The sequence below is a fragment of the Mytilus californianus genome, unplaced genomic scaffold (assembly GCF_021869535.1).
Source record: "Mytilus californianus isolate M0D057914Y unplaced genomic scaffold, xbMytCali1.0.p SCAF_10, whole genome shotgun sequence".
Classification (NCBI taxonomy): Eukaryota; Metazoa; Mollusca; class Bivalvia; order Mytilida; family Mytilidae; genus Mytilus; species Mytilus californianus.
This window is the reverse complement of record NW_026262582.1, coordinates 17,115,282-17,186,958: the sequence shown is the minus strand read 5'-3', so window position 1 is coordinate 17,186,958 and position 71,677 is coordinate 17,115,282. Positions and strand designations below refer to the sequence as shown.

The 71,677-nt window shown below is 32.4% G+C and overlaps 1 protein-coding gene and 1 long non-coding RNA gene across 5 annotated transcripts; one reads left to right on the top strand and one right to left on the bottom strand.

The window, feature by feature from the left end:
• The first annotated feature begins 8,885 nt into the window (after nt 1-8,885).
• LOC127717705 (uncharacterized) lies at nt 8,886-9,473 on the top strand. Its single transcript, XR_007989306.1, has 2 exons — nt 8,886-9,021; nt 9,432-9,473. It is a non-coding gene; the product is annotated as an uncharacterized LOC127717705 (long non-coding RNA).
• A 6,462-nt stretch (nt 9,474-15,935) lies between these two features.
• On the bottom strand, nt 15,936-65,615 carry LOC127717704 (innexin unc-9-like). Of its 4 annotated transcripts, none has more exons than XM_052223463.1 (3): nt 36,806-37,018; nt 28,329-28,389; nt 15,936-26,524 (listed from the first exon to the last, which is right to left on the bottom strand). In XM_052223463.1, the coding sequence occupies exons 2-3, from the start codon at nt 28,385-28,387 to the stop codon at nt 25,315-25,317; spliced, it is 1,269 nt and encodes a 422-aa protein (XP_052079423.1). In that variant the 5' UTR covers nt 28,388-28,389; nt 36,806-37,018; the 3' UTR covers nt 15,936-25,314. The 4 variants fall into 4 exon arrangements, with proteins under 4 accessions (XP_052079423.1, XP_052079424.1, XP_052079425.1 ...); XM_052223464.1 differs by lacking the exon at nt 36,806-37,018 and adding an exon at nt 33,516-33,554; XM_052223465.1 differs by lacking the exons at nt 28,329-28,389; nt 36,806-37,018 and adding an exon at nt 65,400-65,615.
• Between the last annotated feature and the right edge of the window lie 6,062 nt (nt 65,616-71,677).

Below are 71,677 nucleotides of genomic sequence, written 5' to 3'. Positions count from 1 at the left end.
TTAATAAATAGTATTTGTATATATTTGTTCATGCATTGACTTGTTGACTGACTCTGACAGAGTATACAGTATGACAGTACTTTGATTTTCTATTCACTTGGGTATTTACATCCTGGGTATTCTATTTCTTTATTCTGATTGGTTACTCTGTGAACTCCTTTGATATTGAGGCACTCTTTTCAAATTCTACACAGAGATATAGAACACTGACACTTTATTGTGATTTATAGATACTTATTCTTCTTATTATGGAAACCATTCTTTATATTCAGGTCAGTTATATTCTTTACACTAGTATTTGATGCATGTATTTCTATATTTTTATCTTGGTATAAAAGATATGAATGTGTTATGAAAATGTGTATGAAAGTCCACTTTGATTCCCATGAGTATGAAAGAGTTCATATTTTTACTTTAAGTTGGTATTTGCAAGACAGAAAGAATATTACAGTTATTATATTATTTTTCATATTTGGCTGTTATTAGATTTCAGCATAGAATATTGTCTTACATTGAGTTTAACTATATTATTTACTAGTTTTGACATTAAGACTTATGAAGTCATATTTCTTTATATTCAGATTCCAGTATGTGAAGTATAAGAGTATACAGTAACTTTATAGAGGAGCACTGCTCAGCCCTTGTATTATATACACGGTAAGCTGTGTTCTGTGTTTACATGTTTATTTATTTACGTGTTGTCTATTTGTCTTTATGTGTTTTAATTAATGTGTGTCTTGTCTGTGTTTGTAATGTGTTATTGTTTAGTTTATGAATATCTCCGAATAGAATAGTGTATCAGAATTGATTACTTTAGATAATGATCGTTGACACAAGGTGTTATTGATATCTGTAGAATTGCATATTGAACAGTTACCGGAAATAGACTTTGGTATAGATGTTTATGATTTGTAGTTAAACATACTTTATTAAATATGGTATATTTCGAACTGAAGTTAACTACTTGGATAATTTATATTTTATTTTATTAATATGGAGATTATAATTAGAGTTATCGTTCTTTGAACGTATGTATTGTGTCTTATTGTGTGTTTTATATGTTACAGGGTGTTTATTTGAGATTACTATAATAAACCAATAGAACCTTACTCAGATGTTATTTACGCCCAACTTGATGAGTCTACAAATGGCGCCCAACGTGGTTTTGGTAATGGTAATCGTTTGAGCTAGTGTACCCATACAGACCCCTCGGTGGTGATACTTGCGCATGTGTGAATTGTGAAACCGGAACATCCTAGATATTGACATCAACAGAAAAACAGTGTGTTTTTTTGTGAATGAAGATTAAATTTTCAAATATTTTAACCTGATACAGTGATTATAATATAACGAAGCTTATTTATATGGTGAGAATATACACTTGGGTAATGAATTGAAGTATTGTCATAAAAATTATATGATTTATTTATGAAATACACGTGTTGAAAAACTTAGAAAACAAATCCAGAAAATTTATTTTGGTTTTTGTTATTGAACATTGGGTATTGTGTCATTATATTTTGAATTTCTTGTGTTTATTCCATTTTGACATAGTCATCTTGCATAAACATTTGAATTTCTGAGATAAGCTAGCTAGCAGTAAACTATTTATGTGTTGATTTTTTGTTTATTTGTGTGTGTTTGTACTTAGTAAATTTTGTGTTGATATTGTACTTCAACTTCACTGGATGTACAGTTTACATTTATGTTGAAATGTACATACATCGCAGTTGATTATTGTGCACATTTACATTAAACCGGTTACATTTATAAGGTTTATTTACTTGATCAAGTGTGTGTATAGAATATTTGGTATAACATTTTTGTGAATTTGAAAGTAGGTCATTAGTATAACCTTGACCTTTATAGATACTTGGTATTGGGTACATGTGTACTTGCGTACTTTGTAAATATTAGATATTAGTGGGTATATCATAGCATTTGACATTGATTTGAGTTATGCTACACATTATTATTTGCGATTAGTGTAGTTAGGGTATACATTATTTTTTTTTATGATTTGAATCTGCGTTTGTGTCCGAGAATGTTACTGTGAGTGTTTGAACCCTTATCTACTACTTCATATACTTATACCTGCTTGTGCCCGTTACACACTTTGGTATTTGACTTTACTATTTTATAGTGTTACTTCACACATCTAGACTTTGCTAGTTGGCATACTATTGACCCATCCTTGTACTTAGTTGTCATTTTAGTGATTTGAGACTAGTGTCATATTACGTGCTTGAGACTTATCATACTGAGTTTTACATTTTACATTCGACTTAGACTAGTTTATTCGTTTTGATAGATAAGATTACTTGAGTTACTATTTATGATGGTACTGTAGATATACTTATACATTGACATTAGTTTGAGAATGTTTTGATACTAGTATTTTGAGTATTTTAATATAGAATAAAATAGATATTGCCCAAGCCCCATATTAAATTTTCAGATATTTGCGTGTTATCTAATATCAACTATAGATACATCGATAAATAGTCAGCGATACTTTACTTGATTATATTTAGTATAAGACAATTGCGTACACCGTAACATATATCTGAGTCATCACGTTATAATTAAATTGGAAAAATGGCCGGTCTTGGCGAGAAATATAAGAATTTGTTAGAAACATTAGAAGCAATGAATGTTGAACCGAAAGCGAATACTCCTGAGGAATTTGCTGCATGGATGCAGAGCTATTTACAACAACAAGGAAAGCAAGCGGATATTAAACCGAATGTTACTGAACCTCAACCTAAAACATCAATACCTTACGTTCATCCACCTAGAGTAAACACTTTTCAGGGAAATGATAAGACAGTAAAAGGTGAAAACACAAGGTATGATTTATGGAGACATGATATCAGATGCCTATTGAATGAGAAAACACATTCCATTGAAGCTATTACTCAGGCCGTCAGGCGATCAGTCAAAGGTGAGGCAGGTGTGGTACTTATGCATTTAGGAGAACATGCATCAATATTTGACATATTACAAAAGTTCGATTGCATATTTGGAAACATCGATGAGAAAGAAACTATTATGTCCGAATTTTATAATGCCAAACAGAAAGAGGAGGAAGATGTTTCAACATGGAGTTGCCGACTTGAAGATATATTGAGTCAAGCAATATTAAATGGCAAAGTGAAAAAAACTGAATCTGACGAAATGCTTCATGATATGCTGTATAAAGGTTTAAGACCTGAATTAAAAGACAAAGCGCATTATGAAAAGGAGAAATATAAGACATTTGATGAATTTAGAGTGGTACTTCGAAAGATTGAACGAGAACATATAGTGGATAACCCATCATTGAAAACCAACACTAAAAACATATGTAAGAAATCAACAAAAACTGAAGATGAGGAAACAGAACCCGATTTGAAAGCGCTTATACAGCAGATAAACACTAGATTAGAAAAGATAGAGAAAGGTGCTCCGATATATACAGGTGCTCCGGAGAACTCTAATGCTCAAGGATTCTTAGGTGCTCAGGGATACTCCGATGCTTCGGGATACACAGGTGCTTCGGGATACACAGGTGCTCCGGGATTCAATAATCCATCGGGATATTCTGATGCTAGAGGTAGGCAACCGTATAGAGGAGGATATAGAGGCAATAATAGAGGATATAGAGGTTATAATAGAGGATTTCAACCAAGGTACAACAATCAGAACTTTAATTCAAATACTAATTACAACAAGGATACACCAATTATATGCAGGAGATGTAAGATGCCGAACCACATTGCAAGATTTTGCAGGGCAACACACGATAAAGATGGCAATCTGTTAAACCGGTATTAGCCTGTGATGCGAGGCCGATTACAGACTTCCACATCAAAGGCCCAACAACCGAAAAGAAAAACATAAATTTTACTTTGAAAAATATTCTACCACCTGGACTTTTAGGTACACCAACAGAATCAGAGGTAAGTATAGAAGATATCAACGTTAAGGCCCTTTTGGATACAGGATCAACCGTTTCAACTATAAGTAGATTTTTTCATCAAAATTATTTGAGCAACATAGAACTTCAATCTTTAGATACTATACTCAAAATTGAATGTGCAGGAGGAACAATGCTACCATATGATGGTTTTATTGAAGTAAACATCAGTTTGAAAGATATAGGAGGACCACATCCATGTATTTTACTTGTAATACCGGATAGTCCGTATAACAACCAGGTACCGTTATTACTAGGAACGAATGTATTAACATCAATTATGGAAAAATGTCGATACGAATATGGAGAAAGATTTTTACAAACTTCTAAATTGACGACTCCGTGGTATTCATCGTTCAGAAGTATATTACTTAGAGAAAAGGAACTTAGCCGAAACAACCATCGTTTAGCTATTGTCAAATTTGCTGGAAATACCAACATTATTATACCACCAAACAGTAATGTTACTTTACCAGGCTACATAGATAAAGAAATTCCGTACTGCAATACATCAGCTATGATACATCCAACTAAAAATTCCGTTATACCGTTTGATTTAGATTTATCACCGTCACTCATTGAGTATAAATTTCATCAGAATCATGACATCTCAGTTGATATTAGCAATGTAACAACAAGAACAGTAAATATTCAACCACATGCTTTACTTTGCGAAATACAGCCTGTATCTATTGAGGACAATATTGGATCTGAAAACTTGGAATTTACTCCACCTCTTTTAGAACAAGTTAAGGTTAGCGCTGATAACTTAACAACTCAGGAACTTGAAAAAGGAAAACAACTTATCCGTGATTACTCAGATATATTTTCGAAAGGCGACTCAGATATGGGACATACTACAATTGTACAACATAAAATAGAACTAGAGGATGATAGACCGTTTAAGCAAAAATACCGCCGAATACCGCCTTCAATGTTTGAAGAAGTCCGATCCCACTTACAGCAATTAATGCGAACAGGTATTATAAGGAAATCTCATAGTCCTTTCTCATCAAATGTAGTTTTAGTAAGGAAGAAGGATAAGAGTCTAAGAATGTGTGTAGATTTTAGACAACTCAACAAGAAGTCTCGTCTTGATGCATATGCTATTCCCCGTATAGAGGAAATACTCGACTGTCTTGCAGGAAACAAGTATTTTTCTACCGTCGATATGAAATCAGGCTATCACCAAGTGGAGATATACGAACCGCATAAAGAGCGCACAGCTTTTACTGTAGGCCCTTTAGGATTTTTCGAATTTTGTAGAATGCCGTTTGGGTTATCTAACTCACCTGCAACTTATCAGCGTCTAATGCAAGATTGTTTAGGAGACTTACACTTGAAAATATGTTGCATATTTATAGATGACATCATAATATTTTCTAGGACATTTGAAGAACATATGGAGAGATTAAAACTTGTTTTTGACAGAATTAGGGATGCCTGTTTGAAAATGGCACCAGCTAAATGTACCTTCTTCAAACCAAAGGTAAAGTATGTAGGTCATATAGTCTCAGAGGAAGGAGTTGAAACTGACCCCGATAAAATAGAGAAAATTAAGAATTGGCCAACACCGAAAACTCCAGAGGAAATTAGGCAATTTATTGGTTTTGCAGGATACTACCGCAGATTTATTCGAAACTTCAGTCAAATTTCTAAACCGTTAACTGAATTAATGCCGACACCAGCTAAAAAGACCAAAAAGAAAACTCATACTCAAATATCATGGACTTGGGGAGAAAAACAGGAAAATGCATTTGTAAAATTAAAAGAACTTCTATCAACAGCACCAATTTTAGGATATGCCGATTATACAAAACCGTTCGAATTACACACTGATGCTAGTGGATCAGGGTTAGGTGCTGTATTATATCAACATCAAGAAGGACACGACAGAGTAATAGCATATGCAAGCCGTGGACTATCGAAATCAGAAAAGAACTATCCGGCACATAAATTAGAATTCTTAGCACTCAAATGGTCAGTTTGCGACAAATTTCACAGTTATCTTTATGGACATGCATTCAAAGTATTAACCGATAATAATCCGCTCACCTATGCGTTAACAACTGCCAACTTAGATGCCACAGGACATAGGTGGTTAGCTGCTCTTTCAGTATATGATTTTGATATTACATACCGTCCTTGCAAAAACAACTCCGATGCAGATGGTTTATCAAGGATACCAACCAACAAAGAGACAAATATACCAATGGAATCTATTAAAGCTATATGTGGAATGATTTCAACACCATTAGTGGAAACTCTATCAATATCACCAGAAGTAGTTGATGAAACAACAATAGATACTCAACATCAAGTTTACAACGACATAGATTGGGTAAGTATACAACATCAGGATAAAGAACTTCAACCATGGATTGAATGTGTTAAGATAGGAAAGAAACCGAAGAAGGGAGAAATCATACACAGTCCGTTACTTAGACAGTTTGAACATCTGAAACTGATCGACAACATCTTATACAGAGAAGTAACAGATAGGAATGGTAAGATACTAAATCAGCTTGTACTACCATCAGATTATGTTAAAACAGTATTAGAGGCTTTACATAATGAAATGGGACACCCTGGACGTGATAGAACTACATCATTATTGCGTGATAGATTTTATTGGCCAGGTATGTCGAAAGATATTGACAATTGGATTGAGAACTGCGATCGGTGTATAAAAAGAAAAAAACAACCATCAAGAGCACCACTGGTAAGTATTACAACTTCACAACCTTTGGAATTGGTATGCATAGATTTTTTAACTTTGGAACAATCAAGAGGAGGACATCAGCATATGTTAGTAGTGACAGATCATTTCACTAGGTACGCTCAAGCCTATCCAACAAGGAATCAGACCGCTAAAACTACAGCAGAAGTTTTATTTCACCAGTTTATTGTCCATTACGGAATACCGAAACGCATACATTCAGATCAAGGAGCAAATTTTGAAGGGAATTTAATACAGGAACTTTGTAAACTTTTGGGAACTAAAAAATCTAGAACTACACCGTATCACGCAATGGGAAATGGAATGACAGAAAGATTTAACCGTACTTTACTATCAATGTTAGGAACTTTGGAACCGAATCAAAAACTTAATTGGAAATTACATGTAGGATCACTTGTTCATGCGTATAACTGTACAAAACACGAATCAACCAATCAATCACCATACTTTTTAATGTTTGGAAGAGAGCCGCAATTACCTATAGATTTAGCTTTTGGATTAGTTACAGAAAAACAACGCAAACCGCAAACAAAATATGTTCAGGAGTTAAGAGACAGATTAGTTAAGGCGTATGAATTAGCAGCTGCACACTCAAGGAAAGCTCAGGCGAAACAAAAGGAAGGTTATGATCTCAGAGCAAGAGGTGCAGTGATTGAAAAAGGAGATAAGGTTTTAGTTAGGAAAGTTGCATTCGACGGAAAACATAAAATTGCTGATAAGTGGGAGGATGAACCGTATATAATTTTATCGCAACCGAATTTAGAAATACCTGTTTTCAATGTTAAAAAGGAAAATGGAGAAGGAAGATTAAGAACACTCCATAGAAATCTACTTCTACCTATTGGCCATATTTCAGACAAAACCGTTAAAACTCCACCGAAACCGAAACCTAGATTAAAACCGATGAAATCACCACCGAAACCGAAATCAGTTATAGTTACAGACACTTCAGACTTAGCTAGTGAATCTTCATCAGAGGATGAATATTATTTTGTACCTGTTATGACAACAGATAGTGCTCCAACAAGTACTGAGGATACTGTTGCATTACAGGAAGTGGAAATTGAACAGGATACAACAGAATCAGTTGGGGACGCCCAATCTGATATTCAGGAAATCAGAGATGATTCTGAATTAGGAAGCGCTTCTGGAATTGATGAATCTAGTCATGAATTATTGAACGCAGATGAAACCGTTCAATCTGATAATGATAGTGATACATTAGATGATTTGGTTCTTACTCCGATACCTCCACCTAGAAGGTCGCATCGTGCTAGGAGAGAACCAAAGTGGCTAAGGTCTGGAGATTTTGTTGTAAAAAGTGCAGTGATTTGTGATTGGAAAGCAAAAGCAGAATTTATGGCTTCTGTAATTAAGGATGGAACTCTATCTGGATTAGAAAAAGAAGCTGGGAAAGCTTTAATAGACATTATTTTGAAATCATCTTAGAAATTCAGTGAGATTATTCCATTCAGTGATTGAGATCTGTGTTTTATCTTTTATATGTTTGATAGTTAATTTCATGAATTGTTAGTAAGAAGTACTGAGAGTCAGAACTTCACATGTGTATTATATATTGTATTTTGTTAAAACTTGACTGCAATGACGGGGACGTCATTTCCCAATGCAGGGGAGTTTGTAGTACAGCTTGATTTTATCATTTATGTTAATAAATAGTATTTGTATATATTTGTTCATGCATTGACTTGTTGACTGACTCTGACAGAGTATACAGTATGACAGTACTTTGATTTTCTATTCACTTGGGTATTTACATCCTGGGTATTCTATTTCTTTATTCTGATTGGTTACTCTGTGAACTCCTTTGATATTGAGGCACTCTTTTCAAATTCTACACAGAGATATAGAACACTGACACTTTATTGTGATTTATAGATACTTATTCTTCTTATTATGGAAACCATTCTTTATATTCAGGTCAGTTATATTCTTTACACTAGTATTTGATGCATGTATTTCTATATTTTTATCTTGGTATAAAAGATATGAATGTGTTATGAAAATGTGTATGAAAGTCCACTTTGATTCCCATGAGTATGAAAGAGTTCATATTTTTACTTTAAGTTGGTATTTGCAAGACAGAAAGAATATTACAGTTATTATATTATTTTTCATATTTGGCTGTTATTAGATTTCAGCATAGAATATTGTCTTACATTGAGTTTAACTATATTATTTACTAGTTTTGACATTAAGACTTATGAAGTCATATTTCTTTATATTCAGATTCCAGTATGTGAAGTATAAGAGTATACAGTAACTTTATAGAGGAGCACTGCTCAGCCCTTGTATTATATACACGGTAAGCTGTGTTCTGTGTTTACATGTTTATTTATTTACGTGTTGTCTATTTGTCTTTATGTGTTTTAATTAATGTGTGTCTTGTCTGTGTTTGTAATGTGTTATTGTTTAGTTTATGAATATCTCCGAATAGAATAGTGTATCAGAATTGATTACTTTAGATAATGATCGTTGACACAAGGTGTTATTGATATCTGTAGAATTGCATATTGAACAGTTACCGGAAATAGACTTTGGTATAGATGTTTATGATTTGTAGTTAAACATACTTTATTAAATATGGTATATTTCGAACTGAAGTTAACTACTTGGATAATTTATATTTTATTTTATTAATATGGAGATTATAATTAGAGTTATCGTTCTTTGAACGTATGTATTGTGTCTTATTGTGTGTTTTATATGTTACAGGGTGTTTATTTGAGATTACTATAATAAACCAATAGAACCTTACTCAGATGTTATTTACGCCCAACTTGATGAGTCTACATATCTATTATAATTGTCGAGATAATATAGGCAAACATTTAAAAAAAAATGGTAAAATTTGTCATTTTTTAAAAGTGTAATAACTCCTTTAGGAAGTTGTCTAACAGTTTTAACGTAAATGAACAATAGCTAGAGCTCAAGATTTTGAACATTTTTGCCCCTATCAGATTTTCTCTATTTATAGCGGTTTTCGAAACAATAGGCAAAACTTACATTTTACCTCTATGTTCTATTTTTAGCTATGCCGGTTGTCTTGGTTGACAGGCGGTGTCATCGGAAACGTTTGTTAAACTAGATACCCTAATAATGATGGTGGCCAAATTTGGTCAAATTTTGCCCAGTAGTTTCAGAGGAGAAGATTTTTGTAAAAGTTAACGGACAACGACGACGGACGACGGACGCCAAGAGAGGAGAAAAGCCAGGTGAGCAAAAAAAGAAGCAAGTGCCAGTGGTGGATTTATATTGCGGGTGGTGCATGCATAGCTGGAGATCACAGGCACTTGTTTCTGAAAAAAAAGTCCTATACTATACCCTAATAAAACACAATCTAATCAAAATATAGAATTTCGTTTCTTATACTTCATACGAGATCGGAGTTCTATATTTTAATTAGATTGATATAACACAAGGTACCCAATTTGCATTTTTGAGAAATGACACTCGGTCGCGAACTTTCGTTCTATTAGCCAAAACTTGTTGTTTCGTAAATCTACATTGAATTATCTACAAAATGATGTATGACACGCTTATTTCTGTAGTCGGAATTAAGTGTCTGTGCAGGAGATGTCTACCCTCTCGACGAACTCGGTCTTGTTAATTTCTGAGTTCATGCGATTCTCACAGTTTCTAGCATTTTACCTTGATTTGTATTGATTTATTAGATTTGAACATCTGTAAAATACTGTTGTCACAAATCTATTACGTGCACCCGTAAACAATTTGTTTGCCTGTTTGACCTAAATATTATATCAATGCCCTGTTAACCTTGTCTTAATTACCACAAAACAATCAGTAAATATCATGGCATATGATTGATTGAATCAGATAAACGTAATTGGTTACATTATATCTTGACTTAAATCTCTTTGAAGAGACATCGATGTAACTGAAATATGTGAATGAAACATAATTATTACATCAGGCGGATATATTACAGGTCCGGGTGCGAATAGCGATGTCTGTAAAAAGAGTCGTGTATGATATTGCAAAAATATTGGTCATCGGCAAGGACCAAAGCTTCTCAAATACGAGCTTAATAAAATAAAGCCTTAAGTTATCCTGCCGCATTGAGAAACGCCGTCAAGATTTAAGTACTTCTATCGAAATACATTGTGATATTTCCGAGTGTCCCGGTTTTATCGCTAGCTTAAATAATCTGCCAATGCGTGAGGGAGAATATCCGAGTGGTTATGGTTGCGTTTATATTGTGGATAACACTACATAATTTTGTTACTAGGAGTTATTTTCTATAAATCAAGTGCTCCCTTTTTAGCTCACGTGGCCCATCTATTCTTATTTTTTGGCCTATTTGTATGCACTATTGGCCCATTATTTTCTATTCTGTAAATCCCATTCAAATCCTTTTGTATGTGCCGACTCTAAATAAAACTTACTTACTTTGAATCAAACCTCTTATATACCGCTCATACTATTTTAGAAAAATGAAAATGGTATAACCAATGTCTTGCCACTTAATTTGTATCGCTATAAAAATGTTTTAATTAAGAAACTTTACTGAACATATTTTTGCTTAGAGACGATGAGAACTTCGCATACTTTTTTTTAATATAAAGTGCATTTTTTACATTATTTTAACCCTTGTCGTTTCATTTGTACCCACTCAGGCCATTTATGTTCAATAATATTGAAATTATTTTTATATATATAATTTTTTCGGAACTTAACTACCAATGTGCAGGTTGGTTCAATAACAAATTTTCAGAGTCTTTTCTAGTTTTTTTTATCATTTAAATTATCTTTTCTAGCTGTTGTGATTTGATTTTACAATTTCCACATATTACACAAAATTTTACTACCCATTAGTGATTTTTTTTGTCTGCGAGTTTAAAAAACCTTGACTTGAAAGAACAAAAGTTTAAAAAAGCCACTGAATATACCAAAGAGGTAATCCAAAACTCATTAGTCGAAAAGAAACCGACAACACCATGGGGAAAAAAAACGAAAACACGACGAAAAGACAAACAACATAACACTACGTAACAAACTAATGCTTCAGACTTAGCAACACAAATCCAACGACAAATTGAGGTTAAATCAGATGCTTCTGAAGGGTAAGTAGAATCTGCTCCACATGTGACACATGTTGAGTTGCTCATGGTAAGTATAGTTTTTGATGATAAGTTTCATTTAGTGTTGTCGAGGGAAAGATGCCGAAAATCTGGCTTCGACTTATAAAACATCTCCACGGTCACTTGTGTCACAGATATTCCATAAACGCCATGCAACCAAATCATGGTGGCGTCCGTAGAACTTTCGACGGGATAACTTCGATCAATGTTACCTTTAGGAGCCCTTTATTCAATGGCTTCATAGCAGGCATAAACCGTCTATTAAGGTAATCATGACAGGAAAGGCCAGCTCTTGAATATCGAACCAACTGGGAAAAATATACTATCCAGTCGCTGCTAAAGTATTTATGTTAGATGGAATACATATCGGTGCGTTCAACATAGTCCCCAAACTTTGACTTGTTTAGTGAGAGGATACCGCGACACATAAAGTTAAGGAATAATGCTAGCTTCTTTTGCATTCTTCTTGAGAAGCTCCTGTATGAAGTCTACCTTATGTTAATAAAGGAACAAGTCGTAAGAGGAGGATCACAGTTAATTATCAGCATATTGTCATGGAGGTAGGACATGTGTTTATTTATATTTGGGTCTTTGAAGATGTAGCTTGAACGTTAATAGACCCATAATATGTTTTAAAATTATCATTTGTATCAACGACTTCACAGCCTTATAGCACCCGGAAAGAACATCTATGTACCTTTTCATGTAAGACGCATTGCCTGACATAATCCTCGACTGAATCATGGGCCGTTAGTATTTACAAATTGTGTATTCAATTTGAGGATTACCTCCAATTTAAAAGAAAGAAGATTAAGACTGTCTCAAGTTTCTGCTCACTATTGCTGCATCTTCAACTTTCATTTGCTCTGACATACTCTACATGCACTTTGGGTTTTCAGGAAAGTATTTGCATGCTCTAAAATGCTTTACAATAAACAGTACACAATGATAAGACGTTCTAATCTCGATTATCTAGAGTATTATCCTGATTGCCCTGTTTTTGCAAACTAATCAAAATCCTTTTATCATATTTCCTTCGATATTCTTTCTTAATGTTTGCATTTTATCCATTTCAGGGGAACTCTGAATAAAATAATGATAAGGAATATGACCCATATCCTTTGTGGAGATCCCAAATAACATATAATGTATTTTAAATGGTTTCATTCGTTTCGTTTGTATGAACTCCAAGAGTATCGTTTGACCAATTATAGCTACTATTTCCGAATACACCACGATTTAAAACTTTAGTTTTCATATAAATTTTGCTTGCAATCACTCTTGGCAAAGTTAAATTGCACTTTTTTTGTACGGTTTCGTTTTTTTAAGGCACTGTTTTGCAATATGGTGTTTCCGTTATTCGGCAAAAAAAACCCCAAAAATTCCCCCGTTAAAAAAAAAGAAGACGTTTCTACGGTTGGTTTCTAGATATCTTTCTGTGGGTGTCCTTTAATTGGTATTTAGATTAATCCCAAACCCAATATCAAGTTATAGACCAACACAATGCTTTATTAAATTACTAATATCTTTAATCTGTACATACACTATTTCATTAAAAAAGATAGTATGATTCTGACTCCAGATTATATTTCAAATACATGATTTTAATCCTTTTTGTCAATTAATACATAGCACAATTATTAAATAACTGGTTAACCAAACATTGTTTGTTTAAGGTATTAATTCAGATCAGTTTAAATTTAGAATGGTTCTTCGGGCGTAGCCGTGTGACTGTGTGTATTTCTGATTGTGAAAAAGGACATCAACTAATTGTTTTATTATTAGGAACAATCTGCAAATTGAGAAACTTTCTTTAAAGAAAAAGAAATTTCAAATTTAGCAAACGACATCGCGACACCCTCCCCATCAAATGTTAAATGTATACAAAATATGCGACCACTCTACGGAAGACGTCCTCCATCGGATAACCTATAGTTATACAGATCTAACACCACACATTACATGCATTCTGTCTATAATTTAGCTAAACAATGTTTGACATTTACATTTCTGGTAGCTTATTTTTATTTACATTTCTTCAGTGCAATTTGAACCCATACGTTATAGCATCGTGTCACTTATGCCTACGCTGTTTCAAGCGCCGTAGACCACTTGTCCAACTAGGTTACATTTCCTCTGTTCGAATTCATCTAATTCCTCTAGGTTTGTAACATATCTTATGATGTATAGCGGCATGTAGATGGAATACCTTGTAGATCAGCTGCTCTTTTGTTTTTTTTATGTTTTTGTTTTTTAGATGATATCAATTAAATATGTATAAAACTACTATTAGGAAATTATGAACGAATTGTGTTGCTAAAGGCACCCGTCTGTAAAGTGTATAACATTGATTGCACTTCAATACAAGAGTTGCACTCCAACCACCTAGCTGCACAATTGATTTGGAAACTAGTAAAACCTGTGAGAAGAGCTTCCAAATTCACATTACCTCCAAACCCATTTGCAGTTCAGTAGTCAGAACTTCTGTGTTGATATGAATTATCATTGATATGGTCATAATCATAAATTAACTGCACATAATTACAAAACTTTGAATTTCGAAATACTAAGGGTTTTCTATTCCAGGAATAGATTACCTAAGTTTTATTTGGCAAAACCTTTCAGAAATTTGGGTCCTCAATGCCTTTCAACGTCGTACTTTTTTTTTTTTTTACGTTTTTACCTTTTTTCAATCGATCGATTGTCACTGATGAGTCTTTTGAAGTCGAAACGCGCGTCTGGCGTACACAATTTAATCCTGGTATCTTTGATTAGTTTATTATGTATATATGAAAGGGTACATGTTTTATTCTTAAATTTCCAATTTTTTATTCTTAATTAAGTTAAACATAAAAAGTTATTCGGCTTGAAAAATTAAATTAGAGGTGCTTAATGTCATAAAGTCATAAAGGCTAATTGGAAGTGTTATTAAAAAAAGTCGATGGTTTTTAAGGAGTTTAAAATAAAAGGTGTATTTCTTTTTTATTGATATGACAAGTACGCATTTTGTCATTAATAACCCATACATTATTTCGACCAAAAGAATAAAAAAAGAGATGCATGTACTAAGGATTTTTGTGAAGTTTTCATTGTAGTCCAATATAAAAATAAGAAGATATGGCATAATTGTCTATGAAACAACTCTCCACCAGAGACCAAATGACGTAGAAGTTAATAACTATAGGTCACCGTACGGCCTTCAATAATGATCAAATCTCAATTGTTGGTTTATGAGGATTCGCGGATATAAATCGTCGATGGTACGATCAAACGACACAGTGTATGTATAATTCTATTGAAATGGTTGTCTTCAAAATAAAGTCAATATGACCACTATGCAAATGAGCAAAATACTTGAAATTTTGATATATGCCACCTGTCTATTTCTTATGACTGATTGTTGCCCTCTATATGTCTAAGATGTCTTTTTGATTATATCTGTCCTTCAGTTGTTGTCTCATTGAAGTATATCCCATATGTTGAATTATTATTCATTTAAATAAGATATCGTCTGTAGTTTCTTTTGTTGTTGTTGTTGTTGTTGTATTATGTTTCATTTGTTGTTGTAGCATTATGTCTCTTTTGTTGTTGTTGTATTATGTTTCATTTGTTGTTGTAGTATTATGTCTTCCTTGTTGTTGTAGTATTATGTCTTCCTTGTTGTTGTAGTATTATGTCTTCCTTGTTGTTGTAGTATTATGTCTTCCTTGTTGTTGTTGTATTCTGTCTCTTTTGTTGTTGTAGTATTATGTCTCTTTTTTGTTGTTGTTTAATATGTCTCGTTTGCTTTTGTTGTATTATTATGTCTCTTTTGTTGTTGTTGCTGTTGTTGTGTTGTTTTTCTTTTGTTGTTGTTGTTTTTGTATTATGTCTCTTTTGTTGCTGTTGTTTTTGTTGCTGTTGTTGTTGTATTTAGTTTCTTTTGTTGTTGTAGTATTATGTCTCTTTTTTGTTGTTGTTTTAATATGTCTCGTTTTTTTTTTTTGTATTATTATGTCTCATTTGTTGTTGTTGCTGTTGTTGTATTGTTTCTCTTTTGTTGTTGTTGTTGATGTATTATGTCTCTTTTGTTGTTGTTGTTTGAAAATATACGACATATAATAGAAAAAAGACATAGTTACAAAATAAATGAATTTTATTTACATTATGATAAGAAAAATAATGAATAAATATTAAAAATTAATATGTACACCGTATTGCATAGTCTATATGTGAATGTATATTTAGTCTAAAAATATTTCAACACAATTATTAATTTTTGGCATTGTATCTACAGCTTTGAAACACACTCGATATAGTCATTCCGCAGTAAATTAATTACAAATTAAATTATTTAAGTATATTTTTCTAATCTACAGATGATGACAAAAACAAAAGCGTTTTTTTTATTTTTAATTTAGAAATAGAAAAGAATAATAAAAAAAACAAAAAACAAAAAAACAAAACTGCACATGTATTTTTCTATCTTTTGAAATTTCAAGAAAGGATCTGATCGTTTAAGTGAACAGATACAGAGGTCTTGTGGGTACAATTTTATGTATGTACCCACGGACATATTGCAGCCTTGTTAAACGCCTTGAACAACATGTACACTCGTTTGTTGCTGTATATCATATTTGTTTTTCGTTCATTACTTTGTACATAAATCAGGCCGTTAGTTTGTTTAGTTTGAATTGCTTTACATTTGTCATTCCGGGGCCTTTTATAGCTGACTATGCGGTATGGATTTTACTGATTGTTGAAGGCCGTTCGGTTACCTATAGTTGTTAATTTCTGTGTCATTTGGTCTCTTGTGGAGAGTTGTCTCATTGGCAATCATACCACATCTTCTGATTTTTATATATAGAGTCATTTTTCCATGGAAGTTTACAGGAATGTTATTAAAACATATTTTTTAGGCCTCTCATGGGGGTGTCCATGTAATCACTTAATCACAAAGTGTTGCCAATATAATCACATAATCATTAATTTTTTTTTTTAAACAAGATAATCAAATAATCAAAAATACAGTCCTAGATTATTAAATAATCAAATAATCAAATTGGTCTGGTAATCAAATAATTACTTTAAAAACGTCCAAGTAATCACATAATCAAAAACCCAATGAGGAGGCTCATTTTTTAGATTTATTCTCAAACAAACAGGAGAGTCTTAAAAGCCCTAAACTGTTTGTTTTTCTTACCCTTACACATATATGAGTATAAAAGTGTTATTCCGATGTAACCGAAATCATAATCCTTCCATCAATATTTATTCAACGAGTTTACTTGTAACATATCACTCTTCGCAATCATTTTTACTGTTCCTAGACCAGAGATTTACCCCCTATGAATTATAACGTTTTTATCCACACTCCAAAGACTGCTAATATGAACTTTTTATTATTGTCTCCTCATAATCGAAAACAGGAGATGAATACTATATTACATAATTTTTTTGACCCATCTGAACTTAATTTAGTTTAAAACAGAATAAAAGTTGTTTTCTTTTTAAAGAAAAGTCATTATTTTCAAAACGATAGAAATACATTTAAATGATATATTTACAATTATGAATCATTTACTGTTTTCTTTGAGATCACAATTAGTTTATACAGGTATAAAAAATACACACGTGAAGCTGTTCAAACAAATATGTTACTAATTACAATATGTTCTTCAGGAAGGTTGAGGCTCAAAATGGGGGTTGGATTATATTTTTTTTTTCAAATGTGTACTTTTCGTTACGTATAGTTATTTTGCACAAGTTTATGAACACTTGTATTTTTCTATGCGTTGCTGAAACAAATATAATTAACAAGCTATATGCAGTGTGAAACCTTTAGAAAATGATAAAATGTTTCCCTTCTAGATGATACAAAATGTGGTTGAAAATGAAATACATTATCATATCTTATCACTCAAAAGCTTCAACTGATATCTGTAGTATTTAGTTAACAACTCCCACATCAAAAAACAAAACCTACATTTCGTATGATTATAAACGCAATAATATTTTCTTATGGAGCATATATCTTTAAAACATGTACATGATGTAAATAAAGTACCAAGTTGCACACATAAACGATGGAAAATAATGTTTCTTGAAAAAATATTGCATTGACAAGATATCATATTGAACAAAAAACGTTGTGTAATTTCTTTTATAGTTGGATATTGGCAATAGTGTATTACACACTTTTAACACAAATAGTTTTCCTTTGCCAATTGTAGACTTATTCTAAACCGGACAAAATGACCTGCTGCCCATGCAAAGCATGATGAGTTGAAATTGTTAGGAATTTAACTTTACCTTTGTACTTATCTTACAACAACAACACAAGTCTATATACAATGTAAAGAAAATAAAATAAATCATAGCACTATCACAGATTCTGATCTGCTCTTGTTATAATTATTGTTCATGTTAATATTTAACAAAAAATATACAGATGAGTACAGTCATAACCTGTATAGTAAGTTAACTTCATTACCAGATATTTTTACTGATCTGACCGATCATAGAAGTACACAAGCTAACCTTGAAAGTACTGTAGACTTGGTCCTAGTGATTTAATAGTTCTAAAAAGCTGATAAAAAGTTTACTCGTTTGTCTGGTCTACATATATCAAGTTTACTTTAAAAGCTGTCAAAACGTCTGTCCAAAGTTAACTTTTGTGCAGGTTATGACCGCACCAATCTGTACGAAAGTTAAACTACCCGAAAAATGATCTCTAGGTTATTTAAGACAAAGTTATATAAGCTTACAACCGGCATATAAAATGACATAAAAATAACCAAAAACATTCAAAAGTAGGATTTAGTTAGTAGCTTTCCAATTTTTTTTTATTGCAAAGTCTAAAACGACCCTTCTGTCTCTCCTGAGGCTTGGTTGTTCTGAAATCATTATATTTAATACACGGTACGGTTAAACATATTGCCAAAAATTTGGTTTTAATAAAAGGCACTTGTATGATAACTTTTTAATCATTTTGCTATAGCCAGAATATGTGCTAATAAGGAAGGCACAGAAGATTGGAAAATTATTTGAAATATTTACTCGATAAAGGCAAAATGTATTACTATTGGCATTTCTTACGGGGTATGCATACCTGGCCACGTCCTCTTGTTATTGTGGTATTTGTATTTTTATCCATCTGATGAGTTAAGCCTCTTTCAACTGATTTTTATAGTTCGTTCTTATGTTGTACTGTTACACCACTGTCCCAGGTTAGGGGAGGGTTGGTATCCCGCTAACATGTTTAACCCCGCCACATTCTGTATGTATGTGCCTGTCCCAAGTCAGGAGACTGTAATTCAGTGGTTGTCGTTTGTTTATGTGTTACATATTTGTTTTTCGTTCATATTTTGTACATTAATTAGGCCGTTAGTTTTCTCGGTTGAATTGTTTAACATTGTCATTTCAGGGCCTTTTATAGCTGACTATGCGGTATGGGCTTTGTTCATTGTTGACGGCCGTACGGTGAACTATAGTTGTTAATTACTGTGTCATTTGGTCTCTTGTGGGGAGTTGTCTCATTGGCAATCATACCACATCTTCTTTTTTATTTAGACATGTATTATGATTTATGTTGTAAGATACATGCTTGCTTGGCATAGAATCCATGTCTATCATTTTGTGTCGCCACAATGAAAATGCTATATATTAATCCACCATTTCATTTTCGGGTACAAAATATTTTCAAACCAGAAGCCTCTTTGATGGATATCACTAAAATAATTAATCACAGAGCGATACTTCAACTGTTATATATAACAATCTAACAATAAAATACTGATAACAAAACTAAACAGCTGTATAAATAATATTGTTAATAAAATAATCAAACAACTATAAAAAAAAAATACATACAACACAAAGATCTACAAATTAAGCAGACACACATGTAAACACTTGGGGAATGATATATAAAAGTAAAACAAAAAACAACAATTATGATGAAAAAATCAAATAATACCAGAAAAGAAACAACTGAGAGAAATACCAATTGCACAAACCAGAATGGTATGTTATGCCCTTCAGTTATAATGCTGTTGAAATGAAAACTGGTTATCTTTTAAAAAAATGTATATATCTATATTCTCAAACAGCCAATGCATTACATCAGTACAGAAAACAATCAATTTGAACGTAAATTTACCCTTTATTGAAATTAACAAAACGTTGAAAGTTCTATTGGTTTACCACCATGGTAAATAAATATAAGAGCAATTCATCATCATTGTATGGAATATTCAGATACAAACATAACTAATTTCAACTGAATATTTCCGACGAATGAGGACGAAGCCTTAAACATATGGGCAATTGCTTATGGTAACAAAAGAAACCGTACCAATAACAAATAATACTGGCCATAGACTGTAAAGACATCTTAAAGGGAAAATCATTATCTCTTCTTATAGATGCTTTTTTGATAATATTTTACTACAAATGTATATAAAGTATTTTGTAAGTGGACGACCTATTGATTTGTTATGAGGGACCTGAATGATTTCTTGTGGACGGAATATTTATTTTGATATGTTGCCAGTCTGGCTTATTTATTTTGCGTGGTAATTGATTTTCACTTTTGTACACAATTTAATCCAGGATATTGTTGGGCAATTTTTACCATGACAGAATATTTATTTCCAAAATTCTCCTGACCCCTATCAAAATAGCAAATGATAGTCTCTAATTAAGTGTTTGAGGTAAATAGTTCGGATACTGGAATGTCTAACACTACATATGTTGTTGGGTTACAAAAGTGAATCAAAGTAGAAAAGGCTTACCAAAACATTGGAAACTTCTTTAAATAAACGAGAATTTTGACTTCATATTTTGTAATTCTATTGGATATTAGACGTATTTAACGCTTTAATCAAACATTCTTCAGAAAAATTTGAAAATAAAAAGTATATCGGATTACGTATTCCTCTCCATGCTTTTCGATCAGATCCAAAATGAAAACATTGTTATAAAGAATAGAGCTAAAAGCCTTTTACTGTTATTGTAACATTAACCGATATTTATAGCCAAAAAAAACTGATTGTAACTTATTGACGACTAAAACAGCGTGAAGTTCAATTTATTTTGCAGGTGCCACTTATTTTTTAGTTTACTTGTTCGATACCTTTATGCATCTGTAATTTCGTTCCCTACACGTTAGAAAAAGATATATTGTATATGTTTGATATTGTGTTACCTGTTCGATTTTTGAAAAAGTTCAATACATTCCCTGCAATAATATGCATTGTCTAATGACTTTTATAGCTTAAAGCTCATGATGACAAAGTTTTCTATCATGGAAATATCTACAATACAAAACGGTGCAAACTTAAATTATAGATATGTGCAGACGCAACACAACTTTCAACGTATGAAGACATCGAAATTTAAACATAAAACACACCCAAATCATAAAAGTTCGTTTCAAATGCACCAAGAAGTATATTAAAAAATATACATTAAATATGTATATCTCTATTGTGAAACAACTTACAATAAGAAAGGGAAAAACGTTGACAGTCTACCGCTGAATTCTATTGAGAATAATATAACAATTTAACAAAACATATGTTCTTTAACTCTTAAGATTTTTGTATCAATAATGTTTTCTTTGTAAATTTCAAAGCATGCAAATTAAGTTTTTGTAGAAGGTATATACTATTGAAAGAACATGTGGGGGTTGGGTTATATAACGCCAATGAGGCAGCAACCTAGTGACATAAAGAAAAAAAATCTAGAGGTCAAGAGGTCACACACACATACAATAGACTATTTTCATAATACCGACTTTTGACTCCGGATTATATAATTTGTCGACTGGTTACCTTGGACATCATGGTACTCGGTCAAATAAGAGCAGCCAAAATAAGTAAAATCAAATATATAATCGGTGTAATTAGAGGGGAAAGTTTACTGTTTTCCGATGATTTTGTAGTGAAAAAAAAAATATTAACCAGGTAATTTTCCCCCAAAAGTGTACCGATTGAAAGCTTGGTTTTACTTCTTTAGCTTGCGCTTACCTGACTTGGTACCATGATGTCCAAGGTAACCAGTCGACAAATTATATAATCCGGAGTCAAAAGTCGGTAATATGAAAATAGTCTATTCTACATCGTTATGTAAATCAAAATTAAAATGTTGTTCGCTACCTCATAGTAATTATTTGGTTACACTCGTAGTTTCTATGACGGAAAGTCATCAAACAATATGCATTCGGAAATTTAAAGTCTACTCTAACCAGTATATATTTTTAATCGAGAAATCATTAAAACACTAATGATTACTGCACAAATGTTCTAAGTCATCAATAGTTATAAAGTAGTCATTTCCATTCTCAATTTTACTTAAAAAGAACTTCGATAACACTAAAAGGTTTCATAGTAAGTGATTGATTTCGATGTCTTGAATATAATGGTACATAATACTCATTTAATATGTACCGTTTAAAAATAGCAAATGCGATATTGACTATTGAACGTATTATGACATCATCTCATGATGAAACAACGAAAAATCTTTTTGGCAATACAATATAGCACATATATCTGGGGACAAACATAATCACTGACTCATTCCATCAAAAACTAGTATCACAACCTAATTTCTAACCATCAAACAAAAAATTGTATCTATATATAGAACATAAATGGAATAAAAAATCTATATATGTGTTGTATACAGTACACACATCAATCGTTGTACCTATATTATTACTTCAACTGTTGGTTGTTAGATTAACGTAAATAATTCTATTCCATTTTAAGACAGGTGTCAAAATATTCAATGAACAATTTCTTACCAATTTCATATGAATGTCTAAATAAACTAAACGTGATATACCGACTTAATGGACGACCAATTTTTAATGAGGGGTGGATGGGGTGGATGGGGTGGACCATTGGTTTCTAATATTTAACCTATGCTATATTTAAGAGTTATGTAAGTGATCATCAATAAGATTAAACCATCCTCCCCATTAAGTTGTATATGAGCAAACAAACTGTTGATGCATCAATTTCATGATAATTATAAATTTCTGTTTTGAGGTTAAATATCTTTATCATCTTTTTTGGCACAACATTTAAATCTACAACTATGAATTAATTTTGATGAAATGGGTAAAGTTTTATTATAGAATATGATTTATTCAGTTCTGGGTCACTAAAGTCATGCTGCTTTCTTGTTAGCCATGACAAATTTCGATGATGCATAGTTTAATTGCTGCAACAATTTTAGACACTTATGCTTACATACCTGGAACTAATATAGTTCAACCAACATGAATTCCCCTAATTGCCCAAATTGAAAAAGAGACTAAACTGTTTTTGAACATGAATAATTAAATAGTAAAAGAAAAACAATAATATGAGCTTATAAAACGTAAAACAAAACTCTCTATATCAGCATATATACAGTCCGCCAAAAGTTAAGCACCACCTATTTTTATTGCTTAGAAATTTTTTTCATTTAAAAAAATCAGTTAATCCTCGAAAAAGAGAAAATATTCATGTAGCAATTTTGCTAACATATACCATAAACAAACCGTAGACTTAAGTTTGTTCACGTATGAAGGTTCTATGCATTTGAAATTTGCGTTCATAGAAATAGTGAAAATTACACAAATCAGAAACGGAATTTACGTTTCACTGTGATTTTATTTTTTTACAACAATTAATCACCCAATATCATTAAAAGTCTCTACAAATAATCTTTGGCATGTTCGGCAAATTCAAAGTCAATATTTGAGTCAATAGAATGTGTAACACCCTCTCTTCCGGTACAGTTCCATAACACGGAGTCTCATACTCTCTACAAGCCTTCTGAACTTTAGTTGAGCAAATTTATTCAATTTAGCAACAATTGTGCTTCTTAAATCGCTAAGATTTTGCAAAGGTGGAACTCTGCGATTGAGATTTCTGCCAATGGCATCATAGACATCTTCGATAGGGTTCATGTCTGGAGACATGGAAGACCAAAAGATAGTGTCAATGGCTTCTTGCTCTTTGTACTCTTTGTACTCGGTTACAATCCTTGCCCTGTGTGGTTTAGCATTGTCGTACATGCACAAGGGTCTTGAAGCAAGTGAAGGATTATCAAAATGAGGGACTACAATGTTTCTAAGCACCAAATCCCTGTATGTCTGTCCGTTCATGTTAACCTGCAGAATATGCATACCCACCTTACAACAGTAGGAGAAGAAATCCCATACTGTAACACCACCAGAAACGTATGCAGTCATTGGGCAAATGTTGTTTTGGTCATTAGCAGTTTTATTTCCACGACAAACTCGTATTCTGCCGTCTATTGGTCGTAACAGAAACTGACTCTCATTTGACCAATGAACATTTTGCCAGCTTCTCATGTTCCAGCGTCGATGGTCATTGGCCATTTGAAACCTAATTATACGGTGCCTGACTGTTAGGGCAGGTCTCTTGACAACACGACGTGCTCTTAGGTAGCCTCTATGAAGTCGACGGACCAATGTTCAAACACTAACATGACCACCTTGACACCAGTGGTGTCTAAGTTGTGGGGCAGGAGTAAATGGGTTGGCTTCAGCACAACCAATAAGTAGTCGGTCATCCAGATCGGTAGTTAATCGGGTCTTCCGGACATTGGTCTATCATTTACAGTTCCTGTGTCAACATGACGTTGTAAAAATCTGACAATCACGGTGTGTTTAACATTGAAATGGTTACCTATGCAACTAGTGCTCCTACCGGCATTTGACATGTCAATTGCTTGTCAAGGTTCAGTCACATATAACTTACCCCTTGCCATATTTCACAGTGACTTTGTGAAGGCCAAATTTCACCTGTACGCGGGACAGTAGGAAGATGATTTAAAGGCATCGAAACAGTGTATTCGAAAAAGTGCAGATGACCTTTAATAAAAAATTGCTTGGCGTGTTTATCGGAGTTTATTTTTTGTTGGTCGTAATGAATTTTCTTAGTATATGTTATAGGCAATTCATAACACCAAACATAAATATGTTTTTCGCAATAGTTAAAAAAATATTGCCAGTTATATTTAGGTGGTGCTTAACTTTTGGTGGACTGTATATATATAAGTGCCTATTAATAGCAGCACATGACATACACATCTATGGGAGTGTGGATTAATCAGTACAGAGATTAATTCAATTACACAAATAAAATTATAGATTGCCTAACAATGTAATAGCAAATTACATTGTTAGGCAATCTATATATATAAATATATATATATATTGTTTTACCATCCACCATCATCATGATCATTGTGTTTGCTTTACGGCAGTCGAAATCTGGTCCCATCATTCTAATGCACCAATCATCAATTTAAAACTCTTTTCTTTATACGTATATAATGTTGAATGTTGTCGTACATGCATCCCATAAGGGATACTATTACAAATCAAGTCACCGGACATACTCTTAAACGGGACAGTATCCTGTTAGTGAGATACTTCTCACTTCGTTGTATTATGTGGAATCAATCTGTTTTTACCTAGTATTTTGATTTTATCACACTGAATCTGCATTTTCAATGTTACTGTTATCGTCTGCACTTTGTTTATATTTTTCTAAGAAACCAGCGTATAAATATCTGATGACATCGGAAGCAATGACATCGTTAGCGTTGTTACTTATTTGACGTAATACGAAAATGCCATCCTGTTTCAAAAAGTCCTTTACAAAGTCTTTTCTAATTCGTCTATCGGAATCTGTCTTTTTGTGCTGTTCGTTGATTTTAAGATACTTTCGTATATATGAACGACGATGATGAGGCAAAAGGTATCCATAAAGATTAGTCAAGAAACCGAAACCATTCGCAATGGCAACGAAAACCATCCAAAACCACAGAAATATAAATATTTTTTCGTTGAAAAGATTGACCGGAAGCACACATTGTACAGTCCATCGTTGTAAATTTGTCATCTGTCGAATTTCGAAATCACAGAGCGTAACACGCGGGAATTTAGGAGAATAAGTCCAGTCTTCTCCCTCGTAGAGAGAATTTAGAACTTCAAATCCGTATACACTGTATTTTGATCCCATAAATGCATTCATGGTATACATCATAGCAATCGAGTTTACTAAAAATAATAACTTGTATACCATGGCCACTGTTGTTAAATAGTTTCCATAATGACGTCCGCAAAGAAAGAAACAAACTTCTCCTATCTTTTCACGCAGATGTGGACAAAGACCAGCCCTATGCGGTGAGGCAGATTTTAACCACTGTCCCATATATTTGGATATATGCTTCAATTTCTTTTCACGCTCTTCAGGTGCAAGGTATTGTGTATCACGTGCCATCCCGTTGATTTTATCTATGCTGATCCCCGAATATGACCCAAGAACTTTGTATATTAATCTGGGTACCTTGTAAAACATTGAGCATACTAGAAGAATAAGTGGGACCCATTGATAATATGTTAGTTCTTGTTCTCTCCTTTGGTCATACTGAGCAGGGATTTGATTCTGCATGGGAATATAATAGGTATTCGACACCCAGCATACGAAATTTGTATAATCGACTCGATTTTCCGTGAAATCTGTCGGACACCAACATTCAATAGGATTTCCGACATATTGGCTTGTACTCACTATTACCGTAAATATCACTAAAAGCATCACAGTATATTTGTGGTTTAACCTATCGATGAAGTCATCGTCGTAGGTGCCTCGTATTCCAACAGCTTGACCGGCAGTACCTAATACATGGTCTAACCTAAAAGAAGAACATATTTTTAGATTAGGCCTGTAGATAATTGACAAAGAGTCTAAATGTGTTTAATTCTTGCTCAAGCTATTGGTAAAATGAGAAAAATATAATGTATATTCAAGGAGCTCAATATTAACCAAAGTGTGATTATGCATAAACATTTTACTAGCAGATCAGTTAACAGTTTTATTCAAAACGCATTTCTTAGTTCAATTTCTATTACTGATTCATTTAGTTATGTAAATTACCAGTACTATTAAGAATTATCACTCAACCTGCGTAATTTCATTCTCTAGATTTAAAACCGATTAGTGGAATTGACTTTTCATTCATTTTTTGTAACTCTCAAGCTTTTTGACGTTTCATAAAGTATAATATTAATGAACATTTTTTTACTTATTTAATCGATACAAAATTCAGTCTCACACAAATAAATAATACTCCACATCAGTGAAGGTTTTTAGCTTATTTTGACAAAATTCAACCAAAGGGATTGCTAATACTTAATTGTTATTCAAAATTCCGTTCTTATAAATGTTTGAGAAACAGAAAATACCGCTTCAAATAAATGGCGCATTTCTGTCTTCATAACATTTGATTGAAGAGGATTCACTTACCTAGCTCTGAAAAAAAGAATGAATGCACAAAATGTTATATCGTGTTAAATACAAATACGGCAAAATTTCGATAGTTCGATACAAATTGACTCCATGAAGTTATATCTCTGTTAAGGTTTGGAAAATTGAATAATAAATTATTAAAACCAATATTTTTAAAGAACTTTGAAACCATCTTTCTGTTCGATCTATCGAAGTTTCACAGTTACTCATATACAATATATCGTAAACAAAGAGTATATATGAGGCACACACTATTTGAGATAAGTTTGTAAGTTAAGCAGAAATAGTTATTTTTAGTGGAGAAATACAATTAAATGGTTAATTTGGTGCAACTTAGGAATACAATGAACAAATAAAGCACACAATTTTTAGATACACAATTTATGACGAAAGATCATATCCGGAATAATAAACCGGACTTTTAACGTTTAAAAAAAAAAAACTGGCAGTGTATACTTTAAGAAGTAGTCTTTATAAGAATTATGCAAAATATCAATTTTGTTATACGCTTCAGGAAAGGATACAAATGTTAATGTTTGTCAATCAGTTGCAATATGGGTGTAGATGACCGTCATGGGTAATATTTTCCATTTACTGCCTCACAAGGACAGATAATTGGCATTCATTTTACAACAGATTCGATAAGAATTATTAGAATAACTCAGTCAGCATGAGTTTTATTATGGATTCTATAGAAGAAATATCTGGAATTGGTCCATATAAAAACTATGTTTGAATTTCAACAAAAAATTATTTTAATAATTAGACATTAAGACTTTCCTCCTATGAATCACATTTTGCATGATTCTTATATGGACTGGTTCTTTAAAAAACAAACCTCTGGTTTCCGTCCTTAATACCGCTAAGAACATTGTAAACTAATGTAATTAAGGAGGTACCCATATGTTAAAGGGCATAACTCTTAACATCGTTGGTATGTTTTAATCAACCATTTTCCTTTATATATTCTAAACTTTAAAGTAACATAGATTATCTTAATTGTGCTGCACATGAATGTTTAAAAAGCATCGACAAACATATCTATTGGAAGCGCATTACTTATTATAGAGTTTTTCTCAAACCCAGAGCTACCCGTATAAAGTAACATGTATGTTAATTGATATTACAATACAGTATTTGAATCGGATATGGCTTTCAGATTTTTAAGAGTGTATAAGATCATCACTTGCTTTGGGTACTGATTCGTGTCATCCAGATAAGCGGCAACAGTTGGACCTCCAAGTGTCATTCCTGTAAACAAACAATACCAGGGTATACACAAATTTTACTAAGTAATAAACTCTCCTTACATTAATTTAATAGCGCTAATAAACATTGGTTACACGAACATTTTCAGTAACGGTTATCGATACAGATATGTTGATTCAAAAAAAGCTTCGATTAACTTCTTCTTCCAGAACTATGCTCATTTAAAAGATGGCGGAGATACTCAAGGGGCAACCAGAATCCATACGTCGTAGAATGAAAAAAACCCAAATTAAATAGCTACCAGATTAAAACTTTGAAAAGATAGGCAAGTCTACAAAACAGTACACAAAAGATTGAAAAACACGCACAAAACAGTCGTTTCCTAGATACTGATAAAACCAGTAAAAAGATTAATTCTATTTCTGAAGATTTCGAAGAACAAGACAACAATCAACGTAAAGAAGGAAAGCAATCACAACAAAAGCTTAAATCAGGACAACATGTACTCCGTAACAATCTGTAGAAAGATTAAACACAGATTTAAGGATACTACACTATATACGAGTTATGTTCATGATTTGGAATTAAAACACCTGTCGCGTTAACATAAATGGGGTCTCTGGTTCTCATTTCTTACCCTTTGTTTAAAACAGCTAGGTACCCACACCATAGAGCAAGTCATGACAAGTTCTGCGAGCCTTCCACATTTCATGTCTAATATCAAAACGAGAAGAAAAAGATATTGAACGAAAATTATGGCATCTTTCATAAAGTACGATTTCTCAGGATTTAAACCAGGCTATCAAAGGGATGTCTTCCTGTGTGTTGTAATGTTAAAGACAAAATTTTAGGTTAAATAGATTTGTGTAAAACTGGAATATTATTATAATACTGTTTAATCTTATTGTTCTGCAATCAATGAACCGCTGTACGTGGGGCAAATCTTAACAACAGAGAAAAAGCAGATATATAATCAATTTCTATATGCATGCTAATGACTAGTTGTTCGATTCCAATTTATTTATTATACAAAAGCTGTCAAACTGATTTATTTACGCAATAATTGCATAATTGAGTAATTTGAGTAAATATTCTTGACCTTAAAAGATCTTGGCATAGAAATAATTGTCAAAATGCATTTCAGTGGATAAACTCTGGGGAATTCTAACGAGACATGTGCTGCTTCAAATAACATCAAAGGCTATAGAAAATTAATAAATCATGCATTTTATTCTTAATACTTATCAAAGAAACTTTTCAAATATGGCCAGAGCCAGAGTAAAATGAGCCATGAATTGATAATGTCACAATACTTTGAACATAAAATACAAACTCATGTATATGGCATGATAAAATCTAAAAAAAAAATCCAGTGGCGTATATTTAATTTTTAAGAAAGTCACTATCTTATACAAATATAACGCCAAAACGCGTAACAAAAATCGCAAATTGTAATATTAATATTGATAATTATAATGAAAGATTATGTGTATACGTTTTGGTTTATTCATTAAAGGGTAGTTAAAATAAGTGACATTATTTTGTCCTTGCATTTCAACAACAATCTATTTGTTTTATCATTTCAAAATTATGGATATTGATAAATTGATAGGACAATATCACTTTCATGTAATAATGTGATTTTTTTTATGTCATTGTTATTTCCAAAACATATCATAATTGATAAAAAAATGATCTTACATGACTGTTTATCATACCGTTGTATCAAAATGATATATATCTCAAACGAATATTTAATAAATTTTATTTAAGTTTAAAATACACATTTTGGTGAGAACATTTCATTATTTTCGAGAAGTCAGTAACAATTGGAGCTCATATGGTTAAGTCTTTTTTTTTTGTATGTAGTGTTTTGTGGACTATTTTTCCTTTACGTCGTGTTTCTTATTTAATCGTTGCGTTGTCGTTTTCTCTTCGTTTAATGAGTTGTCACCTTGGTATTTTCTACCTCTTTATTTAGAACCTCAAAATCGGATACAATCAGAAGCTGCCGACGAACATTCGTTCTCAAAATGGGCTAAAAGCTGGGCTAGGTGACCTCTTGAATCACAGCTAGGAGTGAGTTTTCGTATAGTATTGAAGACCTGACTTTGCCTATATGAAGAACAGGAATACAAGCGATGTCCCTTTGCTTTTTATCTTGTTATGTGTTTGTGAATGAATACACCATATGTCTTCTTTTTCATTTCGCTGATCGCACTGTAAATGCACCTATCATGTTAAAAGGAAACCCCAGGTAAACTGATTAACGTTAGCTGTAATGTAATTTTTTTTTCAAACAATTCGATATTTGAATGTAAAGTGGACTTTTATATTGGTACCATGTGCTTTTTATTTAGAAAATCAGAATGAAAGCAACATCTGTAATTTAAAGAAGAAATATAAACTCGATAAGATTTTTATATACGTTTACTTCGCCCTTGTTACTTTACTTTTAACCAATTTTTCTTTTGTTGAATTAAGTGATGTAGTTCTGATTAATTAATAACGGCCTTTGTACTCAAAGTGAATACTTTCGTCCATACTTCTAATTTGGATTTTTATGTCTTTGCAAAGGGGTTTTCAATTACTTTTTCAATTTTTCAGTATGTATTTATCAGTTTCAAAAGAAATGCATGAAAAGCAATGCTTTTAAAAATGAATATCGACCATTCTATGAATAAAGCATATGTTGTGTATTTGTTTAGTACTACACGTTATTAAAAAAAAGAATAAAAATATATACCTATTCACATCGTTCTTATATAGAAAATTGTTTTCGCGATGTTTTTCAAGTTATATCTATTCAAAAGAAAGAATATTTTATATTCATTAAGTCACTACGTATTATTCGTATTGCCGAACTTATAAAATGGTATTAGCACATTTTACTTTGTGTTCTCAACTCCGATGTTATACAACAAAAGATTTCAAGAAGCTATTGAAATAAAACTAACTTACGAATATCAACTAATTTTTGGGTTTATTGCCGTATTTAGAAGAATGTAAAGACGTTTTGTAAGTGAATAGATATTTCTATAAAATAAATGTACATTTTCTTTACATATTTTCCCAAGTCCCTATGAAGGTCAGACAGTTCATCTCAAAAAATGTACTTTAAGACTAATATAAAATTGTCAAGCAAAAAAAAAATAATTATTTAAACAAAAAATGACCACTAAACAAACATTGAGTGTCAAACGTAAGACAATTTAACAATGTATAAAACTTATTTTAGATCTAATTTCCTATATAGAATTAAGGATTAACAAAATTGTAGTTGAAGAGTTGCTGGCGTCAATATGGGATTTGACGGCGGCAATCTTCATCTACAGTACTGTTCCTATTCTAATGCATTATCAACAGAAGTAATACATTAGAGCTTTAACAAATGTATAAATTTGATATTAAATGAAATTCCGCGAAATTTCATACATGATTTTTGCGCATAAATGTCAAACATATGAAAACATTCATATTTAAAATTATTCCGTTACTATTTGTACCATTCAAATTTGGAGATCATCTCTTGAAAATGGCGTTTTGAGGAAAGTGTTGTTTTTAATTTTTCATTATGATTTATCAATCGAATATTGTGAATTTAAATGATTCAATATGGCGACTTTAGACATCTTCTTATTAGACTGGACATAGACTAAACGGAGCTTTATTGACAGCAATAGAATTGTTTGAATAGTACTGAAGTTACCGCTTAATCACTATATTTATCAGTATCTTTAATATAAATAAGAAGATGTGGTATAAGTGTCAATGAAACAACTCTCCAACCAAGTCACAATGTATACAAAGTGAACAATTAAAGATCAAAGTACGGCCTTCAACGCGGAGCCTTGACTAACACCGAAGAGCAAGCTATAAAGGGCCCGAAATGAATATTGTAAAACAATTCAAACAGAAAAACAAACGGTCTAATCTATATAAAAAACGAGAAACGAGAAACACTCAAGAACTACATCAACAAACAACATCCACTGAAACAGGTTCCTGATTTAGGACAGGTCCAAACAAATGCAGCGGGTTTAAACATTTTAACCTTCACCCTAACCTGAAATAGTAGCTCTTTAGATCAACATGACTGTTTCAATTCAAAGCTGGTTTACCAGTGAAAAAAAACTTGCAAACGTTAGTAATTTTGCTGATTTCGTCTGGCATTAATTCATTTTGCGTCCATTAAAATGCTTTGTAAAATGAAAACACAAAAAAGGAATCAGTTCAATATACCTTCGTACAATTTACTAATTGAAACTGCGAAAAAAAACCTTCTAAATTTTATCCATCAAATTTTCGTGTCGAAGAGTTTGATAATTCATTAAAAAGCATATGTAACAGAATAAGCAAGTTATATTTAATTACCTACTCATTTGTTTTTTAGTTTCATGCCCCCAGTGTTATAAATAAATGCTTTAAGAAATATAAAACACATTGATTGTTTCTTTTTATTCATTCAAAGTCAGATAATTGTTATTAGTGCGAGGAAGAAGCGTTGTGTGCATTTTCGTTAAATATGTGTCTTACGCTACATAAGCGTCGTTAAAAGTGTGAATATGACAGGCAGGATCATTTGTATGCAAAGACAATGTTTTGAGTCAACTAAAAACTGTTACTAACAAAAATATGTTTGTACTTCGTGAAATTTTCTGAATTGCAAAAAAAAGATAGATAAATAATAAAAAAAAAAAAACAATTATTATAAATAAATTACTGCCAAAAAACAAAAACAAACAACATAAAACTAAAAAAGTCTCTCCCTCTTAAAAAAACACGAGAAAAGGAATGTTTTTGCTTGAAACGTTTGGAGCAAACACAACCTGCCCCGCCATCTATGTTTCACTATACTAAAATTCAATTACAAGGTCATGGAAAGGATGGACAAATTAGATTTCAGCATAAAAATCATTAATAACGGTAAAAATTCACACCTTCTTCCATTTCATCTAATAGATATAAGAAGATGTGGTATGAGTGCCATTGAGACAACTCTCCATCCAAGTCAAAATTTATAAAATTAAACCATTATAGGTCAAAATACGGTCTTCAACGCAGTTTTTTACATAATTGTTTATACATATACGTCGCTTTATATTTGTCCACCCAGTCAATTAAGCAAGATGAAGCAAAATGAAAATTCTATGATCTTAATAACTTACATATAAGTAAAACTCCCCATGACTTATATGTCCAAAACTCATTTTGCATATATCGTAGGGACAACTTCTTTGCTATTCAAATAGTTTGCATTTCTATTCAAGTGGTAATGTGTCATAACTCAAAAGTTTAACATTGAATACATATAGATGAATTGGTCTTTTTGTATTATACTTTATGATTATATAATTTATAGTGTACATATCTATGACACACACGCATAGATTATTATTAAAATCTTAACCTAGGCGATTAGATAAAAGAGGTGAATTGTGTTAATTTCTGTCAAAAGGTTCAAAACAACCACTTACAATATTTTAATCCTGGTATCTATGATAAGTTTATTTCCAATTACCATCATTAAAACAAATAGAAGGATAATAAGTCACTTTTAGGTCCTTCAATTAGCGACTTATAAAAAGTACATGGACATTTTTTTGTAATTAGTATTGACCATGGATAATCTCAAGATATTTATAGGTTTAGTTAGCTTAAACCAGGTTTAATCAAACTTTTTCTCGGGGAAATGCCCGTACTAAGTAGGGAATATGACAGGTTTTTGTCAGGTCGTTCCGTTGGTTGATAAAGTCGAGCGTCTGGTTTAGCAAATTTTTATGGACTTTCACTTTTTTTATTTACCTTGAACTTCGATATTTTTGTTACAGCATTTTAAGGGCAAGTCTATCTTGAAATTAACTAATTAACTAGAATTAATGTGATTTTGAAAGAATTAAGGTCTCATGGCATCATGATTTTCTTGTTTCCAGGAAAGGATTTAAAGACAAGAATGGGTTGTATGATGAATTACCAATTTTCTAGAATTATTTAAAATTTTCTGTTGTGGAAACATGATTTTCAAAAACTCAAAAAAAAAATAAAGGACAATTTTAGAATATGCACATAATTGTTAAGAAAACTGGTCTATTTCTTCTTGTCGTCCTTGCCGACACGTAAATAAATGAAAACGCGTTATAAATTGCATGCATCCGAAGCGTTTTTCATTCACTTTAGAATACAAAAGTTCATTTAAGTTCACTTAAACTTAACCATAATGTAATCATATTATCCACCAACTCAATTTCCGTATTCATAATTGAGACAGAAATTACAAAGCAATTGATAGAAAATCAAGTTTTTTCTTCTCATTGATTTTACAAAAGCATGTCCAATTGAATTTTAATATCATATAATCATAGAACGTCGTATATCGTGCACAAGGATTTAGAACTTAAAGACTAAGGTAATCAAATTAGCATCTCGAAATTCTTTAAAAGAAAAGTGGCATATATCAATGGGATATTCTAACTCATAAGTCGAAGACAAAATGACAACGCCATATCAAACAGTAAAAACGATGATAAGAAAAACAATAGTCTACAACACAGCATAAGAAAACTAAAGACTGAGTCACACGGACCCCACCAAAAATCGGGGGCAATCTCTGGTGCTCTGAAAGGGTGAGCAGATCCTGATCTACATGTGGCAACTGTCGTGTTGCTCATGAAAGTACAAATTCAGTAACTTATATTTACATTTGCAAAACAGTTAATACTTATTTTATTCAAAAAAGCTCAACAGTATCGAATTGAGTACCAGCAGTGTCTGAACAGTACTAATAACTTGACTACAAGCAATGTCTAAACAGTACGCAATCAACTCAGAGCAATGCATGAACATTGTTGAATTTTCTGTAAGCAATGCTTTAACAGTAATTGACTGACCGGAAGCACTGTCTGAACAGTATTTAATTGTAGATTCAGAAGTCGTTTTTTTACTTGATTTATTTCAGGAATGAACCTGAAAAATAACTTACAATCTTAACCATTAGCAGTTCAGGTATGTGAAGATCAAATTGACAGTTTTCGGGTTAAGTTTATTAACAAGTTGTGAGCTAGGTATGTTTTTTGTCAGCTTTGCAATGTTCATAAGTTTTTCTTCTGTGTGAAGATGCTTAGGTTTTGCTCGGAAGTCGTGTAAATTGAAAGTTATGTTGCATGTCATATATAGTACAGGTATATCATTATACATTCATTTTATCTGCAAATTGGACAACATTCAAACGTACTTATTTGAAATTTAAACAAAGAGGCCATATACATTATATTAAATTGACGCCGTCGGCAATAAGATGTCAATTCATATTATTAACTATTACTTCCAGAAAATTCCCATATTGTGTCTTATTATATTGATGCTTCTAAGATAATGAAGTAGAAGTAAGTGTTTTGTGTCTGTTTCTAGATTCTAAGTGCACAACAACGATAAAACAGCATATATTGAGTGCAATGTATAAATATATGTTCTAGTATGAGCGTATTTCAAGTGTCATGTAATACTTTATATTCAGACACAATCTGTGACTACATCTATCAAGAGGTTGCCAGCTTTAAAACAAATAGCAGAAGCTACAAAAAGGACAATCACAATTCAATAGTCGAAATGAAACCGACAAAACCGTGGCGAAAAAATGAAAAACGACGAAAAGTTACGAGTTGTAGAGCTTGTTCATGTATCGAACAAATATCTGTACATGTTAAAAGTTTTCTCGTGATAATCTCCTACTTTGAATTTATCTAAATGTATAAATATATGTGAAAAAACTACATCAAAAAGACGACCGTGTATCGAAAATTACCGAATATAAGATGGCATAAAAGGTAAAGGAAACAGACCTCATGTAACTCAACTTTTCCTAAAAAGTAACTAAATATAAAGTAGTTAATAGCATTGACGTACCAACTGTGTTTCACCAGATGCACATTTCGACAATTAATGTCTGTCAAAAGATATTCAAGGCCAGGAAAAAAATCGTCATATTTTTAACCTTTAAAAAGGTACTAATTGTTAGACGTATTGTTCAACGTGTATGTAGCTAGATCTGACTAAATATTTGATGGATGTTTTTCTTAACGGATGACTTTTTTATGAATACATCTGTTATAAATATGTTCTTGTCCTAGATACACAAAAGGCAATTTAGTTTTGTTCAAATCGCGATTGCAAAGTTTTCAAAATACAAATCATGTGGGAAACTTCGAGAGAATCCGTTGAAAGAAACAAAATCGGTTGCATCGACATGGTATAACGTATATATGTATACATCAATAGTTGTAAAATACTAGTATAAAAATATAAAGAATGCGAATAAAAGACTTCATACAAATTTTGTCCACAATATTTTTTTAAAGAAACAAAGCAAAAGACACCCTTAATTATTATTTTAATGAGCGAAAGGGTCAAGATATTTCTTTCCTCCAAAATATAAATAATTCGAAGGAACTGAATGGCTTACCTGTTCTTGGTCTCTATATAAACCAATTGTTGCGTTCTGCCAAAACATATGGAACGTATCACCCTTTCTCACAAAAATGACACAAAGCATTCAACCCATCATGTGTACACACATTCACTTTTATGTAAATACACAATGGAATAATATATCTTTGCGTTATTGGACAAACATATCACCATTTCGAATATGAAAGATGGATGATATTGTTGGCAAGAAGTCCAATTCTAACGGAACATTTATTTATTTGTAGATTTGGGGATACACGTCAGAGAGGTTTTAGTCGTCCAATGGAGCTAAACTGACAAGTTAAACTGTTATGACTTAGCTTTGTTTAAAATCAATGATCGTCAAATGCATGTCCTGGTGGTGCGATGGTAGTGCGATACTGTGCAAAATTTGACAATAGTTTAAAACGATTGTGATAAGATAAAATGATAGTTTTGAATAATCACAGCTTTAATTCAAATATGGCAGAATCAAATACAATTGTAAGGGTTAATCAGATATTGGAATTATTAACATCTGTTTTAAATAAAACCTTTTAAAACATGTAATTAACATTTTGACAGCTTTGTATAAAAGTATGTTAAATACATTCAAAACAACTTTGGTATTTGGTATTTGGTCAGTGATGCTAAGCTTCATGTTGTATTGTCTCAAAAGAACATAAACCGGTCAACTGTTGCTTAATTTCCTATTCACAGCCAGTCATTAAAACGGGTGGATGGAGAAGGGAAAGGGGGGGGGGGGGGTATGTGCAGATGAACATGCAATGAAAGTGTAATTAAAGTTGCTGTTAATAGTGTCTAATTATACTTTTTTATATATAAAATAATTTTAAGCATGGATATTGAAGTTACCTTTATTATTTGCGTAAGAAACGTGAAACAATAACTGCAAATCGGCTTTTGACAATATGTAAAAATGAAATAGCCAAACACCTAGCACGAAATAAATATTGGCAGTTCTTTCTTTTACATAACAGGAAAACAGTTATCTTTCTTGGATGAATGTTCTTAGGTGACATAAGACATAACTGTGTATTTTCATTTTAACAGAGGAAGCACTTTTATAAATGTGTGTTAAATAAGAATGTTGGAAAAGAAGCGGAAGATACCAAGGGGACATTCAAAACTCATAAGCCGAAAAGATACTGACAAACGCCATGGCAAAACAATCGACGAAAATACAAACAAGTCCAGAGAAAAGTACACAGAAAACATTATCACAAACCCCACCAAAAACCGGGGTTGATCTCAACTGGTCCGGATTGTGTAAAAATGCATTATACTATTCGTTTTTATTATTGATTTATTCAGTCTGATCGCCAAAGGAGAATTCAAACACGAATAATGTATGCAAACACATTTAACCAATACATTCATGCGAGATGTGAATCCAATTAATCAATGTTGCCTGATAACTGTTTGTTACAATATGTATTACCGACTTTTTTAGTTTTTTTTAAACAATAAACAGATATAGAAAATAAGAAAACGAAAGAATTAAAACTACTCAGATTTGATGTTTTACTTTTGTAATGAAAAGGGAAGGCAAATAAGTTAATGGAAAATATATAACATATCTAAAAGGGTCTTAAACGTACATGGAGCGTAACCTTTACAAATACAATTCGCAATGGTTCTAGAACATTTGTAACTCGAAACACACTAAATCCCAACCCCTCGCGTAGCAATGAAGCGTTGTTGGTTCAGAACTCAAACAACCTAGAGTATTAAGTAAGAAAGTCTGAATGATTCGGAATTGACACAAAAAGGCCAAACGTACTAAACATTTAAAGTTAATTCTTGCTTTTCTATGTTATTCATCATATAAGTATTCTCAACTTGAAATTGTGTTCTTATTTTAAAACTTAATATATCTAATATGTTTAATAAGCAATCATATATCAAAATTTAACAAATTAATCAACGGGGAGATTTAAACGTAGTCTTCCCAAAAGGTACTCAAACATATGCAAATATAAGAATTTTTTTACAGGTATTTCAATAATGAAATATCATTTGATTAGTAATGATTTAAATTATTGAAATTGCTATTTAAAAGGACAAAGTAAATATGACATAAACGGAAAATAATTCAGTAGGTTTAATTTATAATAACCCGTTGAATATGTAAATATAAGAAACACCTTTAGGATTACAAAGACACCCACAATGTCTTTTGTGAATAATGTAGATAAGAGCCTTGACGATTCTATAGTAAACACATGCTAAAAGCAATTTTTACAAATTAATACAATTACTTCTTAGTCATGATGAGACTAAAATTGAATATTTTGTTTTGAAACTCACAAAACGAATTCAAATCGGTCTTTCTATTTTATCAGATTCAGTAGAGAAGGTTATATTAATCACGCGATACTCTTCCAACAGAAAACACATTGACTGTACTCTAAATGTTGTTCGTTCACATTTGAACTATTTTGTCGTTGTTGATGCCTCTGTACTTATTATTTTTTTTCTTATTTTCTTCCTTTTAGAAGAGACTCATTCAATATAAAAATAAGGAGATGTGGTATGATTTTCAATGAGACAATTCGCCTTTTCAGAAACTATATTAAAGAACTATGGGTAATATCATTGTTCGTACACCAAAATGAAAATAAGGTTAAGTCATTATCGAATTTCCATTGTTTAGAACGTTTTAAACCAACCACAATGTTTTGGTGTACGCTTTTGAAAATATCACCCAGAATGCATTATATTCTGAAACGGCGAATTATCCACTAAATACCAAAGGAAGAGGATGTAAACAACTATATGTCACCGTGAGGTCTTCAACAATGAGCAAATCCGACACCGTAAAGTCAGCTTTAAAAGGTCCTAGTATGACAAGATGTGAAACAATTAAAAGAGGAAAACCAACGACCAAAGCCATATGATTCTATAATTGTTTAATACATTTGGAAGAGACCCAACCAACATATTTGCAGTTGTTATTTCTGTTGCTGTTGTTTTAAGAATTTGCACTGACTACAGACAGGAACATAATAGTCTCGAACAGAAAAATGAAAAGTTTAGTACTTCCGGTGTCTAGGTTTTCTTAATCGTCTGAAATTACTCTTAATGAAGAGGTTTAAAACATACCACAAGTAAAACTACTAATTGGTCGTTTCGAAATCTAAAGGACTATGGGTAATTTTATTGTTCGTACCCAAAAATGAAAATAACGTCACGGCATTGGTTGAATTTCCATTGTTTATGACGTTTCTAACCAATCACAATGTTTTGGTGTACGCTTCTGAAAATATTACCCAGAATGCATTAAATTCTGAAACGGCGAATTGAAGGTACTCCAATCTATTATACTAAGAATACGTGACTGATAAAAACACAAAACACCGTCTTAATGTGAAGACTACTTATTTTTGATTATCCTCAATAACAGGTTGCAGCATGAACTAGTACTGAGCTGATGATACCCGGACTAATAATCCACAAGCAGAGGTATCGTCTGAATCTGCTGTACCAAAAGCCGGTAATAAGATGTGAGTTTAAAAACTTGTAAAGTACGAAAGTGTTTAAAGATAGAAATTTTCGATATCTAGAGGTAATTATGATTATACCACATGCATTCTTCTTTTGATTAAATAGCTGAGAGAAAAAAATGATCAGCAAAAGCTTTTGTTCTTAATATCCAGTTTGTGTTTATATTATTACCTTCTTTAATTATGTTTTGTTTATAGAATGTAGCTTTTTATATATCTTTGTTATGCAACTTCAGTAGAAAGATGCGTTCGACTAATTTCTTCAACATGAGATGCACTTCAGTATATAATGATACTTTAGCAAAGGCAATATGTCACAAAACACTGACTAAGATAACAAACATTTTCCCAAAGCAAACAAAAGATCTTTGTAGCCTTTTTTTCATTGCATGTAACACAAAAGTCTTTCCCTACCGCACAAGTCGAGTATACACATCATATTGAAATTAAAGTATTATGGACAAAATTATTAATTAGATAAAGTATCAATTACATTTATGTTATATAGTTTATTCGACTAATTTCAAAGAGATTTAATTAAAGCATTTATACTAATACCATTGGTTCTTTTAGATGGCATAACCAGTGGCGGGTCAAGGTAATGAGGAAAGGATTGTCGTAATTTTCCAAAACGGAAAAAAAAAAATAAACAACTACATCACACAATGTAGGAAACATTTGTGTACAAGAGTGAAAATAAGTTTCCTCGAAAAAAAGCATGCGTATAGCAACAGATGAAAATGAATAGTCAATCTGCAAAAAATCTTCTGCCCCCTACCCGCAGAACTTCAAATGGTCGTCCCCTAGCAGTCTCAACGACAACATCCCAAAGCAAACATTAATAGATCACCTACCTTTACGGTTTTAGGGGAGAATGATTGTAGGGTTGATGTACATCCCTCTTTGAGCAATTAAAAAAAAGTTGATATTCAAATACATATATCGAGCCATTTTGTGAAAAAGTACGTGTCAGGATTACATACATGCTGTATACATTACAGTCGATTCCAAAGGAATGTCGTGCGTATAGTTTTCAGCTAGTAACTTATTGTCCTTGGTTGCTATGAGAGTGTCGACCAAATATAATAAAATGTTCAAACATGCTAAAACCATTAGTAACTTTGTGGTGTAATATACCACATCAATTACGATTTCTGTCTTAAAAACTTAGGTTATTGTGAACTTGACCTAAAGACAATAAATTTCAAGATTCACAAAATAAAACTCTTACTTTTCTAATTATCGGCCGCTGTGCATTGTTTTTGTTGTTGTTGTATATCAGCTTAAATTTTTATTAAATTGTACTATAAACTTCATCTTCAACTGTGTTTTAAATAGTTAGAACCAAGTTAGATCACTACAAATACATAGTAATGGAGACGAATGTGCAAACACCCTAATACCGGTACTGCAGATGCAATAGGTAACACGGATCAAATTCTGCTGTGCACGGTTACAAAATCCATTGTATTGCATTGGAAATTGGGACATCAGACAAAATCTACTTTACTTGATAGGAAAAACAACTGATTTTGATGACATTTGGGAACTTTTGTCCTATTGTATCTGCTGTAGTTACAGTCGGTAATAGAGGTGTGGTGCCCTTCCAATGATAATTTATCTACTTAAAAAAATGCATCAGAAGATTGTACTGTGAAAATTATCTGAACATGACACCAATACATTTTTAACATACACGTGTACTGTTTAGGCATTTAAAAGAAAAATAATCAGTACATCTGTTTAAACATCCAAAATAAATTAGTGGATTTTAAATCGGATGAAGTAGGTTCAAAATACTATAATAATAGTCCATATTTTGCACAGTATAGGTATTATATGTCTGTACAAAGTTACAAACATTTCATTATATTTGCATAGCAAATGAATAGTACTTATTACTTATTACTTCAAACCTCTCAGTGATTTTAATTGAAACGTTTCGTTTTTCAATTTTGTAACTAAAAACCTGAACTTTAATTCTTTTAATTTTAAATCTACATAAATCAACATTTGTTCATGCTACAGCCTGACTAGGTACAAGTCTGAGCGACCAAATTGAAAAAAAAAACAACTGTTAAAGGCTCCTTTATTACACGCCTAGCACAAGCCAGTCCGAAAAAAAAATTTTACAAGTCTGTCACGTTATGCCAATACTTCCCCAAACCAACCTTTCAAAACGGTGTTTCGTCCTGAATATGCATGTAATAATTGCCACTGGACGTTAAGCGAACAACGATCACTCAATCAAAAAGTTGATAAAGCTTGTTCGTTTCTTTAAGTCCAAGCTTGATCACCAAACCCTCGCCACCCTCCACCGCAAACATCTAATAAACATATAGAACTAGAGTTATCAGTAAATAATTTCACAGAATCTGCAATATGGTTAGTGTGACGTCCATTTTCTCTGAACAAGTATACATTTTTGTTTAGGGGCCATCTAAAACCCGCCACCGGGTGCGGGATTTGCTCGCTGTGTTGAAGACCCATTGTGGCCTTGAGCTGTTGTCTGCTCCTTGGTCGAGTTGTTGTCTCTTTGACACATTCCCCGTTTCCATTCTCAATTTTACTTAAACAGTATACAGGATATAAATCAAATGTACTGTCCTTATTCAATAAACTCATCATAGATACCAGGATTGAAATTTTGTACGTCAGACGCGTTTCAATAAAGGGAAAACCATATGAATGAACAGGAGAGTTTGGAATTATTTTATGCATAATTAAGAAATAACAGAGTGCCAAATGCATTGTTAGGAAAGAAGAGGTGAACGAGAACATCATGTAAAAAAGCAAAGTAAGGAACTACCATTAAATTTTGAAAAAAAGGTTTGCGTTTTTTTTTTTCATTCGGAATTTTTTTTTCGTACCATGCAAGCGTCAAATTATTAATTATTTTGTCGTGCAAAGCGTGCATATTTTATTATAAACATTACAGTAAAACAGGAAACTTTTAATAAGATTTTTTTTTCTAACTCCCTGAAATCAGAATTTATTTTATTTGGCGGAAAACTATAACCCCCATTTCCCTCTCAGTGTTTAATGCACGTTCTCTAAGATGCTGTCTAGGCTTGGACCGATAACGTTTTAAATGAGAGTATGGGTGGGTATAGTTCTATAGGTGACACCGGTTAAGGGGGTTAGAGTTCGTCGATTTGTATTTGATATCAAAGAAAAATCCGATGAAATGAGTGGGTGTCCAATTATCTTAACCTCTCTTCTTGAAATTTTATCAATGAAGTCAACCATCGGAATATTTGCCATCATTGCTCACAAAACACTTATTTGTGTACCTTTTGAACCAAAGTATTATGTATATATATATATATATATATACAGTCTCTTATCCAGTGCTCTGGAAATAGGGCTCTGGTGTTGAGCAGCTAACCAACATCTGTACTAAAAGTCAAGTACATGAAATTTTATCATAAAAGCTTTTCTAACAATGCAATACATAATATTAAAGTTAATAATTAACAAGATTAAGATATGAAGTTAAAGTTTTTTTTCAACTAGAAAACGAACGATACTGGATAAAGATGCAATGGATGGTCGTGTTTACTAATAAAGAGATTTGTCGTAGAACGTGATTCCCAGTACAGATATAGTTATCACATTGGACGAGTGCCACATGTGGGATAGGATATATTAAGCCTTCCGGAGCACCTAGGATCACCAGAGATTTTTGGTAGGGTTTGTGTTGCTCAGTCTTTAATTTCATATGTATAGTGTGTTTTACACTGTTGTTTTTCGTTTATTTTTTTCTATGATTGTATCGGTCTCGCTTCCACTTAAGATTTCTGATAATCCCTTTGGTATATTTTCCACCCCTTTTTTTAATTTTTTTTTTAATCCAAGTTAAATGTCAGATTGTATAACTACATGATATATATGACTTGTACGCAACTAATTTCAAATCGATTGTACAGCAATAAAAAACCTTTTTTTGGCTAGGAAAATTGTATGACTTTCTTAACAATAAAATAGATCAATATCAAGAAATTAAGTTAGTTGGAATATGATTGCGTTGTTTTTATCGTTCACATATCTTCAATTTTATTTTGAACATTAAAGTACCATCGAAAGGGTTAATTTCAAGTCATCATTCGACTTACTATTATAAAAATTTTCCTTTTTTAAAAATCTTTTGAGTATTGTTTAATATTTCTAGGGGTTTATTTTCCAACAATGTTAACAATAAAAAAAGACGAACCTTGTTTTTGGTATCAAAACTCCTTTGCAGTGGTCATCTCGAACTCAGCATTTGCATTTTATAGAAATGCAAAAGAATAAAAACCCTAAGGCTTTCTGTCGTCCATTTTTGTCTCTTTCGGATTTATATAATTACACCATATTCGATTTGGCTATTACAAAGAGCTATTCTATAGCTTTATATTCAGAACAATACCTAGAAGGTACTTTTAGAAACAATTCCCCTTAACAAAAAGACAGTATTAGTTTTGTGTCAATATTTGTTTATCTAAGCGAAGTTTAAATTAATGTATTTGTAAATGAAAAGGTAAAAACTGTATTGATACATTTTAGTGGTCGATTATTCCATTTGCTCTCTAATTTGAACCTTCAAGAAAATAACTGAAGTAACATCAAGGACAATTGTGTTTGTAGGCTTGAGTTAAATTCAAATGTTCAATTCTCAAATCTTAATTGACTAGGTTGTCCGTTTTCCTACCGAAGGTCGGTGGTTCTCTCCGGGCACTCCGCCTTCCTCCGCCAATAACAACACAGACAACAGTGCTGAGAGTGGCGTTAAACACCAATCTATCATTGAAAACTTATATGTTGACCTCTAGATATTGTATTTTTGTTTTATCAATTCGTTTTGGTTTCGGCCTTATTGACGTATATTCTATATCTTATTTGATCCATGAAAAGATACTGCAAAGTTTGAAAAATAGAACCCTTCATTATTGCATTCTCTGTTAACTGTTTGGAAAACAGATCTTTTCTCATGTTGTTCTTTCATTTATTAAGACATGTTATCTAATTTCCACATTTCCTAAGCATCTGCATATATATGTAAGTAGCATTGATAAATTATTCTTTTTTTTTTTTTTTTTGCTGAACCAAATTTAAAATCTTCTTAAACATCGCGATAACACATGTACACATTCGTCAAAACAAAGTTTTACGCAAATTGGTTAAATTTAGCATCTAAAGCAATTGATACTTTCAATCAAAACTATTTTAAAATTTATTCGTAGTAATTAGTTGCTGAAGTATATACTCCGTAGCGTGATATCAGTTTAGGGGATAGATAAGATAAAAACAAAAGTACCTTTTCTTGGCAGCAAAATGATTAGTGATTATCTTGAAATATTGATATTTAACAGAAATTTAATGTTTCTGTATAATTTTCTTAATATAAAATTAAGATGATGTGATATGATTGCCAATTAGACAACTATCTACCAGAGTTCAAATGACGTTGATATAAGGATTTATAAGTCACCTTATGGCCTTCAACAATGAAAAAAAAACAAACCAAAACATACCGTAAAGTAAGCTCATTTTATGTGTTTTGGATTGGAATATAGGATAATACTGTTATAATGCCTTTACATTAGTAGTTGACCGAATCTGCTCATACATGTACATTAATGCGTCACTCCATAAAACAATATTCCGTAAACACTATTGACTATTCATCTCGGGAACATTGCATTTTAACAAAATAAAGTTAATAGCTTATATTTCGTTTTTATTTTTAAAAAACCATGAATATTTGACCACCATTGTGAATATGGTTCGGATATCTTTATATACCTCAATTCATTTGTACTAATTTTCAACGTATATACGATTAATTACCATTTTAGAGTACACGTGTTTTTAGAATAACCTTCATTAGATATGCTAAGATAATCGACATATTTCAACTATTGTTTGATTTATATATAATAAATAACACTTAAATGAGGGTCGGGATTGATGGACGTGAGATCTTCTTTTCTCTATTCTTTAATTTTAAAGAATATTTTACTCTATTCTATAATTTTTTGTCCATTTTCCCCTATTCTTTATTTTTTGTCCGTTATTCTCCATTCTGTATATTTTATTATCCCATTATTCTCTACTCATTCTCCTTTTATATCTTATTGATCTGAATTATGTAAACTCCGTTACGACCCTCTTACATTCTATTTAATCAGGTTATTTGCAACATTACGATTTTCTTTAAAATGTACAAATACAAATATTTGAGTGCTATTGTTTCAAGTCATTTGTCGTCTTTAAGGAATAAGTAAACATGATATAAAACCCATTTTTAAAGTTTCCAATGGTTAGTTAACCTCATTTTAAGTCCATAAACATAATGAGTTTATTATGGCATGATTTTAGCGGTTCAATAGAGTTGTGCAAAGAGCAGTGATTAAGAACTATTATCTATTTCGATCCAAAACACATATTATTGATTTTTTCACACAGGTCTTACGTCTGAATATTTACCTTTAGAACTAATGACAAAAGCAACATTATATATACAAGTAATTTTGTAAAGCTTTCAAACATTCCAAACAAATATTGGCCTACATGTAGAGAAATAAACATGCATTGATATTTCTCAAATCTGAGTTATTTGGTATGATAAGTATACATTCTTTATGATTATTATGTAAACGTTACAATGGGGTGTTTGCACATGTGCATGTATAAACAACGTTTTTGTGAGGTTTGAAATCCTCAATATTTATGTCAGATAAATCTAACAAAACGTTATAGAGCGCACACATTCGTAAACCACGTTTCCACATTAACAAACATTTTATTTTGCTATGAGAAATCCTCAAATCCATTTCTATCAAAACATGAAATAGTAGTTGCACATGAACTAGTAAAGAAAGATTCTTTGAAAGTTTCATTGAAATACTGTCTCTATTTTAGAGAAGCTTTAGATACAAAGTATAATGAAATAATGGCTCAAGAGACAACTATAAAGGCTCTGTGTTGAAGGCCGTACTTTGACATATAATTGTTTACTTTTTACACATTGTGACTTGGATGAAGAGTTGTCTCATTGGCACTCATACCACATCTTCTTTTTTCTATATACGCCAAACTTACATCGGGGATATAAAAACAGGTGAAGAAGAACTGAACCCTGCTAACGTTAAATATTGAGGAAAACACAGCAATCATTACTATAATCTGGTATGATCTACATGTATGTTCACGTTAATGTGTCCTCAGATATTTATCTAATTATTTTCTCCAAAATTTAAGACGTCGCTTTTAAATTTTCCAAATCATATTCCATATGTTTTAATATGTCGTATTATCATTACATACAATAGTTTCTTCATAATTGAACCTGAAAACCATTTGAAATAAAACCTTTAAATGTATATCACAATACTGATTAACTTTTTGTCATAAATAATACTTTAATAACTGGATTGTAAGAATATACGATATGTAAATATTTATTTTATCGAGATGGGATCAAATAAAACAAGTGGGTATTTATAATCTGTTTTTATCCTACTTGACTACATGTGTTTTATGTGTGTGATTCACCTAAAAAATGATCTTCTATATTATGATAAATCTTAATTTCTTTCTTAATACATGTTTAAGTTAGTAGAATATAGAAGGTTTTGAAATAGCCATAATATTTTGTCTTGACTTCAGCATATATAATTTCTTTAGATCACTGCAAAATAGAATAAAATAAGATGTGGTATGATTGCCTATGAGACACTAGAGCACTTTCAACACCTGCTAAAGATTCTTGTTTCATTCTTGTGCTTCAACGCTTTAAATCATTTCTGCTGCTTTCGTGTACTACATGTACTTGTTCCTGATTGTTCCCAAATAAGAAATGATAAACCAGATTTTTAATGTGCTACTTTACAAGGTAGCAGTACGCGTGAAGACGCGTCACCCTACATGGACATATTTTTTCTGACTTTGAACTGACCATTAATGCTTTTACTCCATATTGCCGCGATATCATCAGCAAAGAAGCAGTAAATCCAAATTTTCTAGTCATTGGTTTGACCTAGTAAGAAATCGAACCCCTGACCCCTCGTTCGAGTCGAGCACGCTTCCACGTCTTAAGAAACCAATGCTGGGGGTTAAAAGTAACTTAATGCATTTTTATGTAATATCCATACATTTTGCAAGTTCTGACTATCCAAATTTTGGATATAAAATAGTGATGAACAATCAACACTGAATGAAGACTTACCGAGGAATAGATATGTGATTCATTTACTATTGTTTTGTTTTAACCTCATACGAATGTGTCACTAATATTGATGTTTTCTGTTCATATAAGTTTTATGCCAAAAAAAAAAAAAGAACATAATTGTTTGAATTTGTTTCCATAATTGTACCCCAAATTTTGACATGTTTACTCATTATATCTGTGTGTTTTGCTCACACATTGTGGTCAATATAATGGAATTCTATGCGACTGCCAAGTGAGAGGTTTAGCTACATGTAGCTATAAAACCAGGGTTAATCCACCATTTTCTGTATAAGGAAATGCCTGTACCATGTCAGGAACATGACAGTTGTTTTCCATTCGTTTGATGTGTTTGAGCTTTTGATTGTATCATTTGATGAGGGTCTTTCCGTTTTGAATTTTCCTTGGAGTTCGGTATTTTTGTTATTTTACTTTTGTTCCCATCAATATGTCTTGCATTGTATAACAGCTTACAACAAATGCTTCCTATACTATATGTGTGTTCAGAGCACCGTTAATGTTTTGTTTCTTTCATCTCATATAAAAAAAAACTTATGCAATCATTAGGTCATGATAATTACGAGAATGCTTGCTGACAGACTTCAGGTTGTACAATCAGATTGAACTCTCATGCAAATATGAAGTCAATGCAGTGGCAGAGAAGATGTTTTATAGTGTGGGGATGGGATAGGACATATTCCAATATACAAACTGGAGTTTTAAAAAAGTCTCTAGATCATAAAAGACCATTTAAGGTTTTTCAAAGTTTCTTTACTTTACAAGTAGTCAGCAATCACCCCTAATTGTTCGCTTTCGACGCCTATGAGGTAATATAAATTTTAACCGCTCTGGTCTATATTTTATTTAATTTGATGATCTTTCTCATTTATACACATGTTTACCTCTTTTAACTAATTTTCGTGTCTAAGTTTTGATATTTCAATCTCATCTTCGGTCCTACAATACAAGAATCTATCAATCCTTTGACATACTATTTAATTGAGATCACTCAAGGTTAATTGAATTGTAACATGACCCTATGTCAACTTATGATATAATTAAAAGATGGTATCAGTAGAATTAATTAGGTAAGTTATACAGTTTTTGTGCAGTATGGTATAAATAGTTAACAAAAAGTTTGTTTTTTGTATTTGAATTTCAGACATGTCTTCTTAAAGATTTAACCCCCATCGATAAGTAAAGACTTCATTTACAGATGTCCGTTTTATGTTACAAATGTTTAATGCATTGTTTGTTTTGTTGTAAATTTTTAGAGACAGACATAATCTTTCAATCAGTTTAATTGAAGTCTGGAGCTGGCATGTCAGTTAACTGCTAGTAGTCCTTTGTTATTTATGTATTATTGTCATTTTGTTTATTTTCTTTGGTTATATCTTTTGACATCAGACTCGGACTTCTCTTGAACTGAATTTTAATGTGCGTATTGTTATGCGTTTACTTTTCTACATTGGCTAGAGGTATAGGGGGAGGGTTGAGATCTCATCAACATGTTTAACCCCGCCGCATTTTTGCGCCTGTCCCAAGTCAGGAGCCTCTAGCCTTTGTTAGTCTTGTATTATTTTTAATTTTAGTTTCTTGTGTACAATTTGGAGTTTAGTATGGCGTTCATTATCACTGAACTGGTGTATATGTTTGTTTGGGGGCCAGCTGAGGGACGCCTCCGGGTGCGGGAATTTCTCGCTGCATTGAAGACCTGTTGGTGACCTTCTGCTGTTGTCTGTTCTATGGTCGGGTTGTTGTCTCTTTGACACATTCCCCATTTCCATTCTCAATTTTAGACATTAATGTGCTTACAAAGAATAAAATTGATATACGCAAAAGAGCACGGAACTACCATAAACGGGAACAGAAAGCTATTGTATCAAAAAAAATTGTCCACCTAAATTCTTCCACGTTAGTCCTCGATTATTCTTTTAGTTTACAATGCGAATATGGATAGTCAAGGAAGTCAATTAAGTCTCCCCTATATTGTAATGGTGTTAATACAGTTAAGTTTTTAACATAATGTACATTTAAGATGAAATGAAATAAGACACAGTTACCCCCTTTTAAAACCCTTCATATACATATAGGGCAATGGATAGGACACCAATCCGTATGAAAAGCCCAGAATCACCTATAGGGTCTACGTATGCAACTAACACGAAATACAATCCTAAATAATATAAGAGGGTCTAGATAGAGTTTATAGAATAAAGAATAATGGGCTAAAAATAAAGAATAGAGAAAAAATAACCTAGAAATAAAAGAAAACAGAAATGATCCCCCCGAACGCAAACCCTCATGTATCGATCATGATTATGTGAATATGATTGTACTGGTATCTGCCCTCATTAACTTATAGATTATGGTATTTTAATTTCAGAATCTTCATGAACCTTGATATTATACAGTTTTTCTCTTTTGTAAAGAACTGGGCAGAGCGATACAGATATACGAATATATAAACAAAAAATATGTAGACAACAATTTAACAACACGGAGTAGCAACAACTAGACACGTCATTACAAGAAGACAAGACCACGTGTAAACGACAGCCAACAGCGAGAAAAGGGCATATGCTGAACGAAAAATGCAAAACAACGAAAATCACGCGTGAACTGAATGTAAAGTGCAACATACCATTGCATTATTACCGAATACTTTATCCTTAAGAATCTAACAATAATATTAAAGATTCAAAAAATGTTAATTTAGTGTTGTACGAATAATCATCGCCAACTGAAATTACGTAACTGCCTTTAGTTTAGACATCAACCAATTGAAAACAAATTAATACATTTATTTGTTTATGAAATATGAAATACTTGTAAATCAAATCAGACATAAACATTCCTTTGCCAATTCTTTTCGTAATTTAATAGCCATAAGTCAATAAAACTTAAAATAATGTTGTAATTAATAGAAAGTCTGAACGGTGTTTTAGTGGACTTAGGTTTAGTACTTCTGTAAAATATATCTTACAGTTTTATGTCTAATATTTGTTATTGTTTTCCACATGTTGATATTTGTATAATGTTTATCAATATATTATACTTCAACAAAATATCAAGACATAATTGATTCTGTCAAATGATAGTCATTTGAAAACATTAATATAAGTATACAGATTTGCTTGCGATATGTATGCTGTGTTCAAGGACCCGGCATTTTCTATTGAATGCACTCTGAAATGGTTATGAATATATAACATCAAAATTTTCCATGAACTCAATTTTAATTTCAAAATGGTTCATCAATAGAAATATCTAACCGGCACATATAGTTACACAGTAAAGTGCTTTCTCCCAACAAATTTTATTTTGATTAGACCTTCTTTGAACTAATCAAAATAAGGGGGCTTCTCAAAATCTGATAATTCACCTGTCACAAGTCCGGAAGTTCGCAGTTTTTAACATTTGGTGATGATGGCAGATTTTATTTCTAAAGTCGTTTGTTCAGTTTATTGACATCTTTAAAGGCTTGGAGCGATCAAAAGATTTGGTAACAGCAGAAACCTTACCGCCAAAGAAGAAGAAGATGATTGATTGTTGGTCGCTTAACGTCCATTTGTAAATATGTCATGCATGTTCAGGACAAGAACATATTTACAATAAATAAAATAGGTAGGTCATCAATAGAGGCCGTCAGTGCAGAAGGTCGGGAAAATTTGGACTGCCACTAGAAAATGAGGGTATATTGGATAGGTACAGACATTTTGCCTTGAAACAGGTCACATACGAACCCCTCAAAGAGTTGTTGAAGGGTTCTAAACGTGTAGAGAGCACTCTTCACACGAGGCATTGGATTTAACGTCCCCATTCTGACCGGATGTGGCTGTGTGCTTGTAAATCCCTCAGGCAAACGGACGTCCCATTTTGTCAAGGGTTTTACTGCCGGTCGGACGAGGACCAAAGTGACCAAATTTCTATTCACCAGTCACCCTTTGGGGAAGAACTTGGAAGATATATTATTGATTCTAATGAGTCGTTTTAGAAGGATGCCATGAAAATAATTATTAGAGAACTACATGCAGTCCAAAAAAACATTTGAAGCCTCGTTAATGACGCACTCGCTAAGATATGTACCTGCCTGAATATTTTGAGAATTTGTAGTTAATGAGGGTTCAGATACTTAATTGACAGACTCTGTACAAGAAGACATTTATGTTTTTGAAGTAACTAATGATCTGAAGACATAGCATTATGTAATATAACTTCCAGAAATATCTTACAATTGTTTCTTGAAACAAAAACATGAATATCTTTTCAAATGAAAATGGTAAATGTTAAAATATGAAAATAACACTGTATGAGTTTTGTACGTCAGAAGCGCTTTTCTGAGTTTACCTTGAGCTCAAACCAAATCATTTGAAAGGTCAAGGTTGTATGAATACTGAAATACTCGAGGAGTTATATTACCTAAGGCCAATTTTGCCTTAGCGAGATGAAACCTTTTTTTCTTAAATATTTCTAAATATTAACAAAGAATTCAAGACAGGTATGTTATAAATGATTCAGTAACGAAGAACTGACTACTGAGCTGATAATACTCTAGGAGACTAGCAGTTAACCAGTATCGACCCAGAGAAATAACGAAGAACTGACTACTGAGCTGATAATACTCTAGGAGACTAGCAGTTAACCAGTATCGACCCAGAGAACTAACGAAGAACTGACTACTGAGCTGATAATACTCCAGGAGACTAGCAGTTAACCAGTAGAGGTATCGACCTAGAGAAATAACGAAGAACTGACTACTGAGCTGATAATACTCTAGGAGACTAGCAGTTAACCAGTAGAGGTATCGACCCAGAGAAATAACGAAGAACTGACTACTGAGCTGATAATACTCCAGGAGACTAGCAGTTAACCAGTAGAGGTATCGACCCAGAGAAATAACGAAGAACTGACTACTGAGCTGATAATACTCTAGGAGACTAGCAGTTAACCAGTATCGACCCAGAGAAATAATGAAGAACTGACTACTGAGCTGATAATACTCTAGGAGACTAGCAGTTAACCAGTAGAGGTATCGACCCAGAGAAATAACGAAGAACTGACTACTGAGCTGATAATACTCTAGGAGACTAGCAGTTAACCTGTAGAGGTATCGACCCAGAGAAATAACGAAGAACTGACTACTGAGCTGATAATACTCTAGGAGACTAGCAGTTAACCTGTAGAGGTATCGACCCAGAGAAATAACGAAGAACTGACTACTGAGCTTATAATACTCTAGGAGACTAGCAGTTAACCAGTAGAGGTATCGATCCAGAGAAATAACGAAGAACTGACTACTGAGCTGATAATACTCCAGGAGACTAGCAGTTAACCAGTAGAGGTATCGACCCAGAGAACATTGTGAAATTGAACGAATGGATTGTTAATACACATTTATATTAAATCAATTGATTGCTAGTTGCCTACTTAATGTTCAGTGACAAATATTTCATGCATATTCACACTAGAATAAGATTAACAATTAATAAAGCTGGTACAGCAACTGTGACCGATTCTAAGCTCTATACAGAACTGGTAGAATAATCTGTTATCATCGTCTTACCTTCGTAAAGTTCAGCAGAAATTACATTGACATAATGGACGTTATAAAAATCCATGGAAAGTGCTTAGAATTACATACGTTTTTCTTGTTTCCTTAACTAAGTACCCTAAACACATTTCTTTTTTTTTTTACTAGCAGATATGTTATTTCAAAAATAAAATAGAGCATTATGTTATTTACAATCAATTCAATTCAATGTTTTATTAAAGTCTCATCTCTCAAACAAGTACAATTAATATTTATACATTATAAAACAATACTAAATAAAATGAGAGCCATTCTATACAGAATTATAAGAGACTATTAAAATGCATAGATATAATACACTAAACAATATGAAATAAAATATTATTTACAATATATAAAATTTCTACGCCTTTTTAAAATCAAATAACAGATTTTGGCACACACACGTATCATATTCACATCTGCGAATAAAAACACTAACTTTTGGTTATCATCTAAAGTATTAAAATTTTCATTAAAAGTTTCAGCAACATAAAATAAATGGTTTCTAAAATCGTCATAAAGAGGACATCTTAATAAAACATGCGCTCCATCTTCAACAAAACCGTCACATATATGGCACACTCTGTTTTCTAAAACAATATTTTCATATCTCCCTGTTTCAATCCTTAGGGGAGCAACACCACACCTAAATTTGGCGAAAGCACTTCTGTGACTGAAGGGTAAAGCTATTTTGCAGTATTCCTCCGGTTCAAAATTTTCTTGTTTAGTCATTAAAGGTAAATTAGAAATTCATAATTCAATAAAAATGTTCCTTATCTTATATCTTGCTATATCAATAATTTTGAAGGGTTGGACATCTTTGATTTTACAATTTGATCAAAGTAAAGAGTTTTCCAACAGTTTAGTTTTCCACGCAGTTTATTATTTTTTAGGTCGAATTTTATACTGTTTCGTCGTATGGTTGCGGAAATTAACAAATGTGTAAATATTTTCATTATTAGAAAATCAAGATCCTTAAGAGAAGGATATATTTGTATTCTATATCAATGAAGTTCATTGACCCGTGTCCATTAAAAACAGACATCTACTTTAGAGAACATCTGATATGATCGTTATTTATATTTCCTCCCTACTGATCCCATCAAACAATTAGATATCATTAACAATATCATAGATCTTCAATGACCTTGAAATCGTATTATTAAAACATCAAAAGTGAATGGAGCGATTAAAAACAGTAGGAACAGCTCGATTTGTTATCAATTTGCAAATACTGCAGACACCAGACTTAAGAGTTAGCATTTCAAACATTCTTTACTTCATAGCCGATCTTGTCAGATCATTCACTATCGAGTCGTTATCAGATCATTCAGACAGAGTTATTATCGAGTCGATGTCAGACCATTCAATAATTATCAATCGATGTCAGATCATTCGATAACTAATGAGGTTGATGTCAGATCACTCAATAGCTATCAAGTCGGTGTCCGATCATAAATATCCAGTCAATATCAGATCATTCAATAACTATCGAGTCGATGTCAGATCGTTCAATTGTTATTAAGTCGGTGTCAGATCATTTCATAAATATCCAGTCGATATCAGATCATTCAATAACTATCGAGTCGATGTCAGATCATTCAATAACTATCAAGTCGGTGTCAGATCATTTAATAAATATCTAGTCGATATCAGATCATTCAATACTATCGAGTCGAGGTCAGATCATTTAATAAATATCCATTCGATATCAGATCATTCATTAACTATCGAGTCGATGTCAGATCATTCAATAGCTATCAAGTCGGTGTCCGATCATAAATATCCAGTCGATATCAGATCATTCAATAGCAATCGAGTCGATGTCAGATCGTTCAATGGTATTAAGTCGGTGTCAGATCATTTCATAAATATCCAACCGATATCAGATCATTCAATAACTATCGAGTCGATGTCAGATCATTCAATAACTATCAAGTCGGTGTCAGATCATTTAATAAATATCTAGTCGATTTCAGATCATTCAATAACTATCGGATCGAGGTCAGATCATTTAATAAATATCCACTGTCGATATCAGATCATTCATTAACTATCGAGTCGATGTCAGATCATTCAATAGCTATCAAGTCGATGATGGAGCATTCAATAACTATCGAGTCGATGTAAGATCATTCAATAACTATCGAGTCGATATTAGATATTTCAAAAACTATCGAGTCGAATTCACGTGCAATATCAGTCAATCAAATATGGTATGTTAACCTTCGTCTTTTTAAATTTACCCTCGGAACGAGCATTTACGAATGATGTTAGAATTTAACCACGTAATGAATTTGCAATGGTATGTTTTGACGCGGTGTAGTTACACAGTTATTGTTTCCTTTTCTCTCTCTTTTTCTTTCTACTTTTAAGTCATTTGGTCTCTGGTGAAGTGTTGTCTCGTTGGCAATCATATCATTACTTCTTATTATTACATTGAGACCATTTATTGTCTTTAGTTCAGTTTCATTGGAATAATGTCCTTGATTGAGAATTAGGTAAATGATAGCGCAATACAAAATGTGTCAAGGTTCTTTCATTGTGTGTATGCATACATCACCTACATTTTGTATTCAGCACTTGTTTAAATGTAAGCGCTAAAAGCCTCAGAGCAGAAACATCCGCATGAAACAGCTATAACCTCATCAATATGTAATTACAGAGAAGAGACGAGAAATACGAAACAGACGTTTTCTATCATATCTTCTGAATTGTTCAAAAAGGTCAAGCTGATTTCAACATCTTGTTTTAATGTTCGCCTTACGTCAGTGCTGTAATGAGACGATATAATGATTTACCCTGCATGAATATATACAATATTCGTACAGTGTAGAAACATGTAAAAATTATTTCGCGAGCTTAAGAAACAGAGAAAAGGGCGAGATTGGCCGAGCTTTCCGACTGCTTTCGTAGCAAGTACAAATAAATTCTATATTTTCTTACACTGTATACGAATATTGTTTTTATCGATGCGTCAATATATTCGATAAAACATTCATATCTACTGTAGAAACATTAATTTTCGTGGGGTTAAAATTTCGTGGTTTGGTTCTATATAAGATTTCTTGGGGATTTAATTTCGTGGTTTCCAGTATTTGGAAGTGATCTTATATTTAGGTAAAATTTTCGAGGGGGTTTTAATTTCGTGGCTATATTCTTTCCACGAAATAAACGAAATTAAATCCTCCACGAAAATTTAGTATATACAATAAAAATACCAATATAAGATCAAGAGAAATCCGAACCAAAATAACTACACATCGTAATAGTATAGTATAGTATCTCACTCGATGCGTCAATATATTCTGTGAACCATTCAATTACTATAGAAATGCTAATATAAAACAAAAAGAAAACCAAAATAAAAATAACACACCGTAATAGCACAATATCGCATAGAAATACCAATATAAAACCAAGAGAATTCCGGAACAAATTGACTACATATAGCAACAGTACAATATATCATTCGATGCATCAATATTTGGGATGAAACATTTAAAACTATAGAAAAACCAATATAAAACAAAGAGAAATCTAAACAAAAACATCACATATCAACAGTACACTATATCAACACATGCGTCTAAAAGAACAATTGATTTGCCGTTTTTGTTTTGGTGCATACTGCAATGAACCTGACGTTAAAAATAAACACAAAATAGCGTGAAACAATTACGAGATAGCAAGCCATAGAGCAAAAGGTGAGAACGCTGATTTTTAATGACCCGTAGTTAGCAGGTACTTGTGATAGTTATGGATTCTACAGATATACTGTCTGGCCAATTCGAGATTCAAAAATTGTGAGCTGGAAATAACTGCTTTATAACAAATTGTACCAAAAAAAAATATATTTATTGAATCGTCGATTCCAAAACATTCTAAAATATACTCGTTTCATGCATTTGGACGCTTACATAACAAATATAAAATACAAAAATGAAATAAGAAAACAATTGCAAGCTCAAAACGCTCAAGTTGTAATGGTGTTTAGTGGAAGATATCCCAAAATTTTCAGAAAAAATAGACGAAGATGAATACCCAGCATTTTTTTATGTCTAGAAAGAATGAAGACTGACACATAGTTCTTTAATTAATTGGACGATTTAAAGAAAGGTTTCAAATACTGTTATTTTTATCTGACTCCCATTGTTTGTTTAATTTCAACAGTTGCGCCATTTTATTGAAGTTTAAAAGTATTTGATCATACATTAACAGGTCAGGAAAAATTAATACTCATTTGATAAATAACGCTTTTAAATGACCGTTGCCTATAGAAAAGTATGAAAAATAATACATATAAGTAGCAGGTCAACCATTACTTAAAATATATACTATATAAACAGTTAGGCCTAATAACATTTCTTCTTCGATTTTTCTCTTACAATGTACATATAATTTAGGTTCTATCTTTAAACAAAAGCATAGATAGCTGAAAATGTAATGTATAAGACGAAAAGGGAACACAAAAGTAATAACTCAATCCAATTAACTCTGTTTGCAACAAAGACTACATAACAGAAAGTCAACAAAAATCTTGATCAAGTACATGCATGTAAATGATAACAGTAAGTCAATAAAAATATTGATTTGAATAAAGTATAATGTGTGCATTGAAGTTTTTCTGCATATATAAAAACGCAGTTTTACGTCACAGCGTGATGGTTGTATGACGATGTACTATGAATTCAAATTACATCCATAGAATAAACAACACACAAAACAGGTGATAAGTGTTGTGTTCAGAGTTAGTTCAAATTTGATATTTTTTAATCTTTTTTCAATAGATGACATACAATTTTATCATAAAATAAATATACTTCATTTTTTATTGAAGCAATATATTTGAACATTACATACGCGTAAAATGTCAATAGATGTACCAGATATGCGGGGTATAAAATTTTAACTATAGATACGCCAATCTAACAGCAACCCATCGACATAAATATCCAACAGATTTCTAGAGTTTAGCATTTATATATTAGTGTTTTCAAAAATAGGTATGTGTCTTAATGATATTAGGCATATTATTAAGACACATACCTATTTTTGACTCACAAAGAGTCTATAGAATAACTGCGAGTAAATGAAAGAATTTTCCAAATATCTGATATCAAATTTAAATTATATGTAAAACGACCTGTTAAGTGAAAAATGTATTCTATAATTTTAAAGACATCTTATTATGGGTATCTTTGCTCGTGAACACATGTTTTATGCATAGCAACAATTCAGCAAAAAATAATATATTTGAAAAAAAACTATTTTACCCTTCTTCAATTAATTCAAATTTCTAAAGTTTGTTTTATTGATGCATAACTTATTGTTATCGGAAATAAAAATATGTTTGAAAACATCACACCGAAAGATGCAAACCAGTTACAATTTAATTATAGTTAATAATATTAAGATAAACAAAAATCCTTCACGTGCATTTTATAAATTCCACTGTCGTCTGCAACTGGAAGTCGTTATAGGTTTTATACGCGTGCCGCCACGCGCTCAGACGATAAACGATGTAATAAAACAGTTCTTTTGAAGAGCTTATGTGCAACTGAAAAAATATGAATCACTCAGCTCAAGTAATGATCCACACATGTCGAAAGTTGTAAAAATTAATGTGCAGATGACAGGGTTGCGAAGGTTTGAATTTCGACAAGGTGCACGTGGTTTGATCAAAGAATTGTTGAAATAAGATTCATTATGATGCGTTGGCTTATAGAATTAATATGATAATGAACTTAAAGATTGTTTTTGTAACAAATTGAAGCTAAACGCGAGTTAATTCTTATGTTCTTTGATGTTTTAAAAAGCTGCTGTAACTTGCAATTATAAAGTAAATGCATTCATAGATTAGAAATGACATATTACATCATAGTATCACATCTTATGTCTCGTGTTACCGCACGACTAATTGATTTTGAAGATAATTTTTCATGGACGGAATATTACTTCCCCTTGAACTGTTGCTATGCCGGCATATTTATTTTTCACCTGATGGGAGGCCGGCATATTTATTTTATGCATCGATCATCGACAATCCAAAATTTATTTTCGATTTGGTACACAATTACGTATTGCATTTTGTCCCCCTTTTTTCTTTCTTGAAATGAAGATTCTTTCCATGAAGGTTTTCTTTGCATTATGTCCAGTGGCAATTATTTCAAGAATACTCTGCCCGAAAAACACATGAGGTTTATATTAAGGTGGAGTCTACCGAGACGAAGGTGAAAGATGTCTCTTTGAAAGAAAGTATGCTTGATATGTCTACAAATTTACCTAGATTGGGATTTATAAAAGAATAAACTATAGTCTATCGAATTAAAAAGAAACAAAACCTTTCAACGTTGTATAAGCCCTTTTAATTGATTGTTGGTTGCTTAACGTCCAGTGGCAAATATTTCATGCATGTTCAGGACGAAAAAAAAACCTTTTAAAAGGTTCAAATAAATGTATTGTTAGATACAACAACGATAACTCTATCACTGATAGAACTTGTTTATTTGCAGTAAATTGAAATAGAAGAACTTTTACTCTTTATTTTTGTAGCCTATGACAGGAAGAAGTTAATGCAGTAAATAGGAGAAAGCTAGAAAGAGCTGCATTAACCCCCAGTGTTGTAGGCAAAACATTTCGGCAGCACCTCCTATCTCAACCTCTCTTTGAAAATATGGGGATTTAAAACAAGATACTACACATTAGTTTTGCCAAGATATGATGAGTTGTTGAATGGACATTCATACTGCACTCTATTATAACTAGCCCGAAGTTACTATATTTATTACTACGTTGAGTTAGTGTTGCAAGATTTTCCAATTTCCTTCCATTTTAACTTTTGAGAAGGATGTACCAAAATCTCTTCATTTTGGTTAGAATGATAGAAAATTACGGAGTTAGCTCCCCTTAATTGTTAATTTCTAGTATTTCAACCACATTATATCTTGAATTACCAGAACAGGAAAAGGAAACGAATGTTATATTCGTGCACTGTTATACATTTTGACATAAATTAATGTCAACTGGAGTGGGTTTTTGTTTGTCATGTTTTCACCACTGCCTGATTCTTAGGCAGATTGGCACTTCAAAAATATCATAGAGAAAAAAATTGTTACTTTTTTTCTCCTTCAATAAAAGGATATACATTTACTTGTCTTCATTGATGTTTTGATTTATGTAAACAGGTGTACACAAAAATAAGCTAATTAGTGATGAAAGTAGCCATTTTAACCGAAGGTATACAAATACAAACTATAGGTATCGATAATAGATAAATCGACTATGGTTTAAGCAAATATATTTAGGAAAAATTGTATAAATTTTGAATTTATTCCGGAGTGTATTTAACAGAACGTTTCAATATATACACATGTACGGGGTAAATAAACATGAAAATCAAAATGTACCTAAAAGATTTTCTTTTAACGGAATATGCGTCCGACATTTTCATTAAATGCAGATTTGTACTTTACATATTTCTTAAAATAGTATACAAACAACTTTTATGAAAAGAAACAAATTTAAACGCTACTGTTTCTGTCTCAATTTCTCTCAGCTTTTATTTAAATCCGGGTTTGGGTCAAAGAGATTGACGATTAGATTTCATTGCGAAATAATTCAGTGACATGAGTGTACAATTCAAACAAAGACATGTGGTTATTTACTAAGAAACATATTTGTACAAGATACTTGGAAAAGCAAAAATAAATCTTTTCATATATATGAAACGAATAACCTCTGTTAAGGACATATAACCTACTGGAGATAAAATAAACCGACTTAATAAATAAAACAACCGGAGCGAAATAGGAAGGCAAATACAAAAAAAAAAAAATACAATACAATTTTTATAAAATCAGGCGGTGAATGCCACGTACAGCTTTTTTTTTAGGATTTGGCAATCATAAAGCAACCTTATTTAGAAAATCATAAAAAAACTATCAAACTACGTCAGAATATGTGCTAAATATGAATATCTAACTCGAGAGTATCAATGAGTATTGACGCTTTCTGAATAAAACGGATCCTTTCTCATTTTAAATTAGAGATCCAGTCGCTGATGTTAATGGTATGTGCATTACACTTTAGATTTTCACATGAATATTCAAAACTGCATGTATAAACACACATAAAAAAGAAACATTCCTTCCTCAAACACTTAACAAACACACCAATCATTGTCTGTGCTGTATAGAGTACGTGTTTTCATGTTTGCAATTGATTATATAAATAAATGCACACATGCATGCAAATCGAATATCACAAGTTAATTCAAGACGATGTTATTATTTGAGATAGGACACGTTTGCCAAAACTTAAGAACCCATGTAAACATAAGAAGTACTTCGATTGATCTCATTTCAGACATGTTGTGATCTTTATCTTCCATATAAGCCATATAAACAATCGTTCAATGTCAGGTATACAATAGACTGCATAATCGAAAAATGCACTGCTTATTTTAAAACACATTTGCCTTCTGTCTACATTCTAAACTCTCCAATCTTTGATCTTGTCTTTTGTTCTTATTTTTTCAAAACCTTAAATATTACTTGAGGTACATTTTGTATAACCGTTTTTGATTCCCAGTAATTATGGGTAAGGTCCATAGGGGTGCCCGAGGTCAAAGAAAAAAAAAAGAATCTCTGTCAACGGCTTTATCACGACACGCGCATGTAAATTAGCGGCCAACTTCACTGTCATTCTAGCACTTTGAACTTGTCTTACACGTGCGCTGACAAGATATTATAATCTATGTACACGTGTTATTGTCAAGCATGATTTCGTTAATTTAATGATTACCATATGGTTCAGCCATTGCAGGTAGGGCAATATGTGGAGTCTATTAATTAAACTGGAATTCGATTGTATTTAAAGCTTCGCCCAAACTATGAACACAAGCCTTAGTGTAGTATTCAGCCGAGAACCAGGTTTGCCTTTTAATCAGTGTGTTGAGCATAAAAACAAAATAACAACTAACTGGTAACAGAGAAGACTGGGATACAGGACAAAAGGTCTAAAATGCGGGAACCTGGACACATTCTAAGAGAAAGTTACTACCAATGATGAGGAAGAGAAACATGACTCCAATTATCAAGTACAATGTTGAGACGTATTGTATTACTGCATCTATGCACTGACAAGCTACTAGTATATTGTTTGTACCTATTCCAGTGATCTAGCAGATAATTGAAATTTGTTTTATTTTGTTAACATTTTCCATCTTGTATGTATACATATTACAGAATACAGAATATTTATTGTTCCAATTTAGGGCCCATTTATACACGATGATATATAACAAAAAAAATATGCTTTTTTGTCTCTTTGCTTTTATTCCACCAAGCTGTGGTCTTGTCGGACCTAATGCGACCAATTATTTTTATCGTCCCATGATTCTTCTTATTTTCCTAGACTTTGATTTGCGTCGTATGGGACTGAGGGAAAGAATAATAAGTAAAATAGGATATAATTATATTTTTGACATTTTTTATCGGTAAAGCCCCTGTTACAGGCAGCTGTTTTAATGTAATGACTTCAGGTTTTATTTTATATATATATTAGAAACAAGGTACATCGACATCGCACATCTTAATCATGGATCTAAGTCTGAGATATAGATTTATATTCTGTATACAGTTGTGATGTTTATTTTGTTTCCCTATAATATCTTGTCATAATCTCACAACTTTTGCACGAATCAGCACAGCAAAACAGTATGATGTTTATACAATCTGAAATTTTGAATTCTTTATTACACAATCTTAGGTAGATATACCAGATGTTCTATGATAGATCATGAAACAATGAATGAATGTATTTCTATAAATATGTGACGTGCCGGAGGTTAGAAGAGGTTATTCTATGACATGCAATTGGATGAGTCGTGTATTGGTTGCACTTAGCGAATTGGGTTCTTCAAAAACTGAGGAATGTAGGAACAAGATACAAATAATCTGCCATTTTGCAGTTTTTTTTTTAAATTTTCAAAACACCAAGTTCATTATTAAGATAATGTATATATTTGATAGATATAAGAAGATGTGGTATGAGTGCCAATGAGACAACTCTCCATCCAAGTCACAATTTATAAAAGTAAACCATTATAGGTCAAAGTACGGCCTTCAACACGAAGCCTTGGCTCACACCGAACAGCAAGGTATCAAAAAACATGTTTAAATTGATAATTGATTCGACAGATTTCAAGATTTTAATTTTTCAAGAATCAGTAAAACCCCGTCTATCTTCTTCTCCCCTCCTTATGAAAAAGTAAGTAAGAGTATACAATTGTTGTCTCCTCTCATAAAGTAGGAAATGAGAAAAGACGTGGAAGGTACTAAAAGGATAATCAAAACTCGTTAGTCGAAGCGGGATCATCACAATCATGACAAAAAACCAAAAACGACAGAAGACGAACAACAAAACACCACTTAGAAAACAAAAACTGAAACAAATAAGAAAGCTCGTGTGATGTAAGCCATTTAATTTACATTACACGTGCAGGATATTTTTCAAACGCACACACACAATCTCGTACTCACTTTCTCTCTTAAACATTTTAATTAACATGGTTAAGTTTCAACGAGTACATTCTTTTTTTAATATAAAACTGAAAAGGACGTGTGATATTTGTTTATCTTATTTCTAACGATTTCTTTTTAGTTTGTTTCCAAAAATACATCTTCGTCAATGCGTCTTTTCTCTTGTAGTAAAACTGTATAGGTGTTCAATAAGGGGATAAATAAACAGGACAAAAATCAATTCCGTAATACTGTTTATAGAAGTCACTTAATAGATGTTTTTCTTTAAAATATGAACAAAATATTTTTCAATAAATAACAGAAGCAAAATTCGACTAGACTGTGGCGTGATCAATATCGAATATTGTTAATTTATTTTATATATTAGTAATTCATTTTCACGCGTTATAGGGTTTTTCATGTGCAGTACATTTTACATTTTTTAATATCATTATAAATGCGTTTCTTAGTATGTTTTTTAAAATACATATTCAGTATCATTTTCCACTGCCAGTCTTCTGAAATTATTTAATATTTTACCTTACTTTTGTGAACTAAAAAAAAATAGGTGCTTTATATTCGTTCTTTTCCAGTTAGTATGATATAAGTGATAACACATTTAAACTACACGTTAAATATTGCAATGTAATTGTATATGTGTTGTTATACAGTAATAAAACTGCGTGAAAGAGTCCATTGTTAGTAAGATTTAAAAAAAAAAAAATTAAATACAACACACATAAGTTAAAACACTTCTATATATGCAAAGTACTTGCCAGTCAAAAATGGTCATATTACTGCCCGTCTCTACACACAGGCCGTTCCCCATTTTGGCAGTTAGAGTATTATCACTAAGCTAAGTCCTTAAAACGAAAAAATATAAAAAAAACTCAATCCATTTCTAACTTTTACTTCACTGTTTGTTTTATGTATATAAGAATTCTCTAAACATAATTCTCCCGCCAGATGGCACTACTGCTTCATGGATGATTGAGCTATGTGTATTGCAATAGTTTTTTTGTCTTGAGGGAATTCCTTTTGTTCAGGATCATTGATCATCAAAACAGGAATTGGCACGCATCAGAAAAGAATTAGACATTATAGTTAATATATTTAAGATATTAAATGATTGTAGTTGAATAGTTTTCTTTATGAACGTTTATATGCCGAATCTTATTTATTCTTTGTTCTGATTTAAATGGCGTTTATCTTATTTAATATCTGTGTATACATACATCAAAATTTGATATGCAGAAAAAAATATAAGGTCAAATTTAGATTATAAATTCTTTTATCTGAAGAAGATGATTGAGACGAATTTTTAATATTTGATTATCTGCATTGATAATCAATTTAAAGATTACTCAATATATATATATTTTTTGTATCTATTCTTCACTAATTTTATATTGCCCAACATAAAGTGTAAACAAAACAATACTTCAAGTTTGTCATTTAAGATAAAGGGGAAATATCCGCCTAAAACCAACCACACCCTGGAAATAGATAAGCACAAAACGAAACAAAAAATCCAGCAGAAATAAAGAAAGGTATGATCAGTTGATTTTCTGGTGGGGGAAGAGGTTTTAGAAAATGACCTGACCTGGAAACAAATCTTGCTCAAGACGGATGAAAATGAATGTCCTCGTCACAGATAACGAAAGTCTTGTCTGTTATAGGTTCCTCGATGATCATTGAAGATAGAAATATAAAAAAAATCTTTAAAAATCGTCTATTGAATTTAGACAAGCTATTAATAATCATTGATACCTACCTTTTACATACAATATTGAACGAGTGTTGGTGTTTAACGCCACTATCAGCACGCTTGGCTATACCATGGCGGCTAGTCTATTGTGTACATGCAAGATTGAACGAGTGTTTGTGTTTAACGCCACTATCAGCACGCTTGGCTATACCATGCGGCTAGTCTATTGTCTACATGCAAGATTGATCGACTGTTAGTGTTTAACGCCACTATCAGCACGCTTGGCTATACCATGGCGGCTAGTATATTGTCTACATGCAAGGTTGAACGAGTGTTGGTGTTTAACGCAACTATCAGCACGCTTGGCTATACCATGGCGGCTAGTATATTGTCTACATGCAAGGTTGAACGAGTGTTGGTGTTTAACACCACTATCATCACGCTTGGCTATACCATGACGGCTAGTCTATTGTCTACATGCAAGGTTGAACGATTGTTGGTGTTTAACCCCACTATCAGCACGCTTGGCTATATCATGGCGGCTAGTCTATTGTCTACATGCAGGATTGAACGAGTGTTGGTGTTTAACCCCACTATCAGCACGCTAGGCTATACCATGGCAGCAAGTCTATTGTCTACATGCAGGATTAAACGAGTGTTTGTGTTTAACCCCACTATCAGCACGCTAGGCTATACCATAGCAGCTAGTCTATTGTCTACATGCAGGATTGAACGAGTGTTGGTGTTTAACCCCACTATCAGCACGCTTGGCTATATCATAGCGGCTAGTCTATTGTCTACATGCAGGATTGAACGAGTGTTGGTGTTTAACCCCACTATCAGCACGCTAGGCTATACCATGGCAGCAAGTCTATTGTCTACATGCAGGATTAAACGAGTGTTTGTGTTTAACGCCACTATCAGCACGCTAGGCTATACCATAGCAGCTAGTCTATTGTCTACATGCAGGATTGAACGAGTGTTGGTGTTTAACCCCACTATCAGCACGCTTGGCTATACCATGGCGGCTAGTCTATTGTCTACATGCAAGGTTGAACGAGTGTTGGTGTTTAACGCAACTATCAGCACGCTTGGCTATACCATGGCGACTAGTTTTTGTTAAATGGAGGAAGTCGAAGTAATCCGGAAAGAAACAACGACCTTTGACAGAAAAACACGCAATCCTTGTCAATTAAATAGAAGTCCAACGCAGCTGTCCATCAGAATTCTCGATAAAAGGATATGAGGTACTGTGTGTCTGGAGTACCTACTTGTCTGCATGCAAGATTAAACGAGTGTTTGTGTTTTACGCCACTATCTGCACTCTTGTATACATGATGTCTGCTATTTTTTGTTAATGGAAGAAGGTGGAGTATCTAGTTGTCTACATGTAACATTGAATGATTGTTAGTGTTTAACGCCACTATCAGCACTCTTAGCTAAATCACGGAGGCTAGTTTTTGTTTATGGAAAAAGTCGAGGTTATCCGAAAATAAACAACGACCTTTGACAGGAAAACATACAAATATGTACTTTCACGGTACTACAATCTGTCGATACATGTACCTATAGTTTAGCATTGCACAAGGTCATGTTTTTCTCTGAATGTTAATGACGTCTTTACACTAAATCCATAAATTGGATGTTGAATGTGTACTGATTGACATTTTAGTCTTAGATACATGATTTTTTTATTAGTTGTTATTGGCTTTGAACTAGCTGTCAGTAACTGCGAGTACTCTCAGATCTGTACTTTTTGTTGTGGGGATTTATAAGTACCCGTCCACGTCTACTATGTGTTTTTGTAAGATGTATTTCTATTTGTATCCATCTGATGAGTTACGCCTTTTTCAACTGATTTTTATAGTTTGTTCTTGTGTTGTACCGTCACACTACTGTCCCAGTTTAGAGGGAGGGTTGGGCGCTCACAAACATTTTTAAGCCCGCTACATTCTTTTTGTGCCTATTCCAAGGCAGGAGCTTGTAGTTCAGTGGTTTTACGTTGGTTCATGTCTGTCATATTTGTTTTTCATAAATTGTTTTGTTATAGATTAGGCCGTTAGTTTTCTCAATTGAATTGTTTAATATTTTTCAAGTCGGGGTCTTTTAGAGCTGACCATACGGTTCTGGGTTTTCGCATTGTTGAAGGCCGTACGGTTGCTATAACTTCTTACAACCACTTCATCTGAACTTTGGTGAATAGTTGTCTCATTGGCAATCATACCACATCTCCTTACTTTTATATAATCCTTGTCAATTAAAATAGGAGACCAACGCAGCTTTCCAGCAAAATTCTCGATAAAAAGATATGAGGTTCTGTGTATTAATTACAGTTTAAGATGAAAGCGAAAAACCCTTTATTTCAATAACAGTATTGTGTTGTAGTTAATAGAATCGCGTTTGGGAGGTTGCAGACGACAGCATACTGGTTCAGACTGCAGATAGATATCACTATAGCCGACTTCAGATATTATGCTACCCTCTTTAAATAAACTAATATGATTTTCCCCACAGGAAAATATCAACAACTAGTAGAAGCAGGCTGGTTATTTCAGTAATCACCAGAAGACCTAAGGTAAAATTAAGTAGTCGTTTACTAGGTCGAACTTCATTGGAGGTGACTAAAACCTAGTATTTACGTGTCTGGAAATACACTGTTGATCCAGTAGACAGGACCCTATCAAAGTCGCTTTGAAGCAGTTTCACTGAGACAGTGTACGAGAGTAGATATAGAAAAAGATTTGAACCAGTTCAGAATTAAATGTTTAGCAAAAATATGCCATTTAATAATAATTTAGCCTACGTCATTAGAAATCACATCGTGTACGAAAACTAAGTAATAACTAGATTTCATTGACGTCCAAATTTTGACTTTGATTTAGCTGGACAAGTTGACGTCACATAGGCTAGATCAGACGGTACACCGCTCTACAAGGTGGACGGTGACTCTTCTGTAGCCGTAGGTTGTTCCAAGGTTCTATAGTCTGGATTTCTGGAACTTCAAGTATCCACACATGAACTTCAAGTATCCACACATCATTAATTGTGACTTTGGTGGAGTCACTTGATGTCCCCAAAGCCTGTCTTGTGACTTTGGTATTTGGACAACATTATGGATTATGACTTTGCAAGAGCCGCCAGACATTCCGACAGTTTTGGGCTTCCTGAATTTTAAATTATTGGGGTATGGTTAATATCTTTGGACAACACAACAACCTTTTCACAGGCCTATATTTTATATAGTAATTAATCAAGAGCTGTATTTTACATCTCCAGCTAAACTAGCTGCAGTAAAGACCGTGTGACCGTCATTGGAATATCAAAATAAAAAACCCTATGACATGCACAGGGGATACTACATGTATTTCCATTTTAGGGACAATAACAAACAATCAGCTGATTTTAGAGAGGTACATGTAAATACAGATTTGGCGATTTTATCGTACATACCAGATACAACTAAAAAAAAAGAGATTAAACCATGTGAAATATACGACATATTTTTAATACTAAATATTGAATAGTACTATGGTTACATATATCAATTACGGTAAAGACATTCACACAATTCATACAAAGTACTTCCGAATCGAAACATTGTTTATAAAAATGTTTATAATTCTATAATTTTTTAAGGGGTTGTGGGTTGGATCATATTATCAATTTTATTTAGTGAATTATTTCACTCGTCAACGAGTCCGGGGGAATGTTTTGTAGAGCGTTTTAAGCGGAGAGTCGCAATTTGTCTTCTCTTCTTCTCCTTTGCTTCAGGTTTTTGCTTAACGTAAAGTAACAATATTTAATGCACATTCATTACAAGTACAAATTAACAGCGATTTTGGAATGCATGTTCTACACAATTTGTCGACCGGGAAGAAGGTCAAGGAATTTGAAATTTCACTGATAAAGTTCAATATGTTGGATAGGGCAGAAATAATGCGTAAAAACAGGTCACGAAGAAATTGTTGCTAGTGTTTCTTAGCGAAGAGACCTCTGTCTACACGATGCAACCGATATCGACCGCACGTGGATGCGTATTTATACATCCAACATGCAGAATCAAACGGGCGCCCTCTAAGCAAAGGTTTTATATCCAGGCTAGTAAAAAGCGATTACGATGTGACCGTTATTTTACACTCCAATCAAATCTAGATATACAAGTTGCAGAATTAACCCATGCTTGCTACCACATTTAATATTTGATACTTTTGAAACACTTCAGGTTCCAATTTATGTCTAAATTAACCTTTTATTTGCAAGTATAGCTTTCAGATTTCTTTTGGTGGAAAGTGGGAACAGACATTATTCAAACATAAAAAAGTTGTTTTATAGTTTTTTTTAAGAACTATGGTCAATCAATCTTGAATACTCAGCCTTTTAGTCTTAGATACATTATTTTTTTATTAGTTGTTATTGGCCTCGAACTAGCTTTCAGTAACTGAGAGTACTCTCAGATCTCTTCTTTGTGTCGTTTTCGTTTTAGTTAGGTTTTTTGTTATTTGTATCGATCTGATGAGTTAAGCCCTTTTCAACTGAGTTTTTTTAGTTTGTTCTTATGTTGTGCTGTTACACCACTATCAGGTTACGGGGACTTAGCGCTTGTATACAATTGCATGTGTAAATCCGTCACATTCTGTATGTGTCTGTCCCAAGTCTGCGACTAATTTCACCAAAAAATGTTACGAGAAAAAAATACAAGGCATGAACATTTCAGTATAACTTACGATCAGTTTTCGTCGTGACATTTTTTGTGAAAAGAAAAAGGAGCTGGTAATTCAGTGGTTGTTGTTTATTGTTTTATACCATACTTATTTTTCGTTCCTTGTTTTGTACATAAATCATGCCGTTTTCTCGTTTGATTTGTTTTGCATTTGTCATTTCGGGGCCTTTTATAGCTTGCTATGCGTTGTTGGTTTTGCTCATTGTTAAAGGCCGTACAGTGACATATAGTTGCTTACGTCTACGTCATTTGGTATTTAAGTGTAGAGTTGTCTCATTGGCAATCATACCACATCTTCTTATCTTTTTTATCATGCGTTCAATTCGACACTTTTATTTGAACCTGTAAGATTTACTGCATGGTTTGAAATGCCTAGACAAGTATTACGAACTACATATAAACAATCTTTAGTGACATTTATACGGTTTATAAAGTTCTGATGAATAAATGGAGATGTTGGGTACATGTTCAGTAGACAGTAACCCAACAGCACTCTACCTCCCAAAAATTAATAAAAAGAAAAAGGAAACAAAAAAGAAACATACACAAAAATCAACAAAAAAAAAAGATATCTAATTGCTTTTGTTATATATTATATAATATATATCGGAATATATATGTATAAA

What these genes read in the sequence shown, in the direction of transcription:
- LOC127717704 (XM_052223463.1), bottom strand. Translation starts at nt 28,387, where the DNA reads ATGACACTTGGAGGTCCAACTGTTGCCGCTTATCTGGATGACACGAAT. An exon ending in GACACGAATCAGTACCCAAA is followed by an intron (nt 26,525 to 28,328) that starts GCAAGTGATGAT and finishes TTCTTCTTTTAG; the next exon opens with GTTAGACCATGTATTAGGTA.